Here is a 72,089-nt window from a genome sequence, read left to right as displayed (position 1 = left end):
ATTATTCTCTTAGAAATTTGTAGCACAGTAGTGATAATTAGTTTAAATCTCTAATTTTTTAGGTCCAGGAATTTAAAGTGACTTTCTGAAGCTTACACTGATAAAGACTGATAGCATCTCAATTTATATCTAGATTTATAGATTCTGAAGTTCAATTTATTTTCAGCGCTTCATATAGTATAGGCAAATTGTTTTTTTTCTTAAAGACAGTCAGTAACTTAAAGTCTCAAATAATAAATGACTGAAGAAAAGTAATAAAAAATTTCAATTTTATCATTAAAGATTTTACATGAAACAAGAAAAAGAAGAGAACCTTCATTTATCTGAGCCTCTATTATATGGCAGTAACTGTGCCAGACAAATTTATGTAATTTGTCAGTTTTGGTCATATCATCCATATTTTCAGAGATAAAATGAATCCAAAACCCTGAAGTGTCCTAATTTTCTCAAGGTCACTCCATTCCTAAGTGGCACATGTGGAATTTGGAACCATGTGTTTCAGAGAGACTGAGTGCCAAGCCCATATTCATGAATGGACACAATTAATGGTGACTTGCATTACGAAGAGTTTATGAGGAGATATAAACAATCCTACACACAGTAGTTTAATTTTACAAATTTTTATCCTATTTTCTGTATCATATTTACCTCTCATTCTAGGTAAAGCTGCCCACTTAGTACTTACAAATCATGAGTCAGCTCTCTTTCAGGGAAGTTCCCATAGGGAATTGAGAGTAGTCATTCTGAAGAGATCTCCACATCATCTGTGGGCTATAACAATTATTGGTTGAGCTTCCTCAAATAGTTGTAGGAGTGAGGAAAGTTAATGGTGGCTTCTGTATGAAAGATCCATCTGGTACATGTGAATCTTCAGACAAAGTATTATTTACACTTGTATCAATTCCCCAAGTGGAAACAAAAAGATTAAGCTATTGAGAGTACACCAAAATAAAAGGCTTTTGGACAGTGAAGGAAACGATCAACAAAACAAAAAGACAGTCAGAAGATACTTGCAAATGACATATCCAATAAGGGTTAATATCCAAAATATGTAAAGGACTTATACAACTCTAACACAAAAACCACAAATAATCCAATTAAAAATGGGCATAAGACACGAATAGACATTTTTCCAAAGAAAACATACATATGGGGGCGCCTGGGTGGCGCAGTCGGTTAAGCGTCCGACTTCAGCCAGGTCACGATCTTGCGGTCCGTGAGTTCGAGCCCCGCGTCGGGCTCTGGGCTGATGGCTCAGAGCCTGGAGCCTGCTTCCGATTCTGTGTCTCCCTCTCTCTCTGCCCTTCCCCCGTTCATGCTCTGTCTCTCTCTGTCCCAAAAATAAATAAACGTTGAAAAAAAAAATTTAAAAGAAAACATACATATGGCCAACAGACATGAAAAGATGTTCAACATCACTAATCATCAGACAAATGCAAATCAAAACCATATTGAGATATCACCTCACACTTGTCAAAATGGCTAGAGTCAAACAAACAAACAAACAAAAATAACAGGTATGGCAATGATGTGGAAAAACAACAACAACTCTCATGCACCGTTGGTGGGAATGCAAGGTAGTATAGTCACTATGGAAAACAGTATGGACATTCCTCAAAAAATTAAAGGTAGAATTCCATATGATCCAATAATGACACTACTGGGTATTTATCCAAAGAAAATAAAAAGACTAATTTGAAAAGATGCATGCACCCCTATGTTTATTGTAGCATTATTTACAATAGCCAAATTATGGAAGCAACCCAAATGTCCATTGATAGATGAATGGATAAAGAAGTAGTACATATATAAAATGGAATATCACTCAGCCATAAAAAAAGAATGAAATCTTGCCATTTGAGACAACATAAATGGACCTAGAGGGTATAATGTTAAGTGAAATAAGTCAGTCTGAGAAAGACAAATACCATATGATTTCACACATATGTGGAATTTAAGAACAAAACCAATGAACAAAGAAAAAAGAGACAACCAAAAACAGGCTCTTAACTATAGAGAACAAACTAGAGGTTGCCAGAAGGGAGGTAGGTGGGGGATGGGTGAGATAGGTAAAGGGGATTAAGAGTACATTTACCATGATGAGCACTGAGTAATATATAGAATTGTTGGATCATTATATTGTACACCTGAAACTAATATAACACTATGTTAGTTATACTTGAATTTTAAAAAATAAAAATTTTAAAGTTAACTTAAAAGAAATAATAATAATAATTAAGGAAAAGAATCCCCCAAGTGGGACCTATATTGGTCAGGAGACAAAAGTTTACAGTGTCTCTAACAGCATCTCTCAGACAGCTGGTGTAGTTCCCTGTTCAGTCTGAATAGTTGAATCTAATTCTTGTTTTTAGAAAGATTGCCTGAAGGCAGTTTGGCTGATCTGTCTGGTTCTCACATGCCACCAGCTGGGGGATATTTGTCTGTCCAGTGGAGCAGCAAAGCAACAGCTATGAGAATAAGGGTGGGAAAGACATCCAGAAGTATTGACAAGTGTCTTATTAGATGTGAGAAATGGGGCCTTCCTTTTCTATTTCCAACAGACTTCTTGGCTGGTTAAGACGAATGGTGATCAAATCATTGTCTGGGCCCTCTTATAGGGGATAGAGAATTCAGCAGCCAGGTAAATTTGAGGTGCCTGCAACCATCTGGGAGCATTATGGCAGGACTTTTCTTTCACAGAGAAGGCTTCCAGGGCAATTCTGAAATGTAAAAGTCATTAAGATCCCTCCCTCTCTTGCACCTCCTGAGTCTAAGGTATGTATTTCTTCTAAGATGTCAGTGTTGTTGCTCTCTCTCCACTACTACAAAACCTGTATGTCCTATTACAGTACTTATAATGTCACCTTTTCCCAACTATCCTCTGCTGTCATCTAAACCTTTAATCCAGAAGGTGCAAGAGGGATAAGGACATTCTTATGAAATCTTCAGAGACTTAGTGTATCCCCTATTTTGACGAGGTAGATTACTGTAGGGAGTTTGTTGTAAAGTATATCAAAGAGTCTTTATTCTTACATTCTAATGCCATGTGTATTCAACCAGAGAACTCAGGTGGCTGGGCCAGAATGACGTTTGAATCCCCTAAACCCCTTTTGGGTCAGTTGCCACTCAGAGAACATACTAACTCATCAAGGGTGGGATTACTGTTAAGGAAAAGAAAGGACCACAAGACTCAGGATTGGTCAAGTTGGAATACCAAATTTTCAAAATATCCCCCCCCCACCCCACCTTTTTCATCCTGATCGTTAGGTGCTCTTTGAATGAGCAACCTCCCTTACTTGGGTGTGTGGATTAGGAGGGAGTGAGGGAAGTGGAATAAAAAATCTTTTTGAGTTGATTTTTAGGACACCTTTCCAATGCTCAAAAATACTAGATGTCTGAAGATGGTAAGGATGGTAGGCAGTGTGGACGATCCATCAAATACCTATCAGGACATTGTCAAAATTGTTGAGTGACTTTTGTGATAAAAGGAGCACCAATGTCAGACTACAAATGATTCAGAAAGTCAAACACATAATAAAGATTAATTTCAGGTGCCCCAATAGTATGACTGGAGTCAGCTATCTGGATTGGGACAGCAATTGCAGAACCTAAAAATGAGCCCAAGGTTTTGAGGGACCATTACCCTCAATGGTAATGGCCTCGATAAGAGTATCAGGGGCTTGAGGCACCAGGGTGGCTCAGTCAGTTGAGCATATGACTCTTGATTTTGGCTCAGGTCATGATCTTATGATTCATGAGATTGAGCCCCACATTGGGCTCTGCTCTGACAGCGTGGAGCCTGTCTGGAATTCTCTTTCTCCTCTCTCTGTGCCTCCCCCTCTCACACTCTTTCTGTCTGTCTCTCTCAAAATGGATAAACATTGTTTACCTTTTGTGGGTTTTGTTTTTTTGTTTTTTTTTAAGGAGTGTCAGAGGCTAATATAATCAATCTGTAAGCACTGAGTGGGGGCCAAGTCCCTTAATTTGGTTCCTCCCCCCTTGAGACAACAGGCCAACTTTTGGTAAGAGTCTGGCATCTAGTGGCAGCCTTTGCATCAGGAATACAGAGTCCTTTACCCTGTGCCCAGCCTGTGATGTTGGATAGATTGCCATTTCCTATAATGGTGATGAATCTATACAGCGACTGTGGCAATCTGTGCAATGGCAGGCTCAATCAGCAGTGTGATTCTAGCTGGCCTCGTCAGAGAATAAACGTTTATCATGGCCATCTGGACAAGTGGCTCAGATAGTTTGGTTAGTAGCCTCATTTTCACACTCCATGGCCCCAAAGAAAGGTGTCTTTAATCTAATAGTCCATAGCTTTCCATGTGGCTGACCAAACCTCTAGGCCTTTTGCAACAACTCGAGAGTCAGGGAAAACATAACAAAGTTCATCAAGAGGAATATTTGTCTAAGTTAGGAGAACAGTTTGAGATCTGCCCACGCAGTAGAGTAAACACAGTCCTTTTCAGTTCAGCCCAGCTGGTGCTGAGGCCGAACCTGCAGGAGCCCTGCGCACACCATCAGGGTTCAGTTTAGCAGAGCGTCAGTAAGGTGGGCCGTTCTGGGAGAATCTCTGTGACCTGATGGGAGGACTCATTGAGCAGACAGTTCTGCTTCAGGCAGTGGAGTGGGGAATGAAGTGTCCTTCACAGGTACAGCTGCCCCTTTCTCAGGTAAAGCTAAGATGCTGCTGGGGCCAAGATGCACATGCTGTTTCTACTTGAAAAGTGAGCCTTGTGCACATGCTTTGTCTTGTTAGGTCTGGTCTTCATTTGTTTTTCATCTTATCAGACTGTAACTAAACTGCCCTCTTTATATTCCCTGCCCACAAATACAACCCATCCCAAACCCATAGCAGGCTTGCTTGTAGCTTGCTGCAGTTTGCGTGTCCCAAATTGCAATTCCTCTGCTATTCCTGAATAAATTCTTTTCTTTTCTTTTCTTTCTTTCTTTTTTTTTTTTTTTTTTTTAGCTCAATTAACCTCCTTATTTAGGTTGGCAAGTCTCACAAGTCTCCCCACTTCGGATACAAATCCATGTTGCCACTCGTGCTTCTTCTGACTATATGATCAGAGGTTTCTGTGATCCACCCCTCCTTGATTTTGATTAACTTGCTCAAGTGGCTCACAGAACTCAGGAAACCTGTTTACTGACTGAATTACCAGTTTATTATAAAAGCTTATAACTCGGGAACAGCTAAATGGAGAGGTGCATAGGATAGGTATGCGGAAGGGGAGTGGAACTTCCATTGCACTCGACAAAAGCACCACTCTCTCGCATCTCCATGTGTTCACCAACCCAGAAGCTCTCCAAACCCCATCCTTATGGGTTTTATGGAGGCTTCATTTCATAGGCATGATTGATTAAATCATTGGTCACTGTTGATTGATTCAACCTTTAGCCTCTCCCTCCCTGGACTCAGGGGGTGGGATGGAAAGATCCAGCCTTCCAAGCACAGGGTTGGTTTCCTTGGTGACCAGCTCCCACCCTTAGAGGCTTCCCAAAGGCACTTCATTAACATAACAAAAGGCACTTTTTGTGGGTCTCATCACTTAGAAAATTCCAAGCTTTTTAGGAGTACTGCAAAGACCAAATATATGTTCCTTATTATAGATCACAATATTACACTGCCCCTGGGCCCTGACCCTAGGCTGCTCCTTGCTTTCCCCAGGATAACTGCTCTCACTCCTGAACTTCCCCATCCCGGGAGGTAACAGTGGGAAAGGCAGGTGATAAGAGTTAGACTCCTAGCTGCACTATTAATTGCTTTCTCAACTTGAGCACTGCCCTGGTCCTCTCTGGGCCCAAATCTCCAAAATTTATTACCCTCCAGGAGGGTAATAAAGGAGGCATACAGTCAGCCTGTTCCAAGCCCCTTTTGCTTGTGCTATTCAGAATCCAAGGCACCAGTAGTATATGGCCTAGGTGAATGAGCCAACACATACCTTGTGACCCAAGATCACCCTACAGTGTTGATTTATTTTAAAAATCATGCTTACAACAGGGATGCCTAGGTGGCTCAGTAGATTAAGCTTCCGACTCTTGATTTCTGCTCAGATCGTGATATCACGGTTTGTGAGATTGAGTCCTGCCTTGAGCTCTAAATCAGGGGCTCAGTGAGGACAGCACAGAGCCTGCTTGGGGTGCTTTTTCTCCCTCTCTCTCTGCCCCTTTACTGCTTGCGTTGGTGCTCTCTCTCAGAATAAATAAATAAACATTTTTAAAACAATTATTCTTGCAACAAAAATTATAAGCAGCATTTATAATAGAATTTTTAAAGTTTATTTATTTTGAAAGAGAGAGAGAGAGGGAGAGAGAGAGCATGAGTGGGGTTGGGAGTTGAGGGGCAAGGCACAAAGAAGAGACAGAAAATCCCAAGCAGGTTCCATGTTGTCAGCATGGAGCCTAATGCACTGCTCAATCTCAGAACTTCAAGATCATGACCTGAGCTAAGATCAAGAGTCAGACATTTAACCAACTGAGTCACCCAAGGCTCCCCTTACTAAGAATAAGTTTTTAAAAAATGTCTTCTCACATATTGACTAGCAATTTAGCTTCTAAGATTATGAAAATAAAGTATTACTGAGCCCATAATTAATGTTTGACCATGTAAATTAGACATAATTGTTATTGCCATTGATTTCTTTATGAGCAAATCATGAGGGCTTTTTTTTTTTATGCCTTCTGGGGCTTTGACTTTATGGAAATAATGTATTCATATTATTCTATAATGACTAAAACCTAAAATAGGGTTTTTGGCACAAAATTGCAGTATTATAATAACCTGGCCATATTTGGAATTTTGTCATTTAAATGATTTCAATACAACACAGTTGAAAACCCTGTATGTGACTCTGATGTTTGATTTAGTTATTTCCAAATCCTATCAAGAGGGGAGAATACCTGCTTTGCTATCACATATAGACTTATTCTCCACATCTGCTAGCTTGAAGTCTGGCTTTTGCTGTTGGATATCAGTTTCCAGGGGGGAAAACAAATCTTTGAAGAGGAAAGTATTTTTTCTAGGAAGACCTCCAAAGATGATGGCAAGGATTATCTCCTGACATCATACTCCTAACTATGATCTTTCTGTCACAGTCATAGAGCTGTGGCACAGTTGTCATATATCTGTGACATATATATCGCATGCCATAAGTCATATATGTATGTCACATAGGAATATATGTACATTAATGGATGTATGACATTTATGTGTATATATGCCATATATATATGACAACTATGACAGCTCCATGAGTTACTCACACACAGACACACATAGGCACACACATACACACAGCTTTCAAGATAAAATTAATACACAATGAACTGCACGTTTTTGAAGGGTACAGAGTGGTCAGTTTTGACATATGTATATATCTGTGAAATTCACAATCAAGGTAATGAACTCATCCCTAACCCCTAAAAATTTCCTCCTGTTCCTTGGTAATTTTTCCCCAATCCTCCTCTCCACTCCTTTCCCTGGCTTATCGTGAATTTGCTTTCTATCACTATATTCACTTCCATTTCCCAGAAATTAATAGAATGTTTTGTCTGGCATCTTTCACTCAGCATAATTATTTCAAGGTGTATCATGTTGCATTGCGTATGAATAGTTTATTCACTTTAATGCTGAGTAGCATTCTATTATATGAAATTACTACAATTTGTTATTCTTTGCTTATTCAAATGTTGATAGATGGTTTAAATTGTTTCCAGTTTTTGACTATCAAAAATAAAGCTGCCATGAACATTCATGTAAAAGACCTTATATGGCCATATGATGCTTTCATTTCTCTTCTAGGATAAATACCTAAATGACTTAATCATAAGGTTAGGTATGTTTTTGAACTTTTTAAAGAAACTGCCATATTGTTTTTCAAAGTGGGTATATCGTTTTCTTCTAAGAGCGGTGTATGAAAGTTCCTGTTGTTCCATATCCGCATGATAATTGATAGAGCCGGACTTTTTAGTAGCTGTGCAGTAGGGTCTCACTATGGTTTCACTTTGCATTTATTTATTTGATATAGCTCTGGTCAGTTTGTCTATTTCTTCTTCAGTTAGCTTTGGTAATTTTTTTCTTTTAAGGAATTGTTCCATTTCATCTGAAGTGTCAAATTTATTGACATAAAGATGTTCATAATATTTCTTTTATCACTTTAATCCCTGTAGATTCTGAAGTAATAAGGAGTCTTCCATTTCTGGTATTGCTAATTTGTGTCCTTTTATTCCTGACAAATCTGTTGAATGAATAGTTTATCCATTACATTTATCTTCTCAAAGAACCAGTTTTGGGTTCAAAACTGGTTCAAATCATTGCTTTCTATATTGTTTTGCTGTTTACTATTTCACTGATTTCTGCTTTAATGTTCATTATTTCTATTCTTCTTATTTTGGATATTTGCTCTTTATTTTCTACTTTCCTAAAGTGGTTGCTGTGGTCACTGATATGTGATCTTCCTTCTTCTCTAATATATCATTTAGTGCTACAAATTCCCCCTCCCCAAGTACTGCTTTAGTAGTATTTCACATGTGTTGATATATTGTGCTTTCATTCTCATTCAGTTCAACATACTTTTTATTTTAGCTTTGATATCTCCTCTACCCAAGGGTTATTTCTAAGTATATTATTTAGTTTTCAAATATTTGGGGATTTTCCAGACATATTTGTGCTATTGATTTTAATGTAATTCCATTGTTATTAGATAACATTTGCATAATTTGAATCTCTTTACATTTTTTAGACAAATTTATGGCCTAGAATATGGTCGATCTTGGTAAATGTTCCATACACACTTGAAAAAAAAAAGATGTATTCTGCCATTGTTGGGTGGAATATTCTATAGACATCACTAAGTTAGGTTCATTATTAATATTGTTCAAGTCTTCTGTAACTTATTGATTTTCTGTCTACTTATTTCAATTATTGAGAAAGGAGTATTGACATCTCTGACTACAGTTATGGATTAATCTATTTTTCTTTGAAGCTTTAACAGTTTTTGCTTCATGTATTTTGAAGCATTATTATTAGGCATGTAAATGTATGTAAATATTATATACTACTGTTAAATCCATCTCTTAGGATTCTGAAATGACTCCCTTGACTCTGATAATATTCCTTGCTCTGAGTCAGCCTTGATATTTATATTACTCTAAATACAAAATAAAGTTCTTCTTCCAAAATTATCTTGTTATAAGCCCATAATATTGGCTAGAATGACTGTGATACAATTTATAATAATTATTCTTTAATCGTTAGGCTTTCAAGATTTTTTTTTCACCACAGAACTAGTTCTGCAAATATGCTTGTAGATATATTCTTAAGCATTTGTTTTTATTTCTGAGTTGTTTGATTAAAAGATAATACATATTCTCAAAAAAAGTGTATCACTTTGGAGTCCCACCAGTGAGGTATGAGAAAGCAATTTTCATCCCACACATTTGTCAGCATTAAATGCAATTGTACTTCCATTTTTCTAAATTGATAACTGAAATATGATATACATATGTTGCTTTAATTTGCATTTCCCTGAATAATACCAATGTGGAACATCTTGCCCTATTTTTATTATTCGTTGTTTGGGTTTCTATTTCTTGAGTGGCCTATTCTCTTTATAGATAAATCATAATATCAGTTTGATTTTTTTTCTTTTTAAGGTTTGTTTCTCAGCTAGTGTTCCTTTAAAAAAAAAATAGTGTTCCTTAATGTCTAAGTATTTTGCTAATATTTTGCTATTTTTTTTCCTTAATAAGTGAAACAAAATGTAGTCCATCCACATACAATGGAATACTATTGTTTGGATAAATAAATACTGAGAAGTAGGATTGCCACATCACGTGGCAAATCTATTTCTAATTTTTAAATATAATTTATTGTCAAGTTAGCTAATATACAGTGTATACAGTGTGCTCTTGGCTTCAGGAATAGATTACCGTGATTCATCGCTTCCATACAACACCCAGTGCTCATTCCAACAAGTGCCCTCCTCAATGCCCATCATCCATTTTCCCCACTCCACCACCCTTCCACCCCCATCCACCCTCAGTTTGTTCTCTGTATTTAAAATTCTCTTATGGTTTGCCTCCCTCTCTGTTTGGAACTATTTCTTTTCTTTCCCTTCCCCCATAGTCTTATGTTAAGAAGTGAAACATGAATGAAACATATGAGTGAAAACATGTGTTATCTGTCTTTCTCTGATTGACTTATTTCTCTTAGCATAATACACTCCAGTTCCACCCACTGTTTTTAATTTTTTGAGGAAACACCATACTGTTTTCCATAATGGCTGCGCCAGTTTACATTCCCACCAATAGAACACACAGGATTCTAATTTATCCACATCCTTGCCAACACTTGTTATCTTTTAGTTTTCAGATAATAGCCATTACTGAGAAAACTAGTTCTAAGAAATATAGATGAAAAGTTTGTTGGAAATTCTCCATATATGCCTTTTTAGGTCTTTTCTTTTGAGTTTATCAGATTTCCCAGAGAAGAATTTCCCAATATTCTATGTAGAGACTGTTTAAATATCAGACCTTTCAGAGTCAAGTTGTAGAAAGGATATAGGGTCAAATGTCATATGTTCGCTAGTTCTATTTTTGGTATAGAATGCAGATCCTCAACTGTATCTAGCATAATTTACCACAGAAACTCTTCATTATATCTTCTCTAATGAATATATTTCCAGAAAAAATAGTGGGGGTGAAGGAATGGGGGGGGGGTCTCATCTAAGAGTATGAAAAGGCAATCTGAATGCTACTCAAACAACTTTCACTTAATCCTCCTGATATTTTGCTTCTCTGCCTCCCCAGTTATAGAGGTATCTGGTGCTATTGATACATGAAATTTTTGAGCATTCTGTGGTGTAAACTTTTTCACTTGCTGAATTAAGGTTTGGTTTTCTTAGATATTCTGTATCAACCATCTGTTTTCACCTTTGTCTTCTGTTGTATCCTTTGCTGTCCCTCTATGTTTATCAGGTTATGTCTTTAAAATTTCTTTACTGTAAATTTATTGGATTTTCAGGAGAAAGTGCCATTATATTGCCATTTAGTGCAAAATTCAAAGTTCAATTTAAATGCCAGAGTGTTATCCAAGGAAATCTAGAGGACATTCGTTCCCTCCAATTTGCTCTGAAAAATGTCTGCTGCATGTTTCACAGTGTTGACTTTATCTCTGTTTATGCATATCAAGAGTGATGTCTTTTCCCTTTATCTAAGCACTCAGTGACCCTTGTACTGCCTCTGCATTCTGCCCATGTTGGGGAGTTGAGCAGAATTGTGTTCTACCAGCATGCAGGAAGAGTCTCCTGACTTAGCTTTGAAGAGCAAAAGAATTTCTCTTTGAACAAAAACATGGCTGACATCACTCTTTCTGTGTAAGTCCTGGCCACAGTAGCTCAGGGTATTGTTAATCAATCATTTCCTGTTTCATGTAACATGAATGCACAAGCTTAGGACACAGAAGTCTAAATGCCAATGCCTTCAGACATTGGTTTGAGGGGAAATTGTGGGTTGAAAGTCATAGCAATTTCTAGCAACTTATGGAATACAAGTGACAACGGAGTCTTTTTATAAGAACATCTGTCTGACAAGTGTGTGTGTGTGTGTGTGTGTGTGTGTGTGTGTGTGTGCAGGTGTGTATATTTCTGCCTAAGTGAGAAGGTTTCCCTTTCTACTTGTATGAGCTTTTGGATATCAATACAAATTTGTTAATTAAAAACATTCTGCTATAGTAGTTTCATGAAATACCATGTCTCATACACACATACATAATATATATCATATATAATATCACGTATATTTATATATAATCTGCCTATTCAACTGGACATACATAGAGAAAATTGTGGGTGATTATTAAGATGTATCACAATAGTTAACTGAGATATTGTAGTTTCTATCATTTAGATTTGTTTTCTGACTCATCCCCAACTGAGTCCTATAAAGCACAGAAGAGTTATAACTAACCCTCTCAAAACTTTTGATGCATAACCATCAAAGTTTTGAGATCTTAGCAGAGTGGAAAACAGAGGTCAGAGAGGAGTTCTTCCATGATTGAGCACAAGGTCTTCCTGGCGTCTCTGGAAGTGCCTTTGCAGAATTGGGGCACAGCTTGGGAGAGTAATGGCAGCACCTAGCAGGAACTGTATAATAATTGTGATGTCTCTGGTCACTGACAGAATAATTGAGCTGGGGGAGGGAATGGGGATGAGACATTTTCAAATTGCTGAAATTCTCATATTACCGGGTAAGGGTAAGAACCAGTGAAATTTGAATTACAGTTAGAAGTATAATGTCATCTATATGAGTAGGTTGAGGAAGTTTTAGTTATGCTAAAGGAAAATAAGTTTATTAGTTGTAAGAACCTTTTTCCTTGCATGACAGTACTTCTATCAATAGGGGAGCTCTTACATGATAAGGTATCATTCTATAGAGTTACAAACAATTTTTTTCCCTATTGAGGGGGAGTTCTTTTTACCTTACTTTTATCGCTACATAAGAATGATTATTAGAAGATTCTTCTAGCATTATCCTTTTTAACCTGCATCAACTGCCATGGGATCTTTGATATACTTCTCTCTTGAATGCAACTCAGAAACATTATCACATTTGCCATGTATATAGTAGCCCAGGTGCTTATACTAGATCCATATTTGCTTTGAATATTTTTGTAATAGTAGATCTTTTAATTTTTAAAAAATGGAATGTATCTTAAAAACAAGCAATTTGTAGTGATTTATCTACCTGGATTCTTCTATTATGAGAAATTATGAACGCCACGTGATTAATTTGTTTGGGAAATTTTGTAGACTGTCTAATGGCATACATTGTTAGACAATTCAAATAAGAGGAATTTACAACATATGTGGTAAGGTTTGATTTTTAATAACGAGACACATTATTTGCTGTTCAGCTCAGTTCTTCAGTCTAATAAACACATCCTTTCCCCAGCAGTTTCTTTTTTTTTTTTTTTCTTTTATTTTTTTTTCTTTTATTTTTTTTTTTTATGAAATTTATTGACAAATTGGTTTCCATACAACACCCAGTGCTCATCCCAAAAGGTGCCCTCCTCAATACCCATCACCCACCCTCCCCTCCCTCCCACCCTCCATCAACCCTCAGTTCTCGGTTTTTAACAGTCTCTTATGCTTTGGCTGTCTCCCACTCTAACCTCTTTTTTTTTTTTTTCCTTCCCCTCCCCCATGGGTTCCTGTTAAGTTTCTCAGGATCCACATAAGAGTGAAACCATATGGTATCTGTCTTTCTCTGTATGGCTTATTTCACTTAGCATCACACTCTCCAGTTCCATCCACGTTGCTACAAAAGGCCATATTTCATTTTTTCTCATTGCCACGTAATATTCCATTGTGTATATAAACCACAATTTCTTTATCCATTCATCAGTTGATGGACATTTAGGCTCTTTCCATAATTTGGCTATTGTTGAGAGTGCTGCTATGAACATTGGGGTACAAGTGGCCCTATGCATCAGTACTCCTGTATCCCTTGGATAAATTCCTAGCAGTGCTATTGCTGGGTCATAGGGTAGGTCTATTTTTAATTTTCTGAGGAACCTCCACACTGCTTTCCAGAGTGGCTGCACCAATTTGCATTCCCACCAACAGTGCAAGAGGGTTCCCGTTTCTCCACATCCTCTCCAGCATCTATAGTCTCCTGATTTGTTCATTTTGGCCACTCTGACTCGCGTGAGGTGATACCTGAGTGTGGTTTTGATTTGTATTTCCCTGATAAGGAGCGACGCTGAACATCTTTTCATGTGCCTGTTGGCCATCCGGATGTCTTCTTTAGAGAAGTGTCTATTCATGTTTTCTGCCCATTTCTTCACTGGGTTATTTGTTTTTCGGGTGTGGAGTATAAAGAGCTCACCAAACTCCCCAGCAGTTTCCAAACTAACTGCCCATGAGCACCAGGACGGAAGTGATTAGCAATTGTTTTCTTTCTTTGTTTTAAAATTAAAGAAAAATGTTTATTCATTTTTGAAAGAGAGAGAGAGAGTGAGAGAGAGAGAGAGAGAGCTGGGGAGGGGCAGAGAGAGAGAGAGAGGGAGACAGAGAATAGGAAGCAGGCTCCTCAATGTCAGCCCAAAGCCCTACACGGGGCTCAAACCTAGGAACCTTGAGATCATGACTGGAGTCGAAGTCAGTCACTCAACTTATAGCTACCCAGGGACTACATCTTTCTTTTTATTTTTTAAAGATTATTTCTTTATTTTGAGAGGGAGAGAGTGAGAATGAGAGTAAGAGAGAGAGAGAGAGAGAGAGAGAGAGAGAGAGAGAGACTGGAAGGGGCAGAGAAAGAGGGAGAGAGAGAATCCCAAGCAGGCTCTGCACTGTCAACCAAAATCAAGAGTCGGATGCTTAACCAACTGAGCCACCCAGGAGCCCCAGCAATTGTTTTCTTTCCATATGGGATTATGAATGTTTTCTCTATTTCTTGATTCAAATGTTGACAGTTTATTTACTCTTGATGCTTTGCCCTAACTCCTCCAAATAAGTGTTTACATTACTTTGGGGATGAGAAAAAGATTATCTAAAAAAGAAACAAAATGAAAAATTCCACTGACAGTTAAATTCATAACATAATTTCTTTGGTTGGTTGGGATTCTGGAAGTTGTATTTTCTTTCAGGAATACTTTATCAACAAGGAAGAAAATACTATTTTAAAAGGTATTGATTCATTACTCAAACTTGAGAGAGAAAACACAAGAAGAAATAGGAAATATGTTATTCAATCATTATATTCTGTCATTATATTCAATTCATTATACAGAATATATATAATTGATATATTATTGATATAGATATATTCTCTATCACTATATAATTATATTTAATTTTACTTGGTAAACAAATTCATATTCTGGCTATTTCATTTAGATGACTCACCATGCTATACTGTTATATTATTAGTATCAACATCTGTGTCCATTGTAATCCCACCAGACAAATTAAGCATCCAGATATTTTTTTTTTCTTTTTAGGTCCTAGAATAAACAAATAGGATTACAAATTGTCATATGGTGAAGAATATCTCATAAATGCAAAATAATAGCATTTAATACTTTTGTTTTTAAATGCTTTTAGTTTTTTGAAGGATGAATTTGGAGGAATTGATGTTCTTTAAAGAGAATTATATAGGAAAAGCAATTACATATTTTTTATTATAGATAGGTATTTTTTATTATTATAAAGGAAGTAAACATTGAGGAAACCTTCCTGTGTGTGAGTGTAAGTACACAAGGCATGCTAAGTACATTGCAAATCTCATATTTGGTGACTGGTGATTAACAAATCTTCACTTTAAAAAGTGTGGAATGCATATATAGAATACATTGTTTTCCAGCATAGATAAAATGGATCATAGATAACTTATATGAGTTTTTACTATATTTGTAGAAAAATAAGGTTATAACTGGTATCTATTAAACTATTTATTTTTTTAAAGTTTATTTTGAGACAACAAGAGAGTGGGGGATGGGCAGAGAGATGGAGAGAGGGAATCCCAAGCAGGCTGCACACTGTCAGCACAGAGTCAACATGGGGCTCGATCTCACGAACCATGAGACCATGACCTGAGCTGAAATCAAGAGTTAGATGCCCAACTGAATAAGTCACCCAGGTGCTCCAGTATCTATTAAACTTTCTAGCAAATGTATGTTAAACTTGGCTTTATGTAGCAGACACCAGAGTACAGAACAGTGCATCTTACATTTTACCCTCCTTTCAGCCTTCTTCCAGCATGTTGTAAGGACCTTGTTGATTTAAAGTTCTATTCTAGATGAGAACTATGAAACTATCTCTGATGAACTCAAGCCCTCTCTTATGAAAGTCAGTCATCCCATCCCCAAACACAATAAGAGGATATAGTTCTTCCCTCAAATATATATAGAGGAAGTCCCCGATAATTTGGATTATTTCTGTTTTGTAAATCTGAGCTGTTGTAACCATAGCCTTTTAGTATCATGTAATTCTTTCCAGAAACACACATGACACAACAACCAGACCAGAAGTATTTGATTGTAAAACTTCACAGAAGTATAACTACTTGTCCCAGCTATTTAAACCAAATGAATCTTTTTCTGTCAAGTTTTTGGTATGACCCAGTTTTAGTCTCTCTCTCATGAGGTCATTCGTTAGAACACTCTTCCTGTTTCTATCCCTATCTAATACCTCCAGCCTCTAATTCCCAGTCCCCTCATTGTCTGCTCTAGTCATGGCACCAATTTAAATTTCACTTTGCCACTCTCTCTGGATTTCTTTGCTAAGATAATTTATTAGAGGATACGATGTGGCACTTGTTTATATATATATTTTCCATCAGTCTGATGTGTCTGGCAGAGATATTTCATCTGTGGTGGCAATGTGGATCATTTGGAAAGCTGCTAAAAATCTTAGACATATTTTTGGATGACAAAGCTATATGTCATCTAACCAAACTCCCAGTTCCTATTAGGTGAGGTCCTAGAGACTTGTTTCTGATCTGCAGGTGTTAGGTTGACATTCCTGCATTCATTTAGTCCCATTTCTTCATTTCTCAAAGAACATGATATGGGGGGGTATTTGGTTGTGGTTGTGTTGGCAATTTTTTAGTGGAAATATTAGAAGTGCTGCACAACTTTTCCTTGAAAAGAACTGGATGATATACAGAGATAAGTGATGTCTGTGACAATTTCTTCTCTCTATAAATGTAATGAAATGAGTTTAGTTCCACTCCTCAATTGTGGGTTCTCAGCTAATTGAGATGACTATAATTTGTAGAGAAATGAATTATTTTTGAACAAAGAGAGATTTGAAGAAGTTCTATTTTAAGTATTTATCTACAGTTCGCTAAATGTAAAGTAAAAGCTTTTAATATCACTGACCTTCAAAACTGGAAGGTTAACTGAGTAATGTAATACTCTCTGTAATACTATCTGAGCCCGACTTTATAGATACATGATATCTGTCTTCAACAAACTCAACAAGTAGTCAACTAGTTTTGTCCTGAATACCTTCAGCAGAGGGAGACTTGTGAAATACATGCTTTGTATAGAATATTATTTATCACATAGGTACAACAATTACTTTTAAGTGTAAGCTGTCAGGCGCTATTGTCATGGTAAAGCCATGGTTTTCAAACCATAGCTTGCCACAGATCACCTACACGCAATTTAGCCAAAAGGCTAAAAAGCAATTGGAAATCGCTAAAAGATTTCCTAAAACATACAGAACTCCGGTGTTTTTGATTTTGTAGTCCTCAGGTGTGGCTGATAATTTGAATTTCTAACAAGTGCCCAAGTGATGCTGATCCTGCTGGCTCTGGACTACACTTTGAGAACCCCTACTCTGAAAGTAACTTCCATGTCTATACTCTTCTAGTATCTCTTATCTGACTCCCATGTCAGGCTTTTCTATGATAGATCTGTTGGGCTTTAAGTAATTTACCCAGTTTCTTCTACTCCACCTCATCTCCCTGCTTCCCCCCTCCTTATTCTTCATCTCCTCCTCCTCCTCCTTCTTTTTTGTTTGTTTTTTGTTTTTGCTTTAATCACACTCTATTGGACTATCCCAATCTTCAACTTTTGAGAATGGTTTATTAGGATGAAGAAATAACATTTATTCATTTAACAAGTATAGCATGTACTAAACATTGTTTTGCGAACGGTGGTGGGAAAGATAGACAAGGTATCTACTCTCCTAAATTATATAAATTAGTGATGTTGGAGAGATAGGAAACAAGTGAATTAACCAGATAATTTCAAATATAGAGTGGGATAAAATAGGGCAATGGTCAGGGAGATGGGGTGGTGAGTATGGAATATGCCACTTTAGCGTGTGATATTTTAAACTAGTACCTGAATTATAGGAACATAATGTCTTTTTTGGAGTAGAAAAAATAATGCAAATGAATCACAATTGGCCTCTCCTATTGCAAACATCTCTATTTCAAATTCTCTAAATTCCTCAATCTTGTAATGTTTACATTTTTATCTTTATCCTTTCCAGGTGTCCTCCTGTTGTACTTTGTTAAGAATCTGTGAACCTATTTATCTGCCTATCCATCTAGTATTTCTATCCATCCTGCCCTTGAACTTGTTACATTTAGTTACCACAGTATCACCCTTTCCCCCCTTCCTCTAAAGCATTTGGGAAGTGGAAGAATAGAAAGAGAAAATTTTGGAGTCAGGAGGACCAGTGTTTAGAATCCCCCCTCTGGCACAGATTAGCAGTAGGAATTCAGGCAAGATAGTTTCTAGGTTAAACTTCCCTAAAACATGGACATTATTATATTTCTACTATGTTAACTATTAAGTAGCACTCCATGTCTTATAATAAATGTCCAGTGCACTCAGTTACACCCTTCACTATTTATCTGAACATTTTTCCCATCTTACTTTCTTCTTTCCCATTTTCAAAATCTATGATGGAGGAATCAACTATTCTGTTTTCTAGTCTTCTAATTCTCTTAGTTCATAGTCAATGATTCTTTCCCCCAAGAATGCCTTTTCCCCCAAATTCTTGTAATCCAAATTCTATGAGCAGTTTGTTACAAGCACATTGGCTCCTCTCCAAATTCCACTTCTATTTTTCAGCTGGAAGTGAGTATGCCCCTGTTTTGAATACTGGTAGTATTTATTTTGTAACTCATTTTGGATGATCACTTTGTACTTTACACATATTTGTGTAGTTATTGTAGCTGTCCTACATAAGTTTAGGTGTCTAAGAAAGAAACAGTATCTCATCATCATTATAATCATCCAAATACCTAGTATAATGCCTAGCATCTTCAAAGCCAGTGGTTCTCAAAGTGCAGGCCTTGGACTAGAAGCATCAGCATCACCTCAGTACTTATTAGAAATGTACAGCAACAGAAACTCTAGGGGTGGGGGCTAGCAATTTGTTTTTAACAAGCCCTCCAGGTGATTCTGATGCTGGTGAAATTTGGGACCCATTCTTGTATGCATTCAGTAGATACTTGTTGAGTGGGCGAATGAATAAACAAATGTGACTATATTTAGTTTTTTTTTAAATAAAACATCCTACAGTTATTTTAATTATTTCTGCTGGAAAATGCATTCAGCTGAGATTTGTGGACACTACATTATGAAACACTTTTGAATTTTGACTAGGACTGATCTGATATGCCTTTCTTCCTAGCCATGTTCTCCAACATGCTGCTTGTCTCAAACACTTTCTTTTAATTTTTACATTACTTATACACCTGAAAGTGTGAATGCTGAAATATTTTTTAAAATGTTTTCAAGTAAGTCACTGATTTTAATTCACTGGAAAGATAAAGGATTTCCAAAAGGGTCTCTCAAATTGTTTTCAATGACATAGAATGTTGTGTAGTGCTTTGTGAATAGAATGTGCATACGACTCCTATGAGAAGCTTGTTAAAATGAAGATTTGATCCAGTAGGTCTAGGGTGGTGTGTGACATTTACAAGCTCCCAAATGAAGTCATTACTGCTGGTCCAGGGATCATCTTACAAGGAGAAGGGTTAGAGTGTAACGTGATTTCCCATTTAGCAGACCAATTCAAATCACAGTGTAGATGGAAAAGGGCTTGAGGATTTGGGTAGATTATTTATCTCCTATCAGCTTCACTTTATTCATCTATGAATCATAAATAACATATAAAACCTATAGTATGATGCCTGACACACAGTAAGACCTCGATAAAAGGAAACTATTGTTATTTAAATAAAATTAATGACAAAAATGAAAAGGAGTATCAAAATATTATGCCTCCATCTGGTACTAGTGTCTACATCCTGGAATGCAATCGGTTAACCCTATTCCTGTTATGCTCGCTCTGGAATGTGAAGGCAATAAAATTGAGTTCTGCTGTCAACAGCTTTATAGCTTCTGCAATTTCAGCTGGAGTGTCTGCCATTGACCTGCAGCAGCTGAAATCACAGGTGCAACTTCCTGAATATTGAACCCTCCTTCTGGCACCACCCTGATTATCAGTTATTCCTAATAATAATAAAGAAAGCTGCAACCCACTGAAAAAAACATTTTGATCTCTTTGTTGTATACTTGAGGACTTTTTCCCCCCACACTGGTATCTATATTGTTGCACATGAAGGTTAGCAAGTGAGATTGAAATAACAGATCTATTGTTAAGAAATTTCTCATTAGCATCAGGCATTAGTCAAGAGTTTGGCACACTTATCACATACTAATTAGCATACTATTGAAAAACTGGTTCTTTAAATTGTATAGCTTAATAGGACAGACTTTTCAGTTTGTAGAATCAAAAGCGATAAATCCAACAGATTATTTTATTGTTCACTGAAGGAGAGTTACGACTCATAATGATGAATTTCTGAGTGGTTGTCAAGTTAGATCATATCCTAAGGAGCTCTTTGGAACTTCTTTAGGAAATTATAGACATTTAAATACACCGGCTAAATACTCAGTTTAAGCTACAGTGATTCATCAGAAAAATATATGCTTCAGATCCAAAGAAGAATAGATTTATCCCCAAAGGCTAATTGGAAAGACATTGTGTTAAATATTTAAGGAAAGATGCATCATCTAATGCCATCTTATTATCTTATGAAAATGGAGAAAGAATAGAAAAACAAATACAGTCTTCTGGATTTGGGATGGGGATGGGGGACTTAGAAACAGAAACAGAGGATAAATAGAAAGTTAAAGATGATTTTAGGTTTGATACTCATAGTCAAAGTAGTACCGATTATTATGGAATGCTTTGGCTGTGTATTGAATTTTACAGATTTTTATTTTGAGATTTTAAATTTGTTTTTCCATTAAAAGATTATTAATTAAGTCCTCATGTTAGGTATAATTAAAGGTGGCTTTGATAATGATAAGTGTTCAGTTGAAATTCAGCAACAATTTCATAAGTAGTCAGTGCCCACCATGTCTAGATTAATAAGAGCTAATTTGCCACATTGGTGGCAAATTGGTGGCAAATTGGTTTCCACCTTCAGATGTCAGCAGACAATGGTTTTCTGATAGTAGGGCAATTGGTGGTATTAAAAAAAATAGGGCACATTTCACCTCTCTGTATAAATTATTGAAAAAGAAAAAGGAAAATCAAAGAAGACGGGTTTTTTTCTTCATTTTCACTAGCTTCACTTGACTTCAGCCAACATGAGGATTAAAATGAGAGTTCAAAGTTTTTCTTTGGTCATTGCATCTCCATAACTCTGTGTCATTCATACTGAGAATATTTTCATTCTTTAGTTTTCAGGTAGTTCCAACATACTTTTAAATTAATTCTTTGAGTTTTCAGAAAGGGGGTGCATTTCGAAAGGCAGTGAGAGTTTAAAAGCTCATTATGGTGTCTCTAAGATAAACTTTATTCTTGTACTTCGATTGATTTCTCCCTTAAAAAAAAAGTCTTATCCCAAATCATTTCCTTACTTTTTATACTTTACCTGACTCTCTCCCCTAATCAATCCTCTGTATCCTCAATTCAACTTTTCTGACATATTCTTCCTGTTTAGCAGAAGTGAAGAGGGAAACATGGCTGGCTAAATTCCCAAGGGAAAGAATATGTGGTCTCAGTGCCAAACAACTTTTAATGTCATCATAGAGTTACTGGCCATGTCTAGGCAAGTGCTTGACGAATTGGCACTTCTGTTAGATCTCTGTCACCGATGAGTAAGCCCATCAGCTATTTAATGGGCCAAGATTTAGTGTAGCTCAGTTAGGTTCTGCACCTCATCTCCCTGAAGCTACAAACCAGGAAGCTCTAAGCCCTCATTTTTGACAGAGAGTATGAATGCTGCTCTCTGGGAGGCAGAGAGAGTTTCAGAAGCTTATAAAATTTCAAGGGCCTTCTTTAAGAAAAAATAATACAATTTTTCCCCCAAAATATTACAAAAAGCATTTGACCAAAAGAACACATTGTCAGGGTCTCTTCTAAGGGGCTGTTGCAAATAAGGAGCCCTGAGTCATTGTAAACTTTGTTAGCTTCATTGTAAATGATTCTGGAGGAAGTGGGTAGAAAATAAAACTCCTGGGGTGCCTGGGTGCCTCAGTCGATTAACCATCCGACTCTTGATTTCAGCTCAGGTCATGGTCTCACTGTGAGTTCGTCTCTGTGCTGACAGTGTGGAACCTGCTTGGGATTCTCTCCCCCACCTCCTCTCTTCCCCTCTCCTGCTCATGTGCGTGCTCTCTCTCAAAGTAAATAAATAAACAAAAATAAAATTCCTCATTATATCTCAAAAAGAATACCCAAATATTTTCTGATGGTCTATGGTTGGCCAGCCTGATTCCATAAACACAATTTATAGTTTGGCATTTGCTCATTCACCCACTTATTTACCCATTAGTTCAATGTTCAGTCAATGAGGAGGCAAATGCCTCTTCTAGGATTAAGTGGAATAATTGTGTAAATTCCTTATAACCAGTTACAGTTGTGCTTTTTGAAATTGCTCAGCAAAAGCCAATACAAGGCAATGTGAATGGTGAATTTTGGCTTCCCTTTTACTTACTCTCTAATGACATGTTTACCAGTTAGTTCTCAAATGTGCTTTCAGTGGTATTGAGGCGAGATGGAAAGTTTAAAGTGGTGCAGAGGACTATCTAAATACCAACTACTTCGGTTGTATAGTCTTTGCAGTTGCTATTCTACCATTTCTAATTATAAACGAACACTGTCAGCTAATGGAAGGGAAGCTAGAGAAAAGAGGAACTAATAGTAGTCCTTATTTTGAATTATGGAGAAACTTCACACATGCTCACTTTTTTTTTTTTCCTCCTAGAATACTAATGTCTCCTCTGGCTCCATTTTTGTGTATTAGATTCAGCACTCAATTTCAGAATCCACTTCCATGGACTTTCAGCAGCAAAGCCTGCTTTGCAATAAATGTCCTTCTAATAGAAAGATGACAACAAGTTAAATTTTGTGAGTGTTTGTGTTTGCTATGGCTGCTGTAACAAAGTACCAAAACCAAGTGGCTTTAGCAGCAGAAATTTGTTGCCTCAGGGTTCTGGAGGCTATATCTGAGATCAAAGTGCCACAAAGTTATTCTTTCTAAGGGCTATGCCTCTCTACTAGCTTCTGGTGATTCCTTGGCTTGCGGCAGCATAACTGCACATGGCTTTTTTTTCCATGAGGAAGATTTTCACACGTCTTTCTCCATATGTGTGTTTTTCTGTGCCCAATTTCCCTTTTTATGTTGGATAGAGGCCTACCCATCTCCACTATGACCTCATCTTAACTAATTATATCTGCCATGGCCCTATTTCCACATCAGGTCACATTCTAAGGTACTGAGGGTTGGGACTTTAACATATGAATTTGGGGTGGAGGGACAATTCAACCCATAAGAGTGAGATTAGATGAAATGCTTTTTATAAGATTCATTCATTTAATATCTTTCATTTAAGTATATTGATTACTTTTGTAGACCTATGGAAATGTGATGCATATTAGTGATGTGATTTAGATGTGTATTAGTTTGCTAGGGCTCCCATAACAAAGTACCACAGATTGGGTGGCTTAAACAACAGAAATTTACTGTCTCACTTCTGTAGGCCAGAAGTCCAAGGTCGAGGTGCCAACAGGATTGGTTTCCTCTGAGGCCTCTTCCCTTGGCTTGCAGATAGCTGCCCTCTAACTACTTTGTCCTCACATGGTTATCCCTTTGTGTGCACACATCACTATTTCACTTATAAAAACACCAGTCATATTGGATTAGGGGTCACCCATGTGACTTCATTTAACCTTAATTATCTCTTTAAAGGCCCTACCTTGAAACAAGATCCCACTCTGAGGCATTGAGGAATAGGACTTCAACATGTGAATTTTGGGGGAACACAATTCAGTCCATAACAGAGGCCTGACATGTTTTTTTTCCTTATTAAAACCTGCTCCCTACCGGTGAAAATTTGGTTCCACTATTGTTTTCACTTACTATTCCTTAAAGTCAAGTGTTTTAATTATACTAAGCATAAAATCCTCCTACTGAGCACCTTCAGTGGACAAAATTTTGTTCATTAAATGACAACTCATTATTATAAGAAATACAAAAATGAGATAGGAGGTAATTGTTGACCGCAGAGAATTGTCCAATCAAGTTAGGAGAAAAAAGGGAAGAAAAAAATGAATGAAACCATTGAGTGAATATATTTTTTTTCCTAACGGTTAGGAATGACATCGTGCTACTGATGGTGGTTGGGGTGGATGTTGGAGTTGAAAGCATGAAGAGGTAGCATTTAGGTGCACCTAGAAGGGTGTGGAGATTTTAAATATGCAAAGATCATGTGTTCATGAAACCAAATATCATAGAAATACTCATAGCACTGAAAGCAAAGCAAAAATTCTGTCTGTGAAACTGATAGACCACAAAATAATTACAAATATTTCAATGAAAATTCTATACAATTACTTATATGCATATCATAATGTGGAAGTTTGGGATCTATTTAATCAACATTTGATGCACCATAATAAATTGTAGCTACTGCTTATGGAAAAAGTTACTATGTGTCCAAAATTGCTTTGACCGCTTCATAGTTATTAACTTACTTAATCCTTATAATAAATATATGAAGTAGGTACTGTAATTGTCCCTCTTTTGCAGGATGTACACACACATACACACACACACACAATTTCTTTTGGATCCCAGTGAACAGCTTCCTGCATATAGAGTGATGTTCATAACTTAGGTTAGATAAATAATTCTTAACTACTCATTTATGAAGAAAATAAGTGCTTGTCTGTGGGCTGGAATTAAAAGTATTTATACTTCTATTTGTTGTGGATTTAAGTTTAGTCCCAGTAACTTTTCTTTTCTTTTGGTGTCTATTGATCTTTTTCTCAATTATATACCATTTCTGAAATATTATAACATGATGTTATTACTTTTGCTAATTATAGTGGTAAAGTCTACTTAGGGGAAAATTCTAATCTATGGAATTAATCAGCGTATTCTACAATATTGTCTAGCTGTAGCAGAATATTCTCTACTCCTTAACTGAAACACTTTGCTGCTTTCAAAATGTTTTCCTGGGTTTTTGCATATGTCTGAAATCCTCTTTCCCAAATCTGACTTTTGCTATTGCCACCACAAGCATCATCATCCCAATACCTTTAATGCATTGGTCTTAGGGACAAATGGGCCAGACAGTGAGCAAAGTACTCCACAGATATTATATTGTTTTAATCCTCAAGCAAGTCTATGGTGTATGTATTATCATCTTCATTTTACGAAACAAATGCTTTAAACACTATACATACCATTTCTGTTCCCACCTCCTCGTAAAGCTTTCCTAATTCTTTTTTATGCTTCAATAATTTTTTGATTACATAGTTAAAAATATTTTTTATTTGAGTATAGTTGACATACAATGTTACATTAGTTTCAGGTATACATCATGATGATTCAACATATACATTATGCTATGCTCATCATAAGTGTAGCTACCATCTGTCACTATACAATGCTATTATCATATCATTGATTATGTCCCCTATGCTGTGCCTTTTATTCCCATGGCTCATCATCCTATAACTTGAAGGCTATATTTTCCATTCCTTTTCACACAATTTTGCCCATCTTACCCCCTTCCCTTTGGCAACCATCAGTTTGTTCTCTGTATTTATAGGTCTGTTTCTACTTTTTGTTTGTTTATTTGTTTGTTTTGTTTTGTTTTTAGATTCTACATATGAGGTGAAATCTTATAATATTTATCTTTTCAGTCTAACTTATTCCACTTACCATAAAACCCTCTAGGTCCATCCTATTGTTGCAAATCGCAAGATCTCTAGATATGTGTCCTAAGGCAAGTCCCAAAAATAAACTATTGGAACTACATAGAAATAAAAAAGTTTCTTCACATCAAAGGAAACCATCAAGAAAACAAAAGGACAACCTACTAAATGGGAGATGATATTCTCAAATGACCTGTCTGATAAAGGGTTATGTTCTAAAATATATAAAGAACTTATACAACTCAACACCAAAAAAACTATCTGATTAAAAAATGGACAGAGGACCTGGATAGACATTTTTCCAAAGATGACCTACAGATGGCCAACAGACACATGAAAAGAGGCTCAACATCACTCATCATCAGAGAAATACAAGTCAAAACCACAACGAGATATCACCTCACACCTATCAGAATGGCTAAAATGAAAAACACAAGAGATAATAAGTGTAAGTGAGAATGTGGAGAAAAAGGAACCCTCATGCACTGTTCGTGGGAATGTACATTGGTGTAGCTGCTGTGGAAAACAGTATGGGTGTTCCTCAAAAAGTTATAAATAGAAATACCATACAGCCCAATAATTCCACTGTTGGGTATTTACCTAAGGAAAATGAAAATAATAATTCATATATATATATATGTGTGTGTACATAATGAAATTAATACATAGGTTTAAAAACTAGATTCACATTGCAATTTTTATTAGATACATTGATATGTGTGATTCCACAACAATATGGGAATAATGAAGAAGGATATTAAAACAAAAAGAAATTTATCACCTACTTTTTATTAAAAATATAGTTTATTTTTCCCAGAATATATATTTGTAGCAAAGTAATGCCAGAGAAGGGAAAATAAGAATAACTGGTTTGGAGAAGGGATTGCTATAAGCTTGTAAATGACTAACAAGGATCCTTCATTTAGAATAAGAGTCATGAAAGGTATATTAAAAACAAAACAAAACAAAACACCTCTAAGAAGAATAAACCTAACATCTAAATAGTAGAATGAAGGTTTCATTCAGCTTTCAAAGGCAAGTTAACCAACTAAAATGGGAGTGTAAACTGATGGAATGGGTTAATAAACTTTTTTCCTAAAAAGTGGAATGCAGAAAGAATAACTTGACTTTAAAAGGATAGCAATCAAGAGAAACTGGGATATGCATGACTCAAAATGTTGATTTCAGAGAGGACAGCTAGCCAGTCTTCTACTTCCAACAGTGTTAAAAGATAGCAAGAATATTTCAATTATTATGAAAGGTAATATTATGAAAGGCAAAGATACAAATAATAAATGATAAAAGACCCTTGCTTTCAAGAAAATTATGCTCTAGGGATAGATATATGAGAGTAAATCAATATGACGATTTTCCTAGTTGGATAGAGAACTTACATTCATTTGTTATTTTTCTAAACCAACACTGAAACTAAAAATTTTCAAAACATAGATTAGCTTAGTCATTAGTGTTATTTTAATTAATTATTTTTGAGTTTTTCTGAATGCATTCTTGGTGTTCTTTAGGAGAATGTTTTTTACTGTTTAGTATTATATTCTTAAATATTTTGTTTGACATCTTTTTAACTGTAACTCTTAATATAAATGTTTAAACATAGTCATTAATTTTAGCTTAATTTTATTCTTTTTTAATAATTATGTTACAAAACTTTTTATCTTTGTCCAAAAACTGAATTAATAGTTTAATGTTACAATTTTTCTTCAGCAACATAGTTATTAACTCCAAACTCATTTGTCTGTTCAAACTCCTATTTTGTAGACTTTCGTTAGATTATTTCTGTATTTATCATCAGAAAGACTGCTACTAGACTTTTCTGTGCACTTACTGATAAGAATATGGATTTAAAATACATTAATGTACATAAAATTCTAGACATTTCAACCTATTTCAGTCTTTAGATCCAAAGGCATATGATGAGTACACAGAGATGACAAAAATGGAATGAACATCAACCACAATCAGCAAATACATTCTGCTCTTACCGTGTAGTTATTCAAGGGATGATTTATAAGTGCCTGAATGAGGGGAACCTGGGTGGCTCAGTCAGTTAAGCTCCTGACTTCAGCTCAGGTCATGATCTCACAGCCCGTGGGTTCAAGCTCCTCATTGGGCTCTGTGCTGACAGCTCAGAACCTGGAGCCTGCTTCAGATTCTGTGTCTCCCTCTCTCTGCTCCTCCCCTGTTCATGTTTTGTCTCTCAAAAACAAACACACACTAAAAATAAAAAAATGCCTGAATTAAATGATCTCATGTTTACATTACTATGATCAGTGTCTTCTTTTCAGTTCAATTACTTTTATGAGGTCTCATAATTAGATTTATGTAGAATGGGAAACAAAATTTATAGCAAAATACACAGTATCAGCACAAGAACCAAATATTAAATCCCAGAAGAGGGAAATACTGCTCATTCCAGTAATCTAAAATACAAATTTGAGGACAGCACACTGCTGTTACTGTTGTCAGCTCACTTAGAGTCCATAGGACCACTTCTATTAAAAATAATTATCTGTTCATGGGGGTGACCATCCAAACAAGTTAGAGACTCTTTCGTGTGATGAGTGGATAAATCTTAGAACTACTTATTACCTTGATCCTTTTTAGCCTTCAACTTATGTCATGATATTTAAGACATTAGTGTTCTAAATCCTTAAATATTAGGCATCTTTCATACTTTTTTGGGCAATTATCTAAATGTATGAGCAAACTTCTGAAAATTATATTGCTAAGCCTCAAAATAATACCCTGTTCCAAGAATAAATCTTGGAAACATAAAGGTTTTTTTTAATGTAGGAAAGTGGATTTTTCATGTAGGGAAGATATTTGATTAATATTCAACATTTGTAACAATGTTTTGGTTTACATGTTTATAGCAATGTTTAAACATAAGATAAATGGCCTGTTGTATTTAAGTGTGTGTGAGTGTGTATAGCTTATATTTTCCCAAGTTTACTTGTTGTTATATAATGTCTGAACTTCTTTGACCACGACAGATAGGATGTCAATTAAAAAAAAATTACAGCATTACAAGGTGGTGCCAGTTGGCTCAAACAATCAAATGTTCATTCCACTTCTTAACAGTAGAACCACAAAAGACATAGGATAGTAATAGCTCAATAGCCACATCAAATACATGTTTTTGTCATTTTATTGGGGTATACAGGCTGGCATATTGACTAGCTACTTCCTATATCATGTTCAATCTGAAACTTTAATTAACTTTACTGTAGAAATCCACGCTTGAGGCTTAATACCTTAGTTCTTCAGTGTCCATCATATTCACCAACAACCACCCACCCAACCAACCAATCAAATACATAAACACACGGTATAACTTTTGGTATCAAGTAACAAGATAAAACAGGCCTAGGAAAATTGTGGGCACAGTCTGAGGAAGTAACAGAAATTTGCAGTATGAAGTCAAAACTACTTCTACCTACTATTAGAAATTATGGCAGGATTCCTTTTACACACGGTTATCACTAGGAAGCAGGATCCTATACTAATGAAAACTGGTTCCTGTGCCATTTCAGGATATTTATAGCCAATGTCTTAAGAAGCGCATATTCTTTTGAAATGGCTACATCTTATATCTGGAACAATCAATCTCTAAGTGCACAGAAAAAAAAAACAGATCTTAGATTAATTTCCAGCACATAATTAATATTTTCTTAGTTAATAAGTTGAAAGACATAAATAATTTTTTGTCAAGGTATTTGAATTTTAGTTTTAAACTCTTTTGTGCTAAGACTAAGTCCTTATTTATTGTTTGGTACTAAATGAGCTTTTAAAAGGAATTGAAAGTAGTAATAATGGTTAGTTTGTAAAAATTTCTGAGCAGAAATGAGGTCATGTTTAGAAATTATATTTTAGCTCTCTGAAGAAGTGATATTTAAACTGGACTGTGGAAAAATGTGGCAAAAGAAGGGAAGAACATTTTCATGTGGAGGACTCGTCATGTGCACAGATCTTGAGCAAAAGTGACGAGAACAATGAGTGTGTGGATGGAGATAGTCTGGGATGCCAGCCTGGGGGCCAGACGCTACAGGGCCTATGAGACCATATTAAGTATTTGAGACTTCATCTTGAGAGGACTGGATGCCAGTGAGCAGGACAGTTAAATGACAAACATGCATTCTTTAAAATATCTCAATTGGCAAAATAAAAAATAACCAAATCTATGCTTCTTTTCCATATTTTCTCCTCCCAGCAATCTCATTCCAAGACTCTGCATTCCAAATGTCTTGAACTATATTCTGATACCACAGAGAGCTTTCAGAAGCAAAGACTGAGTCATCAAGGATGTTCCTACCTTAATGATCTACAGCCATATAAGCATTCATTTCATGATAGAAAGGTCCCACTGGGGATCCGATGGTCTCCTTGGGTCACATAGATCCAAAAAATCCAATGATATATGACATTTTCTAGGAATCAGTTTTATCAACCCAGTGGTGTCAGAGGCAGTGGAGTGGCTTACAGTGTAACAGTATTGGGGGTTACAACAAATTAAAAGTTGGGGAGGGTTTATTGGGCTCCTGAGCTTGATGAATGGTAATCAATGAAGAACATATGAGCACTTTTGGCCAAGCAGGAAGCAAGAGAATCTCAAGAAAAAAATGTCTGGACTTGGAAATCAAAGTAATCTGGCCTAGAGTCAGGACATGTTGGGTGACATGAGAAAGAAACCAGGCTTCTTTGATGGACATGGGTAAGAAGATCAGTAGCTCCTCTTGCATCTATAAACCCACCCTGGCCCGGATACCTGGGAGAATCATGATTTTCCTTGTGGTGGTGTTTATTTTTCTCTCCTCAAACACGGCTGTCTTCCAAAGACCCTCTATATCTAGTTCTTTTTCCCTCCAGTCATCTGATTATTTCCTGTCACTCATTTTCTTTTCTCTTTTTAATCCCTTATGCTTCATTTTTCAATTTAATCTCCCCATCTGTCATCCCCATTACTCCTTCCTTTCCTTTCTTTTTCTTAACTGACCATGATATAGAACAGAGGTGAGTGCTTGCAATATTTGCTATAGTTTTTAAAAACAAGTTTCATATTTCTATACATCACTTGTAATTTATCAAAAACTGTCCTTCCACATAACTAACATCAATTACAAATTTCTATACTTGGGTATAATTTATTTTTCTTGTAAGTCAGAGTTCCTTGATAGAAAACATAGAAGGTTCTTTCCTGGAACAGTGATATTCTGCTGAAATCTAAAGAACAGGAGATGCTCTGTGATGCCATCTTCCAATAACAAAAACTTGAATCAACACTGTCTTTTATTTAGAGTGGGGAGTTTTAGTTGTTACCCAGGTAGTAGGTGAATGATAATGCTGATTGATGAATCCTTAGAAGAAACAAGTTGACCGAGGATTGGTGGGAAACTATACTGATTATACTAATAGTAGTGCATACCTAAAAAGTACTGGGTTTAGGGTTTTGCACGGGTTAATCTCATTAATGTTTCACAGTAATCTTACAAGAGAGGAACTGGCATGTTACAACTTACAAACTGTCAAACTAAAGTTTAAAAAGTTTAAGTCAATTATCTAAGTTTCTGGATAGCCCAATGGGGAGCTAGGATTCAAACCCAGGTAGTCTTACTCCAGGACTGGAGCCAAATTTCTTTGCTAATCTGGCTCAACTGCCTCTTACTACTATTATACCTATAACGTTGCATCAACTCTGCAAAATAGTGATTATTAGGAATTTGCAGATAAAAAATTCTCAAGTTATAAATTACATCGCACTTTCTTTGGAATAACTACCATGTTCATTCTTAAACAATCTTTCTCTTTTTATGTTTTTAGCAAAAAATATCTTTGTACATTATACAAAACTTGTGAAACATGAAATTCTAGCCAAAAAACAGTGTTTTAAATTAAATAAATAATTTGAGAATAAATACCAAAAGCAAAGCAACATTCAAATTTGATGTTCGTTGTCACATTTCTTTAGAATTTCCTAAAGTATACGAAGGGGTTGTAAATATTTTTTGTATGTATTTGTAGTAAGCACAACATATATTTGCAGAAACAGAACCTGCTCTTGGTGATGTACTTGCTCATTTATTTATTATTGTCTGGCTTTTAGCATAAGGTGTACTATTAGTTTACATGATTGGTAAATTGTCAGGAGTGAGCCAATTCTCACTCAGAACTTGCCAAAACATCTAAACTGGCAATGGGGTTTCAGGTTTCTAAAAGCTTCAATACCTTGCAGATTGGCTGTTGTCCAATACCCCTGCAGAGCTTGAATTAAAAGAGCCAATATGCCTGAAAAGAAACATAGGGTCTGTTGTGGGAGAAATTTTAGGAGCCTGCAGGCCAAAAAAGGTAGGGGGTCTTTGATCTCTTACTCCAGTACAGCAGGCATGCTGGCCCAGATGGGTCATGCTGTTGTAGAGAGTGAACTCTCATTTGCCATTCTGCTTTGGGTTCTTTCTCATCTCTAGATATCATTTATTCTATGGGTTTTCATATATCTATCATATTGTGGAGGAAGCATCAAGAAGTAAAGAGAACTGGGGTGCCTGGGTGGCTTAGTCATTTAAGTGACTGACTCTTAATTGTGGCACAGATCACGATCTCAGGGTCTTGGGATTGAGCCCTGTGTCAGACTCCATGCTGAGTATGAAGCCTGCTTAGGATTCTTTCTCTCCCTCTGTCCCTCTCCCCTGCTTGAGTGCTCTCTCTCTCTCTCTCTCTCTCTCTCTCTCTCAAATTAAAAAAAAAGTAAAAGGAAACAATTAAACCCAAGATAAGAGTACTTTGAGTCTAATTCCATTTCAGCTTACTAATATTGATGAGCTAGTATTATAATCTCTCTGATTCTCAGCTAGCACATTTATAAAATAGGGCCTATAGGTGGTTCAGGAGCAAAAAAACATATGAAATATACCTTACTATGAATCCCTTTGTCACTCAAAAAAGAGTATCTGGGACATGTTTAAGATAAACACATAAGAGATCAGAATAGCAATTGACAGTCATCTTATGAAAACTGAATGCTTCTCAGGATAAAGACCCACCTGAAATATCAAGTAACCTATAGAAGTAACATGTCATCAGTAAGGAGTGTCGACAGCTGTAGAATACGAGAAAAGGAAAAGATCACAGAGGCACACTTTTTCAAGGTGTGCATTTTTACAGGTGGGTGGGCCAATGACTTAAAGTGGATGCATCAGACATTCCCTATTTTCCCACCCCAAATGTGTGGTTTGAAAGAAGTAATTTTAGCTTGAAATAAAGAGTCTGTATGTAGCTCTGTCCCATGATAAACAGGAAGAGTTTCTCTGACAGGCTATAGCAGAAAGTTTTGGGTCTACTTGATTGAACTTTGTAAACTTGCCTATCTAGGAAGTGCTAACAGGGCAGCATGAATGCATGGTCTTTCGTCTCATTTTAAATTATTGATTGAAAATTTGGATTTATCTATCAATCTATGATTAGATGGGTCAGCCCCAATCAGCATCTTGAAGCCCAATAACACAGCATTAAATTGTTAGCAAAAGGATAATACCAGGCACATAGTAGACGATATGTAAATATTTGTTGAATGAATAAATGAGTTAATCTAAATTCTTGGATTGAATCAAGGCTATAGAATATGGCTGCTAAAAAATCTTAATAGTTATGGTTTGTCTCAAAGTATTTGAAAAGATAAGGTATTTTAAAGTAAGGAATTAATGCCTTATAGGTTAGAATTGTTCATACAAATATATTCTTTTTTCTGTGTGAATAATCTAAAAAACGTATCCATTCTTGAGGAAATTTTCTTGGAACAATGTACAGCTGGAAAATAATTTTTATAAAATGGGCACTTCTAAAATGAACTTATTTCTTCTTTATGTCTTTCTTCTTTAAAAATAAAATATTGTTTATCTATTTCCCCCCATATTTTCTCATAGAAGAAGGAAGCAGTACATATTAGCACTGAACTTCAAATGTGCTATTAAATAACTCTTCACATCTAAATGTGCCCCAAGGTTTTGCTCTCATATTGTTATACTTGTGCTTTCATTTTTGATGAAAACATGAGTTCAGAGCACAGCACATTTTGTTAATGAGCTCAGAATGTCAATATATTAAAATGGCAGAAATAATTTCTGCCTAAACATTATATTTTAGTAATAGGAAAAATAAATCACAATTGAACTACTAGTGTAGTAAAATCATAAGTTGTTTATGATATATCTATATTTATCTGACTCCTTGCAATGTGCATTATCTCAATTCATGACATGAGTTGAAATGTGTTAGACTATTTCATTATTTATTGTGTTCTAACAAAAATAAATGGGTAAATGATTGAATCCTATGTTTTATGTAGCAGGCCAGGGTTTTTTATCTTGCTTTCCAGGTCTGGGCACTAACAAAGCTAGGATAAAAGAAGGGACTTGTTTTTAATTCACCTCACACTGGAGAAATGAAATAATAATTTATAGTAATTCTGCAAGAAAGGGTCATCTTATACAGGGCAAAACAGATTCTGTAGATATTGAACTTAGAACCAAGCTGATGAATGTGGCCACTGTTGCTTTTCCTCATCTCTTGAAACTAGAAACCATGGAATAACAGTAGGGAGCTGGAGGTAACCCATGGGAAACGGGTACAGAGGAGGGATATTCACCAGATGGACTTAGCCCTGGAGAGTAGGGATCTGTGTTGTAAGGAATAATTATGCTACTTAACCATGGGGTTGTTTTATCAGCAGTCTTGTGCAGACACGAAATAACACCATAGAAAAGCAATGAAAATGAAAAGATTTATTATACATACTCCTTAGAAGAGGGAGGTGCAGCACATCATGTAGGGGGCCATTTGGGAGGAGCTTCAAGGAACTCAAGAGATAGTACAGACCCATGGGCAAGTGCTGTTGTGGGGGTCAGGGTGGAGTAAAAAGCAAAATGCATGAGGGTGTTTTATTGGTATATTTGAATGTCACTAGGATGCAGGAGAGGGCAAGAAGGGGAACTTCTGGCAAGGTAAAGCCTTATCACATTGCTGTCCCTGGTCACCTGGTGGGGGAGGTACTCACAGCCTGTTTTGGGGGATGTTGAGATATCACATAATAGGAAGTTTTAAAATTTTGCAATATAGGATCATGCAACTAGATTCCTGAGCTTTTATTCTCAGATTTTAAGAAGAAGGCCCATGTGCCTATGAGGGGTGGATGATAATTTTGCACCCAAAGTAGATCTATACAAATTGAAATAGGCCATTTGAGCTTGAAGGACAGAATGTTCTGCATGTACCTCTGATCACCAGGTGTGACTGATAGGCAAACCGTAGGATTTTTTCATAATTAAAAATCTTCCCATATGTCTGATTGCTTTCTCAGTTTGAGCAAAATAAGGTGATAGTTCTTCTTCTATCTATAATATATTCCTTATATATTTACTCCAAGATATAGACAATTCTGTGATTAGACACTAAAGACTGAGCCTGTATTTTTTTTCCTAAAAAATAATAAAACCTGAACATATACTCTCTATGAACCCTGACTATAGAAAAAACAACCACAGCATTCAAAGTGTCTTTAATGCCTTGGAATCATGAATTGAGCAATATCTTATGAAATTTCAAACTTATTAGCAATTTTTTGTTTTATTTCTTATTTGATTTTTTGTCTTTTTATTCCGAAGAAAGGAACAGACTTAGAGACATATTCAAGATAATAAAAGGAGATTGGAGCTATGTCTTTATACCACTTTAATCCTCAGATATGCTTAAATTTTAAAACTTTATTTGTGTAGAAATAACAGGAGGTAGGTCTATTATTTCCTTCACTTAACAGATAAGGGATAAGTTAAAATGAGTTGAAAGAAATAAAGAAAGAAAGAAAGAAAGAAAGAAAGAAAGAAAGAGCAGTTCTGGAATTCAAATTCAGATATTCTGGACTCCAGAGATTGCACTCTTAGGTTCTACATTATTCTGCTGCATAAGTGGCCAAAACTACAAAGAAGTCAAGGCTGTGTTTTTAGGGGAATTCTTCAATCCTCTGGATTTTATTCTAGTTGTGGATTCCTCCACTGCAGACAATACCATTTTTTTTAATGTTTTATTTATTTATTTTTTTAATGTTTACTTATTTTTGAGAGAGAGAGAGACAGATGTGAGTGAGGAAGGAACAGAGAGAGAGAGGGAGACACAAAGTCTGAAGCAGGCTCCAGGCTCTCAGCTGTTAGCACAGAGGCCCCACATGGGGCTCAAACCCATGAGTTGTGAGATCGCGACTTGAACCGACGTCAGACGCTTAACCGACTGAGCCTCCCAGGCACCCTTTATTTATTTATTTATTTATTTATTTATTTATTTGAGAGAGAGAGGGAGAGAGAGAGGAAGAGAGAGACAGGATGTGCAGGCACGCAAGTGGGGGAAGGGCAGAGGAGGTAGAGGCTCTATGCTCACAGGCTGACAGCAGTGAGCCCACTGTGGGGCTTGATCTTGAACTGTTGAACCATGACATCAGCCAAAGTCAGACACTCAGCCGACTGAGCCACCAAGTGCCCTGACAATACCATTTTCTAATTAACATGCTGCTCTGCCTCAAATCTATCTCCTTGCCTACTTTGAAGGTCTATTTTAGTAATCCTTCTCCTATAGAATGAATTCCTGCAACCCACCCCTTGTCTTATGTAGACCTGGTATCTTGGTTTCTGCTATATATACATACAATTTCCATAATTAACTGTCTGTTTTGAATTACAAATATCACACTCAGAAATCCCTCATCGTTCTTTTTGTACTTCTTTTGTTCTGCTGTCACAATAGCTCATCTTTATACCTTATTTGCTTCCTACCAAATATGCACTTGGAGAGTTTTTACTTTAGACTTTTCCAGATATCCTTGTCTGGTTGGATTTCCACTGTTATCCCAACCTTGAGGTCTCATTGTATGTTGTCTGTCATACAATGTTTATGATTTTTCCATAAGTTGTCTAAATTATGAATTGGGGATATAATGGTATCCTCTCTTATTAGTTTTCATTCTAGAAAATGCTAGAAAATATACTCAGGAAATGGGATGGTCAAAAAAAAAAAAGTCAAAAAGGATCCACTATGTTTTTTAAATGTAGCACTGTATAGTCAGCTGAAATATTGAAAGAGAAAGGCCAGTCTCACCTTAGAACAATTAAGAAAGCCTAAAACCTACAACTCCGGGTCAAAGTTTACTTCTCTGAGAGACAAGGCAATCCAAATCTAAAGAGATGAGGACACAATTCTTCGAATTTTCTAGTGGTAGCTGTCATTTGTTGCACTTAATCTGTCAAGGACAAATCTATGAGGGTAAAATGACCAGAACAGAGCTCAGGAGGTCTTAAGTCAAGCTGTACTTTAGGTTCTCTTCCAAAGATCCTGATTTAATTTGTCTGTGAGATGGGACACAGACAATGGTATTATTTTTAAAAGCCTCCCAGGTGACTGTATTATACAATTATAGTTGAAAACATGTAATGAGCCCTTGGCTAACTTACTGAAGAAATCCAGTGTGTTTCATTTCCCATACTCTTCCCCGTGCTCCTCTCTGACATGTGGCAATCTGTCTGCTGGAGTCATGTTGCTCCAAGAGCCCCTGGCCTCAGTCTTTCGTGTGTCTGGCCACTTTTCTTTTCTTTTTCTTTTTTTTTTAATTTTTTTTTAATGTTTATTTATTTTTGAGACAGAGGGAGACAGAGCATGAGTGGGGGAGGGGCAGAGAGAGAGGGAGACACAGAATCCGAAACAGGCTCCAGGCTCTGAGCTGTCAGCACAGATCCCAACGTGGGGCTCGAGCCCATGAACCATGAGAGCATGATCTGAGCTGAAGCTGGACACTTAACCAACTGAGCCACCCAGGCGCCCCTGTCTGGCCATTTTTCAATCTCAGCCTCTCTCAAGTCATGAACGCTTGTCTCTCTGCACTTGCAAATGGCAGGAAAACTGGTTCCTGAACCAAGATGTTTAAGATGTGAATAATAATTATGATCTCACATGATTAGTAGTGTTGTAGGATATTCTTTTCTTCATCCCAAATAAAAGCCCCTTTATGGGGATTTGAGTAAATTTGGAGACAGGAGTGATTATCTAGTGCTTCTCTACCTCTTGGGTCATGGATAACTTCTTCTTTGTTCAACAGTCTGTCTCTGAAACCTGGGAGTGGGTTGCCTGTTTCTCCCAGAGAACTCACTTACTTTTACTGATATTAACTGTGGAAAAGCAGCCATATTTTTTATGCCCTTGATGCTTCTGGGGTTGCATTTATTAGGAAGGAATATAAAAACAACACCACCAACAATGTAACAGTTCAACTATGATTTGGAAAAATACCAAATATAAATATATTCTCCATAATAAAACTTTTCCCTTATGTCAAAGAAAGCAAGATAAGATTTACAATTTTAGGACACCTGGATGAATTTTTAAAGCATGTGTCATTAGATAAGAGACTTAATTTTTGAGACTCTAAAGATTAATGCTTTAGCTATTCTTTTATTCTGATTACACTTCTCAGAACCTAACAAAACTTGCAATTCAATAGAGTATTTATGTTAAGAATCAGTACTCTTATGTTAAGATCAGTACATCTAAAAGAAAATAAAATGAGGGGAAGCTGTTTGCTGTTTGTTTTTAAGCAAATAGAATTACTTTTGACAAAGCTTTGTGTTCTTAGGATGAATCTGCTATGAGTGAGTATGTATGTCTATAGTTGTGGGGGAAGATATCTTTTTAAAACTATCAATTCAACATTGATCTCATGGGTGATAGTTGTAATATTAATATTGTAGAAGATAATATTCGTAAAATAGGCATTTAACTGGGAAATTGGAAGGTAGGCAAAACCTAACTGTTAAGAATACATGATATAAGAAACAGAAAAATACCCTGCAGTTGAGTCAAAAATACAAAGACCTAGAAATTCAAAGGTTTGGTATAAGCTGGCTTTATGACCTTTAGCAAAATGACTTCTTTGTCCTCTATTCCTTTAAAAGTGGCACTGAAAGAAATCATGCATTAAAAAAAATTGAAGCCCTTTTAAGAAATAAAGAGTATGAAAATTCTTTGAGGAGTTATAATATGTTTTATAACATTTCTTGCTAAATGGAAACTTAAAACTGAGACAACAATATATTTAGAAACCTGTTTTATTTATCTTGAATTGGAGATCAAGTCTTAAACTTTTTAAAACAATTAAATAAAAAATGGAAACACAAACTAAATGATTTCAAGATTAGAAACAAAAAAAGCAGCGAAATCAACCAAAGATAGGAGAAATTAATCTAGAAGCAGAACTTATGAGACAGAATTGTAAACACCACACAACAAAGTAACTGTCTCTCACCCTGGTAGAATTTATAAATATAAGAATGGATTCATTCAAGAGTATCATACAGGGGCCCCTGGGTGGCTCAGTCAGTTAAGTGACCAACTTCAGCTCAGGTCATGATCTTGCAATCTGTGAGTTGCAGTCCCACATTGGGCTCTCTGCTGTCAGCTCTGAGCCCACTTCGGATTCTCTGTCTCCCTCTCTCTCTGCCCCTCCCTACCACCTCTCCCTCTCTCACAAAAATAAATAAATATTAAAAAAAAGAGTATCATACAGAAAACCTCTGAAAGCTTTGATCAAGGCTTGATAAAGGATAAGTCCTACCATTAGGAAGGAGAGAGAGGGAAGAAAGGAGATATCACCCTAGAATGTAGGTGAGTACAACAACAAAGGGATAACAAATGAGATAAAGAAATATTGTAGAAATAGAACAAAAACAACAAGAAAAGGAAATAAATGGCAAGGGTAATAGTGCATATCAAAATGTATGAGTCTAAAGCAAGATCAAGAGGGAAACCAGTAACATGAACATCTGTGTTAAATCTGAACAAGGAGGACAAACACAAATAAATAATTTTAAAAATAAAGAACATGCTCACACTTAGAGAGCATATTCAATTAAACAAGAATGAATCATGTACAAAACTTAAAATTCTAAGTAGAATAGAATGTGAGTTTTTCTAGGAAATGAGTAAAGAATGTTGGAACATTAATCAAATGGAACTAAGAACTGAAATTGAACATTTTATGCTCCATTACACCTGGGACAGGGGGGTCTCTTTCCCTTGTTGATAGCATTGCAAATGAAGTTAGCTTGAAATTAGAAGTTTACCCATATTTAATCTAATTAACTCTACTTTGGGGAAAAAAAAAAAAAAAAACTATGGAGGACTTTGGGAGGGGTTTGAATATTGACCAAGGAAAAGAGTTTTAATCAGATAGGAAAGGATTGGCTTAGGTCTATCACTCACAGCTGCTAGACCCTACAGTTCTGGTGCTCTGAAATCTCTGATCAGGTGGGTTTTGGAAATAAACAGGTACGATGTTTCACCCACTCTACTCGTTAAAAGTGCTGCTTTGAAAAAACAGAAAACAAGAAGGAAACAACAGAATTTCACTTTTCAGGTATCCTCTGTAAGAAGGCTTGGGTTCAGAGAAATCTAGGTTATATGTAATAGAGATTGCTCTCTGTACATTACTGTCACTTCAGTACTTGAGAATGATACTGATTATTGAAATCCCTTAAGAAATATAGTAGGGGCACCTAGATGGCTCAGTTAATTAATCATCCAACTCTCCATTGCGGCTCAGGTCATGATCTCACAGTTCTTGAGTCTGAACTAGCAGTGAGGAACCTTCTTGGGATTCTTTCGCTCTCTCTCTCTGGCCCCTCCCCCCAGTTTGTGCTCGCACATACTCTCTCTTTCTCTCTAAATACACACACACACACACAATATATATATATATATATATATATATATATATATATACACACATATATATACACACTATATATATACTATAGTATATATATATATATATATATATATATATATAGTATATAGTATACACTATAGTATATATATAGTATGCTTATTCCAATTTTGTATTCCAAATCAGAGGAGATCACCACATGATGGTTTTGAGGACACACTGGGCTTATTGAACCATAACTCCATTGATGTCTTGACCTCCTAGTCCTTATTCTGACTGTTGGACCACAGTAGTGTTTTGAGTCTCCAGGAATTAGTGTCAGTTCAGAATCAGTGGCCAACAGGCTGAAAATGTTGATTATTCCATCTCTCTAATGTGCAGCTACCCCGGTGACTTTGGGAGAGTTAAAAAAGAAAATTTACAGTACAAATTTTTGGCATTGTAGTAGAATATCCTCAAGTGGATCCTGGATCCCTTTCACTTATAGGGCTCTAGATCTGTAAACTGCTAACGTCTATGGGAATTGGGGAAGGACTGTGACTTTCTAGTGTGGTGATACAAATCTCTTCACAAGATGTTTCTCTCTCAACATATATATATATATATATATATATATATATATATATATATATACACACACACACACACACACATACATACATACTGTGTATGTATATATATATGTATATATATAAAATAAGACTTTATTAGATTGCCTATTTCAGTTCTAGAGACATTATGATCAATTGGTCAAAGCTAAAGATCTATGACGGTCAAAATATTCTGATACTGACCTCAATTTTGGTGCTGTTATGATAACCATGTTCATCTTTTTAGGCAATTAAGTGTTGCCATACAGTTCTTGCCACTTTTGAATCCCATCATCCCCAATGAATTCAAGGAGGCTATTTTGATGACACCAGCTTCCTGTCATTTCTGGCATACAGAGAATAAATGGCTACCATGGAACTTTGCAAGGTATCCCCTCACAAATGTATTTCTCATAGTTGTATGTAGCAAAGAGAGTTTCTTCTGGACCTTTCCAGGGCATAGACTTAGTGATTGGGTGAATGGTCCTTCCATGATAAATCTAATGTCTAACATTCTAATCTCCTTAAGCCTTTGAATAATTTCCATTACAGCAGAATTTCCTCAACTTTAAACTATTGGAATTTTGGATTCTTAAGGTTTAAGATTCCTAAATTCTTTATTCGCACAGAAGCTGTATCTGTGGGACACAACTTTGGGAAAGAATAAAGTGGAACAGTTTCCTATGCTGAAGCAAGTTCCTAAAAATAAAATGGTAGTCTGAACTGTACGTCCAAATGATGCCTAGTAGACTGGATTAAAAAAAATACTTTGATTTTTTTAATTATGTGCAAATAAAATAACATTATTCAATTAATCTTTTACTCTTATTTACTATTTAATGTGTACATAGAGCTTCAAAGAAGTTATTGGACAAAGTCGGAATCCTAGAATTCTACAGATATCTCCAGGATGGCTCTTAAAATTTTATTAGATTTACATTTGTTTATAATTGTGAACAAATATCTTCTATAACTAAACTGAATAACATTAAATACTGTATATTTATATATGCACAAATATGCATATATTTAGGACATAAGGATTTAAAAGAAAATATAAAATTGTCTCTGTCACATGAGATTGTTTTCATGGCAATCAAAAAATTAACTACAAACAATTTTTAGAACTAATAAATATTTGGCAAGGTCTCAAGGTATAAGGTGTATATTTAAAATCAAATGTATTTCTATATACAAGTAGGAAACAATTGAAAAATGAAAATTATAAAAGCTAAAATGATAAAGCTTTTAGGGAGAAACCTAGGATAATTTTCTGTTTTAATTTGCTAAAGATTTCTTAAACAGTGCACAGAAAAAGAAAAACTTCCTTATAGTTGTTTGTTTGATTGTCAAAAGACACCATTAAGAGAAAAATGAATAGGCTAGTCAAAGACTGAAAGAAAATGTTTGCAAAACATATCTGACAAAGGACTTGTATCCACAGTATATATATTAAAAACTTCCTTAGCGAAATGATAGTATAATAGAAAAATGCAAATAAAAATTGGCAAATATTTGAACAGATATTTCCCAAAGGAAATAAAAATAGCCAAAATGCATGAGAAAAATTGCGTATCATTTGCTAAGAAAATGCAAACTAAGATCACAATGAGATACCACTATACACCTATCAAAATGGCTAAAAATAAAAAGACTAACCACATTAAATGTCGGTGAAAAAGTGGAAAAACCAGTATCTCATTGATTACAAATAAAATGACATAATAACATGAAAGAAAAATTTGATAGTTTCATAATAAGTTAAATATACCCCTACTTTTGACCCAATAATCCCAGTTGTAATTATCTATCCAAGAAAAATAAAAACATGTGTTCACAAAAAGACTTGTTCATAAATGTTCGTAGTAGTTTTATACACAGCTGAAAACTGGAAACACCCCAAATAGCTACCAATAAAAGAGATAATTAAATTTATTTTTTTGTACTTATAAAATGGAATACTACTCAGCAATAACAAAGAATGAACTACTGATACACATCAACATAGATGAATCTCATAGACAAAATGCTAGAGAAAAAAAACCATATGCAAAAGAATACATAATGTATAATTCCATTTACATGGACAAAATCCATTATCTAGACAATAATAATCTGATTTGAAGAAAATTTGAAGAGTGGCTACCTCTGATGGCTTTATTGACTGAGAAAGGATACTGGAGAAATTTCTGGAAAGAAATATGATAGAGGTATGTTCTTTACGGTGGGACCCAGTTTTCAAAATTGTACATTTAAGGTTTGTGCATTTCAGTGGATGTAAATGCTATCCCTCCCCCTCAAGATCACTGTAATCATCATCATTATTATCAGTGTTGCCATGTTAGGATTGCAAGGTGGGAGGAGTTACAGATGAACAAGAACAGTAGAACAGAGACAATTTTTGCATTTAGGGGAAGAAATTTGTTATGTTATTTAATTTACTCTATACCTGTTTAAGTCCTCTGTAATAGAATATAAAATACAAGGCCAAATAATATAAAATCCATAAGAGAGGTACAAAGAAGCTTGGAAGCAATCTCAATGGTGAAAGAAATATGTTTGAAGAAATAATGGAAAAATACCAGGGCAAAACATTAATTTGAAAAATAATTTTGATTGTATTCTTGTTTTCTCATTTTGTCATTAAGATAGAAATTCTTTTTTTTAATGTTTTATTTTATTTGAGAGAGAGAGAGAGAGAGAGAGAGAGAGAGAGAGAGAGAGAGAGAGTGGGGAAGGGGCAGAGAGAGAAGGAGACACAGAATCTGAAGCAGGCTCCAGGCTCTGAGCTGTTAGCACAGAGCCTGATGTGCTGACACACATAAGGTGTGAGATCATGATCTGAGCTGAAGTCAGATGCCTAACCAACTGAGCCACCCTGGCACCCTGAAAATGATTCTTAATTACTAAATTAAGAATTTATTAATTATAAAATTAATAAAGTAATTCTTTGTTTTTAAATTTTTTCTTAATGTTTATTCATTTCTGAGAGAGAGAGAGAGTACGAGCCAGGGAGAGTCAGAGAGAGAGAGAGCAGGGGGAGACACAGAATCCAAAGCAAGCTCCAGGCTCTAAGCTGTCAGCACAGAGCCTGACGTGGGGCTCGAACTCACAAACCATGTGATCATGACCTGAGACGAAGTTGGATGTTTAATGACTGAGCCACCCAGACATACCAATAAAGTAATTCTTAATTTAGAATTTAATTCCAAAAAATTAAGAATAATTATTTCATACAATTAACTTATTCCTGAGGCATATGTTGTTTCTTAGCATAGGTATTTATGGCAAAATAAGGTTTCTTTCCTAACTATCAAGCCAAAAAGATACCATTCATTGTCTAAAATATAGAGGAAGTTTAGAAGTAGAATATCCCAGAAACAAATATTCATGTTTCACAGAAAATATTAATGTTTACATGAAAGACGAATTGCTAATTATTCTCTAGTAAAATATTAATAGAGTTTAGCAATGATGCAAACAGATCCACTTGTATTTTGAAAAGAAACTGAATGGTAATTAGATCTTATGTATACCAATTTTCTATAGGTTCCTATTAAATAATACATTGTTTTTAATTTATAAGGCAGCTGGATCTTACCTACTGTTTAAATTTGGTTATGAATAGTGAGCCAATATAAAGACTATGATATGAGAAACATCTTGTCAATACTCTTTAACGTAATTGCCTTGAACATTATCATGACACCTAGATGACATTAATTATTAAATAAGATGAACTATGTACATTTTGTGATACCAGGCAGGGAAATAATCATTTTGGTGTAAAGATCAATAAAATACAATTAAAGTTAAATCACATCTTCTATTTTTTTTTTGAAAATTTATCCCCATATCATAACAATAAAATCATGGTACACTCCCCATGTGTTGAAATGGGTCTTTGTGTGTGTAGGTGTGTACGTTTGTTTTAGACATTCTGCTTATATATGCCTTTTTGTACTTTAAGAATATTGAATTGTAACATGGATATCAATGTTATTGGCAAGTTGGAAAATAATGCTAAAATGTTCTAATGACAATTTGCTGGAATTTGTTGGTGAATTCAGCATAGGGAATATAGCATTGTGATTTTCTTCTTACCAACTTTTCTTTCTTCTTCTTGGGTTGTGTTCTTATTTCTTATTTCTTGTTTTATTATCCTTTATTATACTTTTTGTACTTTCTTTAAATCATGGACTCATGTTGTAGAGAAATGATTCTCCTCATGGTTCCACTTTCAAGTGAATGCTTTTCATTCAAATTAATTTAAGTCAGTTTAATAAAGACATACCATGAGGCAGGCATTTCACTGTTTGGAAAATGAGGGTAAACCTTTAGACCTACACCTTACTTTAAGAGCTTACAGTCTTGCAGGAAAGACAGATTTTTAAATAGTAAATATTGCAGAAAGTACAATAAAAGCATATTGCAAAAGAAAGGGACTAATCAAATAGATTAGGGATGATCACCCTAAAAAGATGTTTTTCAAACTGATTTACAACTTGCTGGGGGAGAAGGAGGAAAGCTGATTTAGATGTGTCTGAGTAATTTCAGGTGCCTCTGTGACATCTATGTGGAGATGTTAGCAGATAAGTACACATGTGTTTTGAGATCAGGAGAGATGCCTTAACTAAAGATATGAATGTACTGAGCAAGAGAAGAAAATTTGGTTAAAAGGAAGATGTTAAAGATGATGGCTGTCCAAGTCTTAACTCAGTCTTTTGTTCATTGCTTATTTTCCTGTATAGTCTCAAATATCTTCATATTTTGCCTAGTTTTCGTACATCTAGCCAGACACATAAACTTCTGGCTTAATATGTTTCATTTTTGTTAATGGTACACACAAAAGATCTCCAAAATATTGTATCACACCCTGATGTCTCTTACAAACACACTTCATAGTTTAATAATTTCTCTTTTTTTTACTACATTTTCCTTCTGGTTGGCACTAGCCATTACACATTAGAAAGACAACAAAATGGTTCAAATAAAAAAAGTAAGAGTTAAAATTGGTTGAATTACATTTTCTAGAAAATTAATATTATTTAATATTTCATTTACTTGAAAAAAATAGACTAAAATGGTATTCTACTTGGATGAAATAAGAAGAAATACATTCCTGAAACAATTGGGTGACAGATTTAGCACTCAAAATCTGATGATTTGTTAAGTATCTTTTTCTAATATGGGCAAGTGTCTTAGAAATTTTTTTGCTATTTCTCCATTTCACAAAAGGTAGTCATTTTGTATCTAATAGAGAAGAAAAAAAATCACATTGTTGTAACCCTCAATGCTGTTTGTTATTATCTATTTTAAAATTCCAGCCAAACCAGCTGAAAGATATTAAAAATAAATCACCAGCATGCAATTACCATAGGTAGATATTGGGTTGTCACCAGAAAATAATGGGTGAATGGCAGATGAAATGCATGGTTGATGAGGTACTTTTCGTAAACCAGAACATGGTTCCTGATATATTGTAAACTGTATAATTAAGACAACAGGAATACACACGTTGAGAGGTAGCCTTGTCTAATATTCATCACATGAGGATGCAAATTATTTGGTTTAACATGCCTTTACTAAATAATTGAACTATTTCAGTTTTAAATAATGCTTGTAGCTTTCGATGAAGGCAATGGAGTATATTGCTATGCTTCCAGTTGTGAAAGCAGCTATGGGATTGTGTGCAGAGGGTAGTGGCTGAGGCTTTAGGCTGTATCAGCTCAATTTCTCTGACATCTCCACCACCTATCTTTACCTTCTCGGCCCTGTGCATCACATTCCTTTCTTAGATATCATTTCTGTGCCTCTGTAGGAGTCAACCTGGAAGTTTTCCAGCTTTGTTTTTAATTTGTTTAACTTTTTAAAAAATTTATTTTTGACAGAGAGAGAGAGAGAGAGAGCACACACAGGTGGAAGAGGGTAGAGATAAAGTGAGACATAGAATCTAAAGCAGGCTCCAGGCTCTGAGCTGTTAGCACAGAACCTCAAGTGGGGCTTGAACTCACAAGCCAAGCGATCATAACCTACTGAGCCACTCAGGCACCCCAGCTTTGTTTTTAAAACCCAAATTCTGATAGAATTATTTTTCTAAATTTTTTGTCTCTCAAGTCTCATTAGACATAATACAGTTTCATAAAACACTTCATGTCTCTTTTCTCAAAGCTGGATTCTTGGGGGCAATTCTTATTCAGACCAGAATAATTTAACATCAGATTCTAGTAGTCTTCCTACTTTTAAGTTTGCAACCAAAAATAGAGTGAATCATATGAAGTATTTTTCAGTCCACTTGTCTGCCTAAGAATTTTGACCCAACAAGAATGGTGATACAATGCTATTCCTGTCCTCTACCTTCTCTGTGTCTTCTCCCCACTGAAACTAATCTCATGTTCCCATGAGTATATTATCAGCCACATACAAGGGTGCAAAAATGTGTGGGAAGGAAGTCTGAGTATCCCAGCTTTCTTATGCATGTAGTCTTTTGAAAGATACGGTGTTGGTAGACATTGGTCAGTTCAGGCTTTTAATGTATGATTCCCATCTTTCTACTAGGTTGAGATTCCAACCTAACGGAACAGGGCAATAGTCAGTTCTTAGTATTAAACTTCCTAGAAAACAGAAGTCTTATATTTTGTTCAAAAGTATCTATATTTTTTCTTAATTATTGAAATTTGTTTTGAACATAACACCTGAGAATAATTTAAATTCACTGCAAAGGATACACACACACACACACACACACACACACACAATGTCAAAATTGGGTAAGGCCAACACATTTTAGTTGAATATATCTGACATCTACTCTGTTCTTTATTAAAATGATGAGTAGTGTAGTATAGTCCCTTTGTACAAATCTTTGGTTTTGATTACGTTGAAAATGACCTCAAAGTTATATGGGACTATTGTTAAAAATGCACATATTTTGTTACCTCTTCTGTCTTACTGAATCTTAAAAGCTCAGGGTGGAACATAGGCATCTACTTTATTTTTAGTAAGATCTGTCTGTAATTTTCTAGTATTTCTTAGTATTTCCAAGTCTTTAGTCCCCCTTTGCAAAGTCCAAAATTGCATCACCATTTGTACACTAATCAATATGTAGTGTTGATCAGAATTTTTCCTAGTCATCCAGTTCATTCAGCACAAGTAATAGATGTCTTCTAATTGTGGCCATTATACTAAATCCTGTACACATGATCAAATGAAGGTCTCAGCTCTTGGGGTGAGGTAGTAACTTAGATGTATAGGATAGAAGGGCATTAATGAGTTATTCTGGCAATTTAACATGATTTATATAAGCGAATTAATTAAGTACTCCATTGTGTACTTTATGAAGTTCTGAAAAATGAGATAATGCATATCCACGAGAATTACAAATTCATATACTTCTAAAGCTCTAGGCTACACAGGTAAAAATTGCTGTTCTTTAGATTGAAACCCTAGCTGAACAAATAGTGCATTTTTATCTGCTTTGTACACTTTCCAGGTCAACTCAGAAGGTCAAATCTCACTAATGAGTGAGCATTTTTTATTATTCATATGTAAGGCTACCAATATATTCCATTTTATTTTGATGACAAAGCAATTTGATTCCAACTACCGAACTGATATATTTGCCTCTTCCATTTTCATTTCCTCTGCAATTTAGGAATTGTGAATAATAATTAGCAAAGTTGAAGAGGCCCTTGAAAGGGCCCACAGGTACTGTTCAGTCAGATATATTTTTTTCCTTATTTCTGGAGATAGAGTTTCTCTATCATAGCAATACGTACCTTAGGTATTCCTGATTTTAAATACTTTCTTTTAGAGGAAAAATAAAAAGTAAAGCAAAGTAAAACATACTTTTTTCTATGTTGTCTTGTACATGTGAAGTTCTTTGTGAAAACAATAAATTTTCACTGTACAACTATTTCTTGATTGTAATATTTATGTGTATTCATATGCACATATACATATGTATAAAAGCTGAAATGAACTACATATCTATATCTATTCATACTACAACTTTTATTAAAGAATATTCAAAGTAGAATGTTTCTTTGAGTAGAAAAGTTTGGCAAATTCCATGACTTTCAAATCCTCTCTCTCTCTTTTTTTTTTCTGATTTCCTTTTTAAGCTTACCTCTTAAATAGCTATTTGCTGTGGAGACTGTTTTAGAATCAGTTCAGCATTACCTATTTATTGCCAACCAGTCAGTTCCATGAATACCAAGAAAAGTAAACGCCTTTTTATTTATATGTGTACTATGTGATATTTACTAATATCTGATATTAGTATATAATTAATGGTTTCTTAAAAAAAAAGAAAGAAAGAAGACTGGGGCCCTGTTAGTGGCTTAGTCAGTTAAATCCGGCTTTGGCTCAGGTCATGATCTCACAGTTCATGGGTTCCAGCCCTGCCTTGGGCTCTGTGCTGACAGCTCAGAGCCTGGAGCCTGTTTCAGATTCTGTGTCTCCATCTCTCTCTGGCCTCCCATGCTTGCTCTCTGTCTCTCTCTTTCTTAAACATAAATAAATATTTTAAAAGTTAAAAAAAATAAAATAGCAAACCAAATTAAATAAAACTTAAAAAAAGTGTTGCTTGTTCCTATAGTTTAATTTATGTCTTTCAGAAATGTTTCTGAGGATGAAGAATTTTTATTAGGTCACACATTACAATAAATATTGTACCATTTAGTATCAACCTAAAAGAATTGATAATTCATTCTTTTATATGAACTGCATTATTATAACATCTACTACAAGGAGAGTTAATATATTTTGTAAGTGTTAAAGTTTGCATTGTTGATTACTGTGGGAATAATTTCATAATAAAAATTCAGAAAATTGATCTGGTTAGAACATTTTAGCTTATATAAATCAACCTTGGTTTTTATTTTTTTTAACTAATTTATTTTTTTAACGTTTATTTATTTTTGAGACAGGGAGAAACAGAGCATGAACGGGGGAAGGTCAGAGAGAGAGGGAGACACAGAATCTGAAACAGGCTCCAGGCTCTGAGCTGTCAGCACAGAGCCTGCCGCGGGGCTTGAACTCATGGACCGCGAGATCATGACCTGAGCCGAAGCCGATGCCTAACCGACTGAGCCACCCAGGTGCCCCTCAACCTTGGGTTTTAGAACTCAGTAAATGAATATGTCTTGTGTATTCATTATATGTATTCAAAATATATGTATACTTATGTCTTATATAAATATATTTAATAAACATATAAATAAATAGAATTGGATGTATATATATCATTATTTTTAACCCAAAAGGTAACTTTTTCTTTCATCTTTAAATATATCAGTTATTATCTTTTGAGTTTAAAATTGAGTTTAAAATTATATATAGAAAATTTGATCATAATATTAAACACAGCCTACTGGTTTTAGAATATATGAACACATCTTATTCAAATTTCATTATTCTTACATGACTATATAAGAAAAAAGAACTGGCTTTATCTTTTTTAAGTGATAAAATATTAAATGTCGAGTTTTTTGGGATTTTACCAAACAAACTTAAGTTCCTCTGGTTTCTTTTTTAAACTTGAAGTCAAAGAATGAAATATTTTTCATAAAAAATGTTTTCAGTGTACTTGGTATGCCTTTGAAGTACTCTCTGGGTCTGCGGACTCTAGTCATTACTCAGCAGGTGTTTGCATTTGTCTTTAACAGGTAACAGTGACTTGACAAGGGCTTTGAGGCAAAAGGGGGGAAGAAAAAACCTTTTCTATTGAAAATAGTCTTGAATAAAACAATAAAATGCACCAAATAATTCTGTATGGATCTTGATATCAAAAGGTACTGTTTTTTTTCCCTTTGGACCTCTAAGCATTCTTGGGGTGAGGGGATGGGGTTTTTTCAGTCTTAAAACTCTCCCTCAAATCTCTCCCCTTTTTTTTTCTTTTTGGTAGAGGGACATATATTCTTTAAAATGGGGTCTGTTGGGAAGCATTGAAGAAACAGTTCAATTTGTGGCATAAATTCCACCGAAGAATATTTTTATTTTCAATTGTTTCTTGCAGAGATGTCTTATTGGAGAACTGGCTGTTTATTTAACACATCCTTTATATTCTGGTTTTGAAAAGCTCTTTCTCCAGGAAGCAAATGACTATGGAGGTAATTTTCTGTGTTTCTAGAAAAGTTTAAGAGAAGCCACTAAATCATTTTGAGTAATCAGGAAATGACTTTTATGTTTACAAATTGGTTTCTCTCCTCTAAAATCAGTATCAGTTGGAAAAACTCTTAAACTTTCTTGATAAAAATTAGAATAAAAATATACAATACTAAAATTAATAAAAAGCAGACACTTCTCTGCTTGTTTGCAATCTTCTTGGGAGCATCCCAGGTGAAATCTGAAACCAGTCCCATACTCAGAAGACAGGAAGAGACCTAAGAAAGAAGGAAGCTGCTCCAGATTTTTTTATTAATAAAATTTTTAAAGTTTATTTTTACTTATTTTGAGAGATAAAGAGCAAACAGGGGAGGGACAGAGAGAGAGACAGAGAGAGAGAGAGAGAGAGAGAGAGAGAGAGAGAGAGAGAGAGAATCCCAAGCAGGCTCCATGCTATCAGAAACTGAGCCTGACGTGGGGCTCGATCCCATGACCCTGGGACCATAACCTGAGCCAAAATCAAGAGTCAGAGGCTTAACCGACTGAGCATCCAGGCACCCCAAACCCCCTCATATTTTTAGGTGTCAGTTTTCATAAGCAAGGGAACTTAGAAGGCTTGTTTTGAGCAGCCGCAAGACAGGTAGATCTCGTCTGCCTGTAAAATCTTAAATGTTTATATAGAGGCTTTAACTGAGTTCAGTCACATGCACCCTCTAGATGTTCTCAGCACCATATCACTATATCAAGGCTATGTCCTTGGGACAGGTCCTGGAGTAGGGAAAGCAAGCAGAATGTGCATTCCAAAGACAGGGGAGGGAGTGAGGATCCTCCCGCTGTAGCAAGGTCCTTCTTATTGGGTGGGTAGGAGGTCACGTCCTCTCCATGACCTCCCCCAACATTCTCAAATTTTGAAACTTCTTCAGTGAACATCTTATGGATTTAAAAAATGATCTGCACAAAAGCAGGTCCTATCATGATTCCTATGGTTAAATACCGTTGTTTGTTTGTTCTTTCTTTCTTTCTTTCTTTCTTTCTTTCTTTCTTTCTTTCTTTCTTTCTCTCTTTCCTGTAAATGTTCTCCTGGAGGTGCCAGGAGAGCTATAGAATGCAGATTATTCTAATTTGTCCTTTTCAGCCTTATGAAGCATAACATTTATAAAATTATTTTTTATGGTGAACATGGTTTTCTTTTTATTAGCTTCCAAAATTTCTCAAAGAAGTTACGGATACTTTTGTGGTTAAAAGAGAGATAAGAAAGAGAGAGGAAAAAGAGAGTAATGACTCTATGGCTTGCTTTTATAACTTAATATGTCTTTGTGTTTTTTTTTTCTTGTCAGTGCAAACAGTTCTATCTCATGTGTCTCAAAATTTGATAGCATGGCTGTATCATGTTTTAACCACTGATCTATTAATGGACAAAAAGCTACTTTTGTTTTTTCTCCACAATTTTCAGAGCATTGCAATAAATATTCTCCTCTTGGATAAATGCACATTTCTTAGTCTTCCATTCAAGTTTTTTCATGCTTGCCACCATACCTTTACTGACTTAATTATCCCTGTTCACTTATATACACCAAATGTTCTAGTTAAGCTGATTTAATCATCATCACGATGCACATTCTATTATCCCAGGTCACTGCTTGCACCCAATACTCCATTGATCTGGAATTGCCTCCCCATATACCTCTCTGCATTTACTCTATGCGACTCTGAAAACAACCTGAAGACTGGCAGAACGGATCTTCCACAGCTAGTCATAGAGAAAAGACATCAGAAAGAGTAGGAGGAGTGGAGATGCCTTGGGATCGAAACCCTCAGTACAACTAACCACAAACAGGAGGGACACCACAAGCACAGAGAATTTGATCTCATTTCTTTTGGCCAGCGGTTATTCATTGCTACCTTTTCTATAACACATAGTTCTTTGTACCATGCATGGCTCAGTTATATAAGACACCTTGTTTTACTTTATGGGCATAAATGTGTTATTTTTCCTGCTAGATACATACACTTTAAAAACATCTGATTATACCCTGAATTTCTAGCATAATTGCCTAGTTTCTTATGCATGGGCAACACTCTATAAAAACTTGAGAGATTATCAATTCCTAGCTTTCCTTTTTAGTCAGAAGTAATATTAAAGAAAACTTAAAAGGTGAAACAGCACACAGGCACCAACAAATCAGAATCAATGGTGCCCCATAGTGTTGGGGCAAATTCTTGCAGCTCCCCTGGGATATCAGGTACTTCTCTTTTAAGAAGAACCTTGGCATCTGTGATCATTGGGAAGATTCTGGAGGATTCATGGCACTGATTAAATAATTTCCAGCCAGAAAGAAACTATTTTAACACTTTAACAAGAGGCCATACAGGTGTTAGAGGAGGTCATCCAGAGGACATGACCACCAGCTGACCTGGGAGCTGGAATGAGGCAATCAGGGACCCGTTTCCCCTCACCATCCTTGGAATGTACCTTTCTGCCCACCATTTCCACAGCGAGGCCACTTTAAGGAGGATGTAGCCTTGAGAGAGTAATGCGTTATTGAGATCATCTGGACTAAGCCCCATTAAGGCCTCTATATAAAGCCAAGATTCTGAGGGAGGGGTGTGTGTGTGGGTTTGCTGGTCTTGCAGTTATCGGAGAAAAGCCGTATATGTAAGTTCTCATGCTCTTTAAAACTGCCACTTTCTTTGGCTTCTCCTTGCCCTCTGAGTGCAAGTGCAGTGACCGAGTTTAGGCTTTCACCTGCAGAACTCTCAAAATTAAGAACCAGCAATAGGTGACATTTTATCGTTAACCCTATTTTTGTATGTAAAAAATCACCATTGCCGATAAGTACTGATGGAGCAGATGTCACTGAGTAAGAGGTATTTGAATTGTTTACTGAAAGACGAACAGGAGCTTATCCTTAAACAAGAACAAATAGCAGATAGTGTTGTGTGTTCCAAGTTGGAAATCCATGAATGAGACAGTCTGGAATTCTTGGGCAATAGTGTAAGCCCCTGTTTTGCTGGAGGTGGTGGGTGGCAGGGGGAGTTGGAGGTTTTGAATGTCGTAAGGAATAATTTGGATTTTGGCCAATGCATGTGGAATCCTTCTAAGTCAGGGAATGGAATGAGTGGCTCTGTATTTTGGAAAGGGGTCCGTAATCACTGACTGTGTTCAGGAAGTCCTGGGTCCTTCTGGGAGCTAGGAATCTCAGGTTGTCTTTGGCATTTGGGTAAGAGGTGATGGGTGTCTGAAGAAGCCATGGGGGAAATAAGGGTGACAGCTGGGGAGAATGTAATGGATTCAAGGGATGTTTAAAAGGTAAAATGCATAGGATTCTATAAATGGATGCTGAGCGGGGAAAGTAGGGGAATGAAACGGCGGATTTGCAGTTTTTAAGGATGATGTCCTTAGCCAAGGTAAGGAATATGAGAGGAACAGATTTGAACCCCAGCAGCATTTAGTACTCTTTGATGAAAGAAGAAAAGAAAATTGATAGGATATAGTTATAAAGACACATAAATAAAAACAGGAAAAAATCATTGTTCGTGTATATATAGAGGTATGTGTTTCTATGTGGATTTTTTTTTACAACTTGGGAATGTTTTAATTTCAGTTGCTTATGGGCTTACTGTATAAAATAATGTTCATATGGTAATTACTATGCTGAAGGTGTATTTTACTTTGGTCTCAACTTATTTGGCTGATAAAAGCTGTTTCTGCCCATTTCCTAATTAGTTAAAACAACTGCTGCTAACTAAGTAGGCGTCAAATGACAGGTGCAAATTATTTTCATTCAAGAGAACTCCTGTAAGATGAATACAAGGTTACCTGGTCTGATTGGCAAATTAAGGAGAAATTCATGACAACAAAGTGGGCTACACTGTGGACCTCCCCCAAATCTAGCCATATCCTCTCTGGGGAGAGCCTGTGAATGGGGAAAAGTCTGCGCTTGCAATTACGTTAAGGATTTTGAGATGATGTGAGAAGACCTGTGTTATGCAGGTGGCCCTAATTCCAATAGCAGGGTCCCTCTGTGAGATGGAAGAGGTGGTAATGCTATCAGGGAGGAAGAGATCAGGGAGATGTGACCACGAGTCTGTGAATACGGACAGCCACCAGAAAGAGGGAAGAACTCGATTCTCCCCTGTATTCTAGGAGATAGGACAGCCCTGCTGAGTCCTTAATTTCTGACTTTTGGCCTCCACAGCTGTGAGAATAAATTTGTTATTGTAAGTGACCAAGTTGATTGTAATTAACCAGTTACAGGGTCCTTATACCTCAACCTTTCTGGGTAAAGATCTGAATATCTAATATCAAGATAAAATTAGAACAATTATCCTGTGGCCAATAGAAAAAGCAGAGTTACTTCAACAAATCAGAGGTTCACTGCATGTTATCCAAAGAATTACTTTGACGAATGCATAACTGTCTTACGATCTCACTTTGCTTAAGCTGGCTCTGAATGAAAGTTTCTGTTTGGGATTTTTCTATTATACCCTAAGAATGTGGTTCCTCTAATGCTGAGTGGCCATGAGGGATTTTCATGAGCAGGAGTTCTGTAAAATAAACAAGATTGTGCTGAAATATTCATGAAAGGTTGGCTTTAGAAAAGCACATGAATAATCAGAATAAAAAACAGGTCTAAAATGCAAAGCAAAGAAAAATACATCTTACATGCGTTTCTTGTTTTCTTTCTCTTTAAGTCCTTGTTGCCAGTACAATACCTTAAAGAATAGAGCCTAATGAGTTACACATATTACCTTTGGACCTGATCTTTTCACTTCCAAATTAAGCTCTATTCCTCTTTTTTCTTTTCTTTCTTTTTTTTTTTTTTTGTGCTTGCTGTTCAGAGTACATCATAATATTTTCTTTTGAAACATTTTTTTTAAACATCTCGTATTAGTTTCCTAGGGCTACTGTAACCAAGTACCACAAACCAGATGGCTAAAACAGAAATGTATTCTTTCACAGTTCTGGTGGCTACAAGTCTGAAATGATGGTGTTAACAGGGTTGGTTTTGCCCTGACTTTCTGATGAGAAATCTTTGCCTTTCCTTGGCTCATAGATGGATCACTCCAATCTCTGCCTCAACCTCCATATCCCATGGCCTTCTCCCTGTTTTCTCTGTGTGCAAATTTCCCGCTTTTTATCAAAATACCAGTCATTAGATGAGGGCTCACTTTAATCTAGTATATCATTTTAACTTGATTACATCTGCAAAGACCGTATTTACAAATGTATTTGGGTTCTCTAGAAGAACAGAACCAATAGAATGTGTGTGTATATATAGGGACAAGATTTATTTTAAAGACTTGGCTCATGAAATCCTACCTGGAAATCTAAAACCTACAGGGTAAACCAGCAGGCTGGAGATCCAGGGAAAAGCCAATACTGCTGTTCAAGTTAGAAGGTTGTCTGGTAAAATTTCTTCTTGCTCAGGGAGAGTTCACTCTTCCCCATACCCCCAACTGCCTCTGCCCCCAATCCAAGCCGTCAGCTCACCAGATTAGGGATATACCCTAATTACTGAGTACAGTTTACTGAGTGGTCACCAATTTAAATGATGAGCTTATCCAAAAACACCTTCACAGAAACATTCAAAATGTATGGCCACCTATCTGGGCCTGTGCCACAGCCAAGTTGACACGTAAAATGAACCAGAACAAATAAGGTCCTATTCCTAAATCCCGTGGAATTATGACTTGACTCTATTTCTGGAAGGATGTAATTCAACCCATAACACTTCCTGTATATTTATATGTAAGGTCAATAACCTTTTCTTTAATCTTGTTATAAAATATTCCTTCACAGTTGCAAATAGAGATAAAAGTAAACTGTAACACTTCTGGATTTTAAAAGAAAAGGAATTTAAAGATTCTGATTATTTTCAGATAAGCAATCAAGTTGTAGTTATTAGTGTGGGAAGAAAATATTCACTTGCTGTGTCAGTGTCCTCATGATAGCCTTATTTGGAGTTTGTATCACTTCTGCTATTTACTCCCTACTGATGTCCACACTGCTTCTACTCAAAATAAGTTTGTGTTTTGTGTTTCTAATCCTTTTATTTATTGATTAAATGATTATTTTTTACTGGGGGAAAAGGAAGGTAGGTAAACCTTGATCTCATGGAACTTCTGTCCTCCTAGAGGTAGATGATAAACAGAAGATAAATTCATAGTGTAATTTCTGATAGCCATCAAGAACTAGGGAAGAACAAAAAGTGTGGGTTGATAAGAGTGCATTGAGTGGGAGTCTTTAGATCAATATTACATTGTGATAACTGCGGAAGGTTTTCTGAACTGGAGACTGACCTGTCAGTCAAAAGATGAATGACAGGAAAGAGCACTGATCTAATGTTTAAGGACAGTGTCTTTGAATTAGATACTGGCAACTGCAAAAATCCTAAGGGGTGAAAGAACTTGGTGAGCATGGGGAACAGAAGGACCACAAGTAGGGCTGGGACATAGTGAGTGAAGGGGGGAGGGGGCGTTGATAGGAAGACAAATTCAGGCAAAGGTGAGAATTAGCAGGGTTTTTTTTCCCCCTACATTCATTAGGATTTTATTTGGAAGCTTAAAGCAGGAGAAACAGCATTATTTGATTTATGTTCTAAAATATGTGCTTTAAAAAATCCTACCCTTTTGGATGGAGACAGGAGTGAAGGGACAACGATATCTACAGAAAGATTAGTGCAAATTTGCATTAACTTGGGAATGTGCTGATAATACAAAATAAGGTGGTTACAATACAAGTGTTTGGTCACCTTAAGCTAATGAAAACTCAGGAGAAAGAACGTGGATCCAGGTAGGTGAAAGTCTTTCCCACAACAAACTCTATACACTTAATGACCTCTTAGCTGTAACTCTTGTGGAAATCCCAATACAGGTTTTGTTTTTCCTATTAAGAGGATAAAAGTGTAACCAATATTGGAGGTAGTTACCTGCATTTCATGGTCTGATCATTACATGCCATTTGCCAATATTTAACCTATGGATTTGATTAAAAGTATACTTTTAATAAAAGTATACTTGGAACTTTTCTTGGAACAAGAAAACTTGATAGAAAATTATAAAATGTGTAATTCCCAAGTGTCATATTGGGCAAGAATCCTCTTGCCCAGTAGGTTGGGTATAAACTGCTTGAAAGTTAAAAATGGTAATCAGGTTGGAATATGTTGACCCTTCCCAAAATCTCTTATGCTGATTGTGTTTCTTACCCATTTTTTAAAAATTATTCTGAGAGGAACTTACAGAATGATGGGTTTTACAATAAAATATAAAATTGGGTGTGGGACATTTTCTCAGGAGTATTTTTAATATGCATCCCCCACCCCCATACTTGAGTACAAGGCCATAAATGCAACAGCAGTGTTTACAGTAATAAAGTTTATTAGAAATAGCTTTTATGGTTTGTAGTTCATTAGAAACCACTAAGCATTCTTGACACATTGATAAAATTGGATTAATCGAAAAGTTAAGACTTTAAAAAGCTACTACATCTGTTCCAGTTATTGCCATGGAACAAATTCCTCACACTTCACAGCTTGAAACAACATTGTTATGCTCACAGATCCAGTGGCCAGGAGTTTGAACACAGCATGGCAGGAGAGACCTGTTTGCCTCACAAACGGCGGCTGAGGAGACTCAGGAGAGGAATCCATAATGAAGGGTGGACTCCTCTGTAAAGACTTATTCACTCACATACCTGGCACCTTGAGCTGGGTGACTAGAAGTCTAGGCAATATTGTGTTAGGTTGAAAATAAACCTATTCCATGCCACAGGGAAACTACTTCAAGCTGTGTCTTCAGTAAATCCTGTAAAGAACCCATATGTAGGGATGCTTACTGCTTCATTGCTTACAATAAGACGAAGAAGTGGAGACCAAGTTCTCCCAGGGATTATATTTTTAAAAATCCTAGTATACTCATTTGATGTTGAATATATAAAATATGAAATTAAGGCTATTTGCAGAAAAATATTAGCAATAAAATGTATATTTTGTGTTACAGCCTAACATTGTAGAAGCATACATGTAACATACATACAAAACCTACTTGACACAGGTCTAAGTCTTAGTGCTTAAGAAACAGAAGGAATAGACTATTGAAGGAAATTTGGGGTTATATCTGTATCTAATTATAGCGACATTTTGAAGTATGACAAAGAGTAATCTCTAACTTGTCTAGCACATCACTACTTGTTATCATAGTTGTCTGTATTAAAAGTGAAAATGGTATTGGTTCAGGGAGAAAATAACACATAGATTGTTTTCTTATTCTGACATAATTGTAATTAAGATGGAGAACTTCTGACACCTAATTTTTAATCCTTTGTTTTAAGGGTATTGAAGATTTCTTTAAGTTTACTTTGGGAGAGCAGGGGAGGGACAGTGAGGGGGGAGAGGGCGAGCAAGCAAGAGAATGAGTAGGAGAGAGGTAGAGAAAGAGAATCCCAAGCAGGTTCCATACTGTCAGCACAGAGCCCAATGTGGGGCTTGAACTCATGAACCATGAGATCATGACCTGCGATGAAACTCCGAGCCTGCTTAACTGAGTGAGCCACCCAGACACCCTGTATTGATGTGTTTTGTTTTGTTTTTGTTTATGATTTTACTAGGAGTATTTTAACTGTTAAGAAACTTGAACGGGGGTAAACTAGCACTGCCTTATTCTTTTTAATCGTGGCCTGAAGGATTCTATGTGACTGTATGCCAAATATGTATACTTCACAATTCTAAAGGCTGTAGGATACCTACTACAAAAAGTTTATATCTGGAGACCCATGGTAAGCAGAATAGAAAAAAATGTGCCTGGAAAATTGAAAGAGCTTGTGAAATACTAAGCAATAGATACAAAATGCCACGTGGTTTTTAAATGATTAGTGTGAAATATTAATCTTCTTTATATAAGTCATGTAAATATGGAATTTCTCCAGTAAAGCTACTTCTGCTTTGCACTTGATCTAAGCCCAAAAGCTGAGAAGCAATATTCCGCTTTGCTATTTGTTGCGCAAGGTATGGTGTATTTTGTGTGTCCTTCAGCCTTTGTCCTTTGAAAAAAATTCTAATCAAAGGGTAAGCCACAGACTGTTAGCCACTTGACCACCACTGTACAACAGGATGAGGAATTGCTACCAGAATCTAAATCATGACCCTGAGCACATGGTTTGTGCTTTTTTTTAGAAAATCTTTTAAAGAAGGAAGCATTGCATTGAATATTTTTTTTCATTCTGATATGGATTATGAACAAACACTTGGAGTAGAAAAAGAAAAGAGGAACTTGAGACCAGGATAAAATTCCCCTCCATTATTTGGGAAGAGCATGTTCAGGGCAGTGAGAAGTGTAAAGGAAGAAGTAACCTAACTTAATGTGGTATGTTATTATGTTTGACACTCTCACAAGGAGCCCCAAAGAGCTGTAGCAGTTCACTCTGCACTTGGTCATAGTACCTTCCTGGAAGACCTGCAAGGGGGTACTGCCCCTTAAAGTGCCCTCCCTGGGGCAAGAGTGGAAGAATTGATCTTTCCAGGTTGTTCCCATCTTGCATTAATCAGATTACCCCCACGGATAGCTAAAACTACCTTCCCCTTCCATTTCTCGTCGAATCTCTTGGTGGTGTGTGGGGAAACCCCAAAAGGTTTGCATCCAAACCAGCTTATGTGCATGTGTGCTTGTTCAAATATGCATGTAAGCATGTATACACGTAGGTGTTTGAGCTATGCAAATAAAACCTTGATCTGAAAAATCAGAATTCAGACAGTAACTTGTCCTACACTATGACCTCCAAAATAGCACTATAAAGTTACTTACGGTTGTAGCTCACATTTCAGCACAGTGGGGGAAAATAGATATTTGCAAATACTTTTTGACATTTCATGAACTAGGAAGAACATCAGGAGAACTCTCCTCTAAACCCATTACTAATCTTCCCAGTTTCTTCCATACTAATAAAGGACAAGGTCTCCTGAGTAAAGTATATTAGGATATATCCGAAAGTTGTACTTGAGCACAGTAATGGACACTGGTGCCCCATCCAAATGTAAGTTACTGCGTGGAAGCACTCGTCCCCGACCAGTGTGTTGGCTGCCAATGACCCACAGCTGCTGCCTTCTCAGAATTGTTCTTGGTGGAATAGAAGCTTCCTTGCCAAGAGCTTATGTGCCCTTCCATATGACCAGTGACTGATCTAGGAGATCGAAGGCAGGCCCTTTTCTTCAACTGGGGCCAATTCTGTGCCTCCACACATGCTCCAGAAGTGACCTGGGATCAGGTTGAAGCTAGACCTTAGCTGAAAGCTTCTTTAGCTCCTTCCCCAGCTTTTTGGGCTTCCTTTGCTGCCTTTGTCCTGAGAGTGCTGCCAGCATAAATCATGTGTGACCAAATGTCTCTGGTTCTGCTTCCAGGGAAACCAACCTAAGACAGGTAGTTGGGAGAGGGCTTTTGAATGACCAGAAATGGTTTATTGGCTGGATACTGAGAAGTGGATTGATTTATAAGTGAGCCTGAAGTTTAAATTTTGGTAACAAGAGCATGTTTGATACCTCTGTGGAGAGAAACACTAGATAGGTTGCAATGTTAGGTATCCTTTTGAGATAATGAAACCTCAAATGGAAAAGATTGAACAGAATACTTAGCATTTAGGTTTCCAGAACTTTTAGATCCGTGAATAGGACTGAACATTATCAGCAAGAAAGTGACTTTTGAAGACCTAAGAATGCACAGTGCTAAGAGGAAAAATTCTTAAAAGGACAAATGAATATTCATTTAAAAATAGAAAAGGTCAAAAGTTTTTACTGAAATAATTCCTGTGAAATCCATATGTCCTTTGGATTGTGAGTCTTATTTGGACTTTGAATTGGAAGCCTATTTTCTGTTTGTAAACTCTGAGTTCAGCTTTCAAATCTGTAATATCGTGGATCTGGATCCTGTATTAACCAGAAAGCCTTGAAGACATCTTGAGTTTTAAAATCTTGATAAGTTTAATTGCTGCTTTTGTTTCTTGAATAAAATCTTGCTTTTGAGGTTTAACTGAGGATGGATGAAAGACTCAGTAGTGGGAGGGAGTCTTCATGGCCTCATCCACTTTATTGAATAGTGTTCACAGCACAGTTTGGCTCCACAAACATCAAAATTCTCTCAAGATGTCCACTCCACACAAAGGTTCTGATCTTTCTCAAGGGCTGCATGAGTGTTTAGTTTGTCAGGAAAAAAAATACTAGCTGAAGAAACTTGATACGTGTCCATTTCCTTAAATGTTTCTAGTCAGCTTTCATATTTAGAGATCTCCTCCATAGATGATGCTTTTTAAACATAGCATGGAAAAGACACAAGTGTAATAACAATGATGTGAAATTAGGGTATAATTGGATACCCTAAGGGAAATGATTAATGGACAAATTTGCCCTGCACTAACAAGTGGCATGACGTGGTGAATAAGAGCTGTGATCGATCACAAAACTATCTTTCATAAATGTCTTAACAAATTCTACAATAAGAGCTATTAAACACGAAGAGTCAAGGGGAAAAATCTGAATTACAGAAAGGTCAAATCTAAGACCTTCATACTTTGCTTACTTTGTTGATTCTTTGTTAAATATCACACACGGAAAGCTTCACAGAATAAAGGCGTTACATGAACAATTTAGGTAAGATCCTCTACCCTTCTACTAGGTGATTAGAAAGAAATGAGTTACAGGTGGTTCTTAGAACCAGTAGAACAGGGCAGCCTTAGAATGGGAAATAGGAAAAGAACTCCAGGATCTGGAAAAAGAAGGAAATGTGGTATAGTGCAGTATATGAATTTTTAGTCTTGGAAGATCATGGTTTTACTTTATGTGGATTGTTAAGATGACAAGCAAATCATAAATTTTAGAATAAAATATATTCTGAAACCACAATACCTAGGACCTCCTAAATTTCCCTTTCAGAGAAATAGACTTGATGGAAGAAAAATGCTCAGAATTCCTGTGAGCTAACTTGGCGATTGAACTTTTTACCCTGGCTCACAGGGCAAAAGATTTCTTTCAGTCCTTTAGTAAACCATATTTAAGCAAGGTTCCACCTTTTGATATCCTTGTTCCTTTTTGAGACTACTGTGGCCTGACAAAAAACCCAACTGTGCTTCATGTGCAGTCTGTGCAAACCAGCTATATTCTTGATGTTTTAAAGAATTGCATGCTTCAAGAGCAATTTTTCATCATGGGCATTTATGACTTTTGATGCAAGCGGAAACTCATTACTGACCATAGAATCAACATAAATTGTTTGCTTGCTTAAATGTGGTTTACTAAAGGACTGAAAGAAATTTTGTTAACCACAGATGGCTGAAAGCTGTTCTTATTGTCTTGGGTGGGATGACCTATAGTTAAGACTTCCCTAATTAGATGTTAAAGTGGAATTTGAGCAGAAAGGATTTAAATGAGTCACTGAAGAAGTTTTAGGACCACATTACAAGTTAACCAAGGTCATAGCATGTGTGGAAGTTCTGTTTTTTTGTCGGATTTTTTCTTGGGGGGCGTTAGATGAAATATCTAAAATTCTTAAACTGAAGGAATTTGCAGTCAGGAAAACTGTATTTTAATAAAATAAGTCACACTTCATTGATCATGCCCTTTATATGCCCCTAGGAAGTCATGTAATGAATTAGTGGTCTAGGATAACCGATAAGAATGTGAAAGTTTTTGAGTGCCCAGGTGGCTCAGTCCATTGAGTGTCCAACTCTTAAATTTTTTTTTTTCAACGTTTATTTATTTTTGGGACAGAGAGAGACAGAGCATGAACGGGGGAGGGGCAGAGAGAGAGGGAGACACAGAATCGGAAACAGGCTCCAGGCTCTGAGCCATCATCAGCCCAGAGCCCGACGCGGGGCTCAAACTCCCGGACCGCGAGATCGTGACCTGGCTGAAGTCGGACGCTTAACCGACTGCGCCACCCAGGCGCCCCGAGTGTCCAACTCTTGAATTCGGCTCAGGTCACGATCTCAGGGTTCGTGGGTTTGAGCCCTGCGTTTGCCTCCACACTGGAAGTGTGTGTCCGCTTGGGAACCTTGCCACCCCCTGCTCCTTCCATGCATGCTTTCTCTCAAAATGAATAAACTTAAAATTTTTTTTCTATATGAAGAGCAGTATATGAACCCATAAGAGATTTATTCTCCTTTTCTTTAAATTAGCATGCTAGACAGTGTTAGCAAGCATATGCCTGATAAGACACTGCAGTTATTCTAGCTGTGGGGTCAGAAGTGCCAGGTACCTAGCAAGTTAGATGAATATCTTTCACCTTAGATCCTATTTCAACATTTAATTAGGAAATGTTATCTAAGAGGCAGCTATCAGGGTTTTGTCTGATACTTTCTAAAGTGAATATATGTCATGGATAAAAATGGGATAGGCAGGAGAAATGACAGGTGAACTCACAGGTAGGCAAGGAGAGCTCTTACAATTTGTAAATTCAAAAAGAAAATGAGTTTTTATAAGGCCATGGTGATCTAATTCGGGCAGAAAGGGAGTCTTAAAACATATGTCCTATGGTAACTAGAAGTAGTTATCAAGGGAAGGCTATTGGATCATTGTCTTTTCAACAGTTCGATGTTTTTTATATTTGTGCAATGCCAGCTTCATTGAGGGCTCATGTATTCAACTTTTAAGTCTTATTTTTTTTAAATATTTGACAGGATATATTGTGATAGTAAAGTGTGCCCCAAAATATGCATTCAGTATATGCATTATATATGCAAAAATATGCATCATAAGAATGAAATTTTAATGTTTTTTAATCTGTTTTTTTCCACAATGAAAATACCTTTAAGGATAATAATCCATTGTTGTATACATAGACCTGTCTTAGATTTTACTTTTATTGAAGTCTAGTTGATACACAAAGTTAAATGAGTTTCGGGTGTACAGTGTAGTAGTAATCTGAGAAGTCTATATGTTATGCTCTACTCCCCGTGAGTACAGTTACTATGTCACCATGCAACTCTATTAGAATATCATTGATTACATTCTCCATGCTGTACCTTTCATTCCCATGACTGACTTGTTCTGAGGTTGGAAGCCTGTGCTTCCCAGTCCTTTACCCATTTTGCCCATCCCCCTTCCACTGAATCCTATATTTCTGTGAAGGAATCTTATTTTCAATAGGGACCAATTTTTTATTCTCCTGGCAGGAGGAAAGTTCTGATAACTTTGGAAATTATCTCTTCCATTCTAACTTCTATTAACACCTAACAGAAATAGACTATTAAATGTAAAAGAACAGCAAATGCCTGGCTAATGCCTTTGTCCTCTCCTTTCCTCCAGAGGCCTCTCTGATCTCCCTCTGCTCCGTGGTTGCAAGGGGGAACTCAGTTTTTGCACAGATTGTAGTTAATCGCCTAACTACAAACCCCAATGAAGCTTTGCAGTTCTGGTTTTATTTATAATTTATAAATACATTCTCACATGGGACTAAAATAATGGCTCAAGAATATTTTCTGCTTTGTGAGGTGATATTTCCAAAAGTTATTGGCTGGTTGAGTATAAATACTATAAATAGTAAAAATTTTCCCCATTCCAGTGAACAACACTTGTAATATTCATAGATAGTTTCATCCATAAAAGAATAACTACACAAATCAAAGCCACACTGAGATACCACCTCACACTGGTCAGAATGGCTAAAATTAACAACTCAGGAAACTACAGATGTTGGTGAGGATGTGGAGAAATGGGAACCCTCTTGCACTGTTGGTGGGAATGCAAACTGTTGCAGCTGAACTGGAAAAGAGTATGGAGATTCCTCAACAAATTAAAAGTAGAACTACCCTGCGACCCAGCAATAGCACTACCAGGAATTTATCCAAGGATACAGGAGTGCTGATTCATAGGGGCACATGTACTCTAATATTTATAGCAGCACTTTCAACAATAGCCAAATTATGGAAAGAGCCTAAATGCCATCAACTGATGAATGGGTAAAGAAGATGTGGTTTATATATACAATGGAATACTACTTGGCAATGAGGAAGAATGAAATCCTGCCACTTGCAGCAACTGTATTACTTGCACTGTATGTTAACCAGTTTGACAATAAATTTATATTTAAAAAATGGTCTGTGCAAAAAAATAATTAGTATAGCATCAAAGGGAAGAAAAATATTTTCCCACCAAATAGATTTTTGAGCAACTGATGTATGCAAGCGCTGTTATAGGCTCTGGAAATTAACAAAACATAAAAAATTACCATGAACACATGAAGCTTAAAATCAATGTTACATACGGTTTGGGTACTACATACTTCCAGTGGACCCTGTCCAGACCAAGTTCCCCTGAAACAAACACTGGATTAGGAATCTTTCTTCCTCATTCTCAAGGCATCTTGGATTCTACTCCTTGAATTTGTCAAATTGGTCTGGAATGGTTATCTCCTATACTATGTAGGTAAGAGTCCTTTCCAAATCTCCATTAGTATTCCTTAGTGTAGCACCTAGAATAAAGGGTTCCATATTTTTAAAGTTGAATAAGTGTTACTACTTTAAGTGCTTATGGTTACTGCTCAATTATATGACCTTTTAAAAACAGCTAAAAATCAGGGCACCTTGGGTGGCCTCAGTCAGTTGAGCATCTGACTTTGGCTCAGCTCAAGATCTTGGGGTTTGTGAGTTGGAGCCCTGTAACAGGCTGTCTGCTGTCAGCACAGGGTCCATTTCAGATCTTCTGATCTCTCTCTGCCCCATCAAAGCTTATGCACGTGCTCTCTCTCTCAAAGATAATGAACATTTAAAAATGATTTTTTTGGTTAAACTTGAGTGTGTGCAAGTGGGGGAGGAGACAGGGAAAGAGAATCCCAAGCAGGCTCCACCCTGTCTTGGCAGAGCCCAGTGCAGGGTCCATTGCCACGAATTGCTCATGACCTAAAATCAAGAGTTGATCAACTGACTGAGCTACCCAGGGGTCATAAAACAGCTAAAATTCTAATGCCTCTTCAAGAAACTTTGCCACCCCCAGTCACTGTTGCCATGTGAAACCCAGTCTGCTATCCACTCTTTTACCTTAGGGAGAGTTCTTACATAACTAATGATTTTAGGTATCTTTGGGACTTTTTAGAAAACATAAATACTGTTGCTGTAGGTTATTAGAACTATCATTTTCATGAGCTATCAGTGATAATGAATCTTTAGGTAAACTACCTTTTTCTTTGAATAATTCATCTACCTTATATTTGTGACTTTGAAAGCATGGAATGTTAATATTACAAGCTAAGTAAAATATAAAATATCAATGAACAACTTAGACTCCATGCTTAATAAAAAGTGAAGATTAAAAAGGTTTTTGTAATATTTACCTGTTACTGTGGAAACCAATGTATTAGTAAGTTATAGTATTCTTTTGCTGGGGCTTGCATTTTCATGTAACAAGAGACTCAAATGCTCTTATAATTTTACATTAAACAGAAAAGCTAGAAAGAAATTTGTAAAATATTGTAAAACTTTAAGGTAAAGAATATTAAGCTTCACAAACAGGAACAATCTTCCAGACAGTAAGTCTGAGGAGAAGATCACTGATTTGAACCTCATTTTGAAGACCTGCTAACCTCTGATCCATCCATATAAAGAATTCTATTCTATACATGACTCCAGGATCCACAAATGGAAGTATAAAACTAATTTTAGAGAACACAGGCTGGACCAACTCTAAGCCAATATTTGAAGGATATTTTTTGTTAGTAATCCCAAAGGCCCTGATCCCTTAGGCCCTTATTTTTATTCATCTATTGTTGACCATCTCTTCCTAAGGTTTTGTGCTCTTTATCTTGATGCCTTTGTTTTCTACTTTTGACTCTTATTGTCTCACTTTAGAAGCATTAGCAAACAAAGAGCACATCAGAAGCAGACTTGCTGAAGGGTAAGAAATCTCATTCTAAGAGAGGAATGGGGAGGATTGGTCTCAAGATTTACAATGCCTGCAAATAAAGGGCTTTTCATGGAAAAGGAAAGCTGGTGTGATTTAGAGTGGTCTCTAAGGACTAGAACCAGATTAAACCTGGGAGGAAACTACAGGTGTACAATACTGGGCCTTCATAACTGGCAAAACTTTAGAAATACCTGATCATTTCTTGGGATTTCAGTTTTGAATATTTGAATCCAAAATACTACGCTGAAAAGACCACTGTGTCCTCAACTTCGCCTCTTAAGAGTTGTTGGCTAGGTCTCTGAAAAGAGATCTTGGACAAGTTATTTACTCTTTAAAAAAAATCTCCCTGTCCCCATATATAAAATAATGTAATGATAGCTATATCAGACAACTGAGTAAATGAAACATTATTTTTTTGTACAGTGCATAGTATATAGAGACTACTCTATAAATACTTTATGATCATTGTTATAACTTTTCTAAGGAAAAAATTCTCTCACACAGGTCTGAGATAGTTAAACCTGGTGACTAAGATTCTTTTAATGTCTTTAAATGTTTTATTATTTTCGTGTTTTTTTTAAGTTTTATTTTTTTGATTTACATCCAAGGTACTTAGCATATAGTGCAACAATGATTTCAGGAGTAGATTCCCTAATGCCCCTTACTCATCTAGCCCATATCTCCTCCCACAATCCCTCCAGTAACCCTCTGTGTTCATATTTAAGAGTCTCTTATGTTTTGTCCCCCTCCCTGTTTTTATATTCTTGCTTCCCTTATGTTCATTTGTCTTGTATCTTAAATTCCACATGAGTGAAGTCATATGATATTTGTCTTTCTCTAATTTTGCTTAGCATAATACTCTCTAGTTCCATCCATGTAGTTGCAAATGGCAAGCTTTCATTCTTTTGGATTGCCGAGTAAAACTCCATTGTGTATATATATACCACATCGTCTTTATCCACATCCATTCATCCATTGATGGACGTTTGGGCTCTTTCCATACTTTGGCTACTGTTGATAGTGCTGCTGTAAACATTGGGGTGCATGTGCCCCTTTGAAACAGCACACCTGTATTCCTTGGATAAATACCTAGTAGTGCTATTGCTGGGTCGCAGGGTAGTCCTATTTTTAATTTGTTGAGGAACCTCCATACTGTTTTCCAGAGTGGCTGTACCAGTTTGCATTCCCACCAGCAGTGCAAAAGAGATCCCTTTCTCCTCATCCTCACCAACATCTGTTGCCTGAGTTGCTAATGTTAGCCATTCTGACAGGTGTGAGGTGGTAACTCGTGGTTTTGATTTGTATTTCCCTGATGAGTGATGTTGAGAATTTTATGTGCTGGTTGGCCATCTGGATGTCTTCTTTGGAGAAGTGTCTATTCATGTCTTTTGCCCATTTTTTTCACTGGATTATTTGGGGTTTTTTGGGTGTTGAATTTGGTAACTTCTTTATAGATTTCAGATACTAACCCCTGATACGTTGTTTGCAACTACCTTCTCCCATTCTGTCGGTTGCCTTTTAGTTTTGCTGATGGTTTCCTTCACTGTGCAGAAGCTTTTTATTTTGATGAGGTCCCAATAGTTCATTTTTGCTTTTATTTCCCTTGCCTTTGGAGACGTGTTAAGTTGCTGTGGCCTAGGTCAAAGAGGTTTTTGCCTGCTTTCTCCTCGAGGATTTTGATGGCTTCCTGTCTTACCTTGAGGTCTTTCATCCATTTTGAGTTTATTTTTGTGTATGGTGTAAGAAAGTGGTCCAGGTTCATTCTTCATGTCACTGTCCAGTTTTCCCAGCACCACTTGCTGAAGAGACGGTCTTTATTCCATTGTATATTCTTTTCTGCTTTGTCAAAGATTAGTTGCCCATATGTTTGTGGGTCCATTTCTGGGTTCTCTATTCTGTTCCATTGATCTGAGTGTCTGTTCTTGTGCCAGTACCATACTGTATTTATGTTTTATAGCTTTGTGATAAAGCTTGAAGTCTGGGATTGTGACGCCTCCTGCTTTGGTTTTCTTTTACACAATTGCTTTGGCTATTCAGGGTCTTTTCTGGTTCCATACAAATTTTAGAATTGTTTGTTCTAGCTCTGTGAAGAATGCTGGTGTTATTTTATAGGGATTACATTGACTGTGTAGATTGCTTTGGGTAGTATTGACATTTTAACAATATTTGTTCTTCCTATTCAGGAACATGGATTGCTTTTCCTTGTGTGTGTGTGTGTGTGTGTGTGTGTGTGTGTGTGTGTGTGTGTCTTCAATTTTCTTTCATAAGGTTTCTATAGTTTTTAGTGTATAGATTTTTCAGCTCTTTGGTTAGATTTATTCCTAGGTATTTCATGGTTTTTGGTCCAATTGTAAATGGGATCGATTCCTTGATTTCTCTTTCTGTTGCTTCATTGTTGGTGTATAAGAATGCAACCGATTTCTGTGCATTGATTTCATATCCTGCAACTTTGATGAATTCATGAGTCAGTTCTAGCAGTTGTTTGGAATCTTCTGGGTTTTCCATATAGAGTATCATGTCATCTGCAAAGAATGAGTTTGAGCTCCTCTTGGCTGATTTGGATGTCTTTGTGTTTTCTTATTGCTCAGGCTAAGATTTCTGATATTAGGTCAAATGACACTGGTGAGAGTGGACATCCATGTCTTATTCCTGACCTTAAGGGAAAAGCTCTTTTTTTTTTCATTGAGGATGATATTAGTGTTGAGTCTTTCATATATGGCTTTTATGATCTCTAGGCATTGTCCTTCTATCCCTACTTTATTAAGAGTTTTTATCAAAAAACGATGCTGTATTTTGTCAAATGCTTTCTCTGCATCTATTGAGAAGATTATGTGTCTTGTCCTTTCTTTTATTGATGTGATGAATCATATCAATTGCTTTGCAGATAGTGAACCAGCCCTGCATCCCAGGTATAAATCCCACTTGGTCGTGGTGAATAATTTTTTTAACGTATTATTGGACCTGGTTGGATAGTATCTTGAGGATTTTAGCATCCATGTTCATTGGGGAAAATTGGTCTATAGTTCTTTTTAGTGGAGTCTCAGTCTAGTTTTGGAAGCAAGGTAATGCTGGCTTCATATAAAGAGTTTGGTAGTTTTCCTTCCATTTCTATTTTTTTTGGAACAGCTTCAAGAGAATAGGTGTTAACTCTTCTTTTAAATGTTGGGTAGAATTCCCTTGGAAAGCCATCTGGCCCTGGACTCTTGTTTTTGTTTACTAATTCGATTTCTTTACTGGTTATGGGTCTGTTCAAATTTTCTATTTCTTGATGTTTCAGTTTTGGTAGTGTATATCTTTCTAGGAATTTGTCTATTTCTTCCAGATTGCCCATTTTATTGGTGTATAATTGCTGCTAATATTCTCTTAATGTTTTTATTTCTGCTGTATTTCTTGTGATCTCTCCTCTTTCATTCTTGATTTTATTTATTTGGGTCCTTTTTCTTTTTGATCAAACTGGCTAGTGGTTTATCAATTTTGTTAATTCTTTCAAAGAACCAACTTTTGGTTTCATTGATCTGTAATACTGTTTTCTTGGTTTTGATAGCATTAATTTCTGCTCTAATCTTTATTATTTCCTGTCTTCTGCTGGGTTTGGGTTTTATTTGCTGTTCTTTTTCCAGCTCTTTAAGGTGTAAGGTTAGGTTGTGTATCTGAGGTCTTTCTTCCTTTAGAAAGGCCTGGATTGCTATATACTTTCCTCTTATGATTGCCTTTCCTGTGTCCCAGAGGTTTTGGGTTATGGTGTTATCATTTTCACTGGCTTCCATGAACTTTTTAATTTCCTCTTTAACTTCTTGGTTAGCCCACTCATTCTTTAGTAGGATGTTCTTTAGTCTCCAAGTATTTGTTACCTTTCCAAATTTTTTCTTGTGGTTGATTTCGAGTTTCATAGTGTTGTGGTCTGAAAATATGCACGGTATGATCTGGATCTTCTTGTCGAGGGCTGATTTGTGTCCCAGTATGTGGTCTATTCTGGAGAATGTTCCATGTGCACTGGAGAATAAAGTATGTTTCACTGCTTTAGGATGAAATG

Source organism: Prionailurus bengalensis, chromosome C2 (genome assembly GCF_016509475.1).
Source record: "Prionailurus bengalensis isolate Pbe53 chromosome C2, Fcat_Pben_1.1_paternal_pri, whole genome shotgun sequence".
Lineage (NCBI taxonomy): Eukaryota > Metazoa > Chordata > Mammalia > Carnivora > Felidae > Prionailurus > Prionailurus bengalensis.
Note: the sequence above shows the minus strand (reverse complement) of the source record.